The sequence below is a fragment of the Adelges cooleyi genome, unplaced genomic scaffold, assembly GCF_023614345.1.
Source record: "Adelges cooleyi isolate 19-005CV unplaced genomic scaffold, UGA_ACOO_1.1 ACOO_flye_CR_arks_rails_tigmint_CR_PRNA_7, whole genome shotgun sequence".
Lineage (NCBI taxonomy): Eukaryota > Metazoa > Arthropoda > Insecta > Hemiptera > Adelgidae > Adelges > Adelges cooleyi.
The window spans coordinates 176,987-249,039 of record NW_026096404.1 but is presented as its reverse complement, the minus strand read 5'-3'; the positions used below and the strand labels follow the sequence as shown (position 1 = coordinate 249,039).

The window sequence follows — 72,053 nt, the reverse complement described above, 5'->3', positions numbered from 1 at the left end:
TACTGACAACAAACATGGCAGAAATGTTGTTGTATTAAAAAAAAAATGCTAGCTTAGGTTGCCAAAATATATGTGCGAAAACAAATAGCGTTTTTTATTATATGCGTGTTATTCTTCGAACATTCACTGCGAAACCAGTCACAGTACAGCGTTCAAGCTATTATTTTTGTTTAATTCGATTGAATTCCAAAGTCTTTGAACCAGAAACCATGAATGCAAAATATACATTTGTTTTGTGTTTTGCAATGAACTACTTAGTAATTCAATGTGTTAAAAATAAGAGACCCGAAATGGATTATCAAATCGAAGAAGAGCTAGCTAAAAAATTACGATATTTGAACACTTCTGGACAAAACGCGGGCACTTCTCGACAAAAAGAGGACAATTATGGAAAAAGTGATGATGAGGTAATATTATTATTGGGCTAAAAAGTTATATCTAAAATTTAAGACCCGGGACGCGACGGGATGGTATGCAAAATTTTCCATAATGCTGTGTTGCCAAAATATGTTTTTTTTATCACATATTTTATTTAATAATCGGACGCGACTTCGTTAATTTATAAGAATACACATATATAAAAGACGGGACTCGGATTACAAATATTATTCAAATAGCCTTCCTTTACATGTTTTATTTCACACCCGAACCGCCCAAGTACATTATTTTGGCATTATTGCCTGCAGTTAAAAATAAATATTGAAAACAAAATTGAATTTTAATTCGTTGCTATGGTTTTTGGATTAATATGTATAGCTTTACATAAAAAAAATCACCCTGTATATATTACAGGGTGATTTATTTATCATGAGCCACTCAAAATCTCATAGGGTTTATTTAGAAATTAATTTTTTTTTTCATTTGGTTTTTCTAGAATGTGATCTTAATTTATTTACAATTATTTTTGTTTCTACCTTCCTCAACTTAATAACAAACATAATATTTAATTTTTGTTAATATGATTAATATGTATAGCTTTAAATATCAATATATACATATATACATTTATATATATATATATATATATACACAGGGTGATTTTTTTATCATGAGCCACTCAATAACTAATAGGGTTTGATAAGAAATTATATATTTTTGTTTTTACCTTCCTCTCAACTTAATGATAAACATAATATTTAATTTTTGTTAGTCGGCAACACTAATCTCTGAAATGGACATTTTTCCAACCCGTCCCGTCATGTCCAGGGTTTTAGATATTCCCTGTTAAAATGCACTCTAAATCTTATGAGTGTATCGAATGAATTAAAAACTGTGGATTTTTGTATTAAATTCTCATTGAATGCAAACATATAATGTAGTGGCAACGTGCTCTGTTTTTAAATATAGTTAAATCGCTTAGTTTTTAAACATTATTTAAGTCAGCTGGTAGTTATTTAACAACTACTTATTTCACTTTACAAATACTTTATTAATTGAGTAACTCACAATAGTTTATGAAAAATGTAAAATACGAAATCCGACGTTTTTTTAAAATTTAAATTTTTGAAATAAAAAGAAAGTGGCACATAATTTCTGTGTGCCCTGTCAATACAGAGCAAGATAAAGCATGTGAGAGTTTGCATGCGATTTCAAAAGATTTAGGGGTAGTAGTTATTATTAATTTTACAAAAAATCTTGTTAATCATTATAACGCTTAAGTTGACATACTTTTCAATATAATATGTTATATAAACCTCGAAATTTGACGATTCCATTTTATTTTTAGCTTTTAGAAAACTTATACAATACATTCAAAGTGGAGTTAAATATAACTCCTGAAGATAAATTTACTTTGGATCATGCCAATGCAGCATTGTGCAATCATAATATGGAAGTCGTGACACTCACAGAAGATCAAACTGCAGAAATTAACCAAAGTAATCATAAAATATACTACCTTTATTGTGTAACACAAATTTCCTTTAGCTTCGATACGTTTTCCGAGACATTTGGTTTAAACTTTAAGGGGGGTTTATTTTTTGTTATTTTGTTATCATTTTTCTGGTCAACACTGCAACTACAACTTTTATGTTCTAACAATGTATGCTATTCGGTTTTGTTTTATTTTAGGCGGCATAAGCTTGAAACTATTTGGGGACATCGTCAGACAGATTTGCTTAAAGAAAAACAAGGTCACAAGAAAATTTATTTTGTTTATGAGGGGGTTTTCACGTTTACGTTCGCTTTGTAAAAAGTAAATGTTGTTCATTTTAAATGAAACTATAATATAAAAGATATGTACTCTAGTTCTTGTATCCGGTTCTTAAACTTCATTAAGCGCACTTGATGTTGAATTATTATTTTCAATTACAACGTTATAGTATTATCAATGTATAAATTTATAATACAAAATGTATTTCCTTTACAATTACAATTTCTTAAGTAAAAAAAAAATGACCCCAAAATATAATAATCAAAATCGTTTACACTCTGGAGGCTTTAAATAATATAACTAGGTCGATTTTTCGGAATGTTGCTTTTGTTTTTGGATAAACAACCTGTAGTTGTTTGAACAAGCATACAAAACATCACAGAAAAATATGTTTTCATTTTATTTCAATAAATGACACAATTTAAAACGAGATTTCTATAAGGTTCCGTGTGATAAACGTGTATAAAACGGCACACAAAATCATGTCAATTCATTTAAATGGAGCACCACCATAATTAGTACAATTATTTTGTGTGTAAAAATGCTACTCAATTTTATTAGAACTTAGAAGCTCAACACAAGAATATCATCCCAGAGTGGACATGTCTGCAAAACCAAGCTGATACTGGGCCTTTCATTAAAGGCATATGATTTTTATTTATTTAATATGTTTATAGTAGCCACACGTCATATGGATAAGGCTAATAGTTTGTAGTGGTCTAAGCGCCAATAATTATTATTATATGATTTTTTTTTGTTTCTATTATTGATTTACATAAATTATTTAAATTGTACCGGTTTTTCTTGAACGCAACACAAAATAGCAGAATGATTATCTTTGTACATAAGGCGCTGAAAGTAGTCTACATTAAGGGCACAAAGTTGCCTATCCTATAGCCGTTAAGGCACCCTCAACACGTTTAGGACTTAGCAAATTGTCAAAATTAGAAAATGTTATCGAATCGGATATACTATTTACATACGATTTGTGTACATAGATATTTTTTAAACTACTGCCATTAATAGTCCCTGAAAACAAACCAAAAACTTAAGGTTATGTTACTACCTAACCTTAAGTATGGCTATCGACGAATATTTACAAAGGAAAAAGCCATTAAAATAATTAAGGTTCGCACTTGAGTTGATCGAGCTGACTGAATGTGATAAAATAACTTTTGAAAAAATTAATTAAAACCTAAAATTGGTACTTGAGCACTCAAAAATTACTGGGACCCCTCTAAATACTATCCGTAAAAAAATATTGGCATAATTTGATAATTTTTTTTTTTTTAATTTAACAAAAAAACAGTTTTCCGACGGTTAAAAAATCTGTAATCCCGAATATTTACTTTGTCTATACGTTATGGATACATATCATGAGTTCTGACTCTTAAAATAAAAGGTCCTAAAATGATGGCTTGAAACACAAAAAAACTGGTAGCCCTCGTGGGAGGCTAACAAATGGGTAATATTTAAATTTGAGACTAATGGCGTATAGTGGAAAATATACTTCAACTCGATTCGACAGTTTTTCTCGATATTGATAAAATCATTTTCATTAAAAACGCATACAATTGTTAATATGACATTGTCACCGATAGTATATTTTATATAGTAAAAATATAAATATGTATTGATAAAAGCTCTGTAAATACAAAAATGTACTTAAAATAAGCCTATAATTATTGCGTACAATTAATACAGATTATGTCGCACCTTTGGAATAAGACAGTCAAAACTCAAAAAATAAAGTTTCAATGGAAATATAACTACTAAACCGTAATGAGGAATGTGGCAGTTTGTTATTATTTCACGGGTGTCATCCGGCTAAGAACTATGAAAATGTTAAAGATGTAGCAGTATTATATTTTTTTAATCGAAAAAAATAAGAAATAATAATTTCTGTACGCCCTGTCAGAAGGAGCAAGAAGAAGCATGTAGAGAGTTTGCATGCAATTTTAAAAGATTTAGGGGTAATAGTCATAATTAATTTTACAAAAAATCTTGTTAATCATTATAACGCTTAAGTTGACATACTTTTTAATATATTATGTTATATAAACCTCGAAATTTGACGATTCCATTTTATTTTTAGCTTTTAGAACTCTTATACAATACATCCAAAGCGGAGTTAAATATAACTCCTGAAGATAAATTTACTTTGGATCATGCCAATGCGGCATTGTGCAATCATAACATGGAAGTCGTGACACTCGCAGAAGCTCAAATTGCAGAAATTAACCAAAGTAATCATAAAATATACTACCTTTATTGTGTAATACAAATTTTCTTTAGCGTCGATACGTTTTTCGATACAGTTGGTTTAAGGGGGTATTTTTTTTTATAATTTTGTTCCTCTTATCGTTTTTCTGGGCAACACTGCAACTACTATGTTTATGTTCTAACAATATATGCCATTCATTTTTGTTTTGTTTTAGGTGGTATAAGCTTGAAACTATTTGGGGACATTTTCAGTCAGATTTGCTTAAAGAAAAATGAGGACCCGAGAAAATGTATTATGTATATGGAGGGGTTTTCGCGTATACGTTCGCTTTTTAAAAAATAAATGTTGTTCATTTTAAATAAAATCATAATATAAAAAATATGTACTCTAGTTCTTGTATCCGGTTCTTAAACTTCATTAAGCGCACTTGGTGTTGAATTATTATTTTCAATAACAACGTTATAGTATTATCAATGTATAAATTTACAATACAAAATTTATTTCCTTCACAATTATAACTGCTTGAGTAAAAAATTAAAATCGTTTACACTCTGCAGACTTTAAATAATATAACTAGGTCGATTTTTCGAAAATTTTGCTTTTGAATAGATAGCCGGTAGCTGTTTGAACAAGCATACAGAACATTACAGAAAAATATGTTTTCATTTTATTTCAATAAATGACACAATTTAAAACGAGATTTCTATAAGGTTCCGTGTGATAAACGTGTATAAAACGGCACACAAAATCATGTCAATTCATTTAAATGGAGCACCACCATAATTAGTACAATTATTTTGTGTGTAAAAATGCTACTCAATTTTATTAGAACTTAGAAGCTCAACACAAGAATATCATCCCAGAGTGGACATGTCTGCAAAACCAAGCTGATACTGTGCCTTTCATTAAAGGCATATGATTTTTATTTATTTAATATGTTTATAGTAGCCAGACGTCATATGGATAAGGCTAATAGTTTGTAGTGGTCTAAGCGCCAATCTTTATTATTATATAATTTTTTTGTTTCTATTATTGATTTACATAAAGTATTTAAATTGTACCGGTTTTTCTTGAACGTAACACAAAATAGCAGATTGATTATCTTTGTACATAAGGCGCTGAAAGTAGTCTACATTAAGGGCACAAAGTTGCCTATCCTATAGCCGTTAAGGCACCCTCAACACGTTTTGGTCGAGAGCCGAAAGGCGGCAACAGCATTCGAATATATATTATAATATTATTTCTGTCGAAGCAGAGTAATTTGTTAGAAAACTCTAAAAGGCTTAAGACACCGCCTGAGAAAAATTCAGCGCTATCAAGTTACAAAACGAGATGTACAGCCGGTTTCATCAACATTTGTTAAGAGTTTGACTTATTGTTAATTATATTTAACAAGTAATTAGTGAAAATTGGGTTTCATCGAGATTTGTTAGCCTAAACACATTGTTAAAACGATTGTTAAGTTAATCACCCTAAATCGGCATGTTAAAAAGTTAATCGGCATGCTAAAATGTATTCTAGTAATTATGTATATTGGTTATATTAATATAGTTCAGAAATTGTTTTATAATTTGACTGCATATTCTAGTAATATATAATAATAAATTACACATTTAATGAGAAACTTCTTTATATTGAGTTTTTCAAGAACAATTGAAAAGTAACTTCGATAACCCTTTATTAGCAGAAATTATTAGATTAGGTAAAAAGGAATGGCACAGACTTGCATTATAGGTTCAAATATCATAATTTGTTGTATTTTGTAATTTAGATAATATTATTATTTCTTGCCTGTCCTGACAATGGAAATAATTATTATCACTAACTATTATTTTTTAGGCCATCAAAATAGAAACAATTATTTTAAGACCTTAATGACAAGCTATTTTTAGGAAGGTATAGACTATCAAAACGATATATTAAACAATTATTTATAAATTATGTATATAAACCGAAACGTCAAAAGAAAGTAAAATAATATGCCAAATAATAACAAACTGACAAATTAAATAATTCAAACAGATATCAGTTATCACATATATTAATAACCAATGAGAACGTTGGAATCGCGGTAACCACTTTGGTTTTGTTAACTTAACAAATAGAATTTAACAATAATAATGTTATGGTGAAACTTATTTCATTTAACCATATGGTAAATTTAAATGAATTGTTAACAAATATTGTGTAAAAATTCAACTTAAGAAATAATCAGCCAACAAAATTGTATTTTACTTTCTTTTGACGTTTCTGTTTATATAAATAATTTATATATAATTGTTTTATACATTGTTTAGATAGTCTATACCTTTCTAAAAATAGCTTGTCACCAAGGTCATTAAGATAATTGTTTCTATTTGAAGGCCTAAAAAAATAGTTAGTGATAAGAATTATTTTCATAGTCAGGACAGGCAATATAAAACTAATATACTTAGTCAACAAAAATGATGAAACTATTTCTGAACTATAATAATATAAATAATATATATATAAGTACTACAATACATTTTAACATGCTGATTAACTTTTTAACAAGCCGATTTCGGGTGATTAATTTAACAATCGTTTTAACAATGTGTTAAGGCTAACAAATCTCGATGAAACCCAATTTTCATTGACTAGTTGATAAATATATTTAACAATAAGTTACATTCTTAACAAATGTTGGTGAAACCGGCTAATAATATATTGTTTACTATTTGAAACTATAAATACACATAATATTAGTAATCAAACGTCGATTCCAATATTTTACTCTCTGTCTGTTCCTACACTGTACAGTGGTCTATGTCTTATGTTTTGTTGTTACTTGTTTTCCAAGGTGTACGATATAGGATTTATGCTATACTTAAAAAAACATATTTTTTAAATGATATCCAACTAGTGTATAAGTTATACTATAATTTTGTGTTGTGTAAAAACCACATTCGAGTGATTTCGTATAGGAAGTAAAATGAAACAACAGCTATTGGCGAAGGTTAAATTAATGTGACCTAACAGTTTTATAAAAATAAATGCATAATAAATTAAAAAAACAATATATATATATATCACATTGATACACGGTAACAACTTCATAAGGTCGCTACGGTTAAACTGTGATTTGTTTAATTAATTATTTTATTTCAATACATTTTGAAATTATCTTTTAACAACTGTGTTTCTTTACCTGATATATGAAGTAATAGATTTGTTAAATTTTATGACTCAAATCTAATTAGATGTAATTAGCGTTAATTGTATCGTGTTGCGATTGCTCATTATAACAATTAAATTTATATTTAACTAATTAACTGCTAATAAACGTTAAAATGATTTTATTGTTTTTTAAAGCAGAGTCCTTCAAATGTATATTTATAAATAGATAAACTATTATCAACTGTATATACTAATTGTGTATACTGTTTAACCAAAATCAGCAGATTTAAGAACTTCACTTTTTTGTGATACTTTATAAAAATATTCAACTTATTTTTTATTCTAAATGAAATGCTAAAACACATGTTTACATAGTACTATGCGTAATAGACACTTTTATGATTGTGATGTGCCACAGCGTACATGCGTTATTCTATGATGGCTGTTATCTAGCCGTTGGATTGTATATTACTTTTTTATTCAGGGTAAACATATTTAAAAAAAAAAAAAAAAACTACAAACCCACTGTAGTTCATAGTTGATACGCACGTGACTTCTTAGGTAACGACTTGTTGGTCATAATAAAAATAGTAATAACGATTAAATAATTTAAGGGAAAACTGCCTACTTGCCATTGAGTTGACATTTTTGCTTTAGATTTCCCAATCTTATTCAGCTTGGTCGTTGGCGAATAAATTATATTTTATTTGTTTACATTTCTCGATGAAAAAAACTGTGTTATTTGTATAAAAAAAAAAATGAAATGTTTACGGCGGTTATCTTAACCGTACACTTTAACAGTTTACAAATAATCAAAACTTGTGATTAATGTTACAGTAAAAAAGGATTAAAAAAAATACATTAAAGATGTGCCTAAAATTACTAAAAATTTAAGTAAAATGTTTTTTTTTAAATCTGAATAGAATTTTGTTTAAGAACATTTAAGAATTGTTGGATTTCAGACATTCCATCTGAGCACAATATATATATATAAATTAACAAACTTGGTAGGATTAATGTGTTGGCACAATAATAAAGTAATAAGCCAATGCAAACTGGACCTAAACGCAATGTACAAAAAGAGGAAATAAAAAAAAATGTAAGAATCACATAATTAATTCCAAAATAATAAAATAGGTCTACTTAAATATTTAAAAATAATAAGAGGTAAGTTTGAAAATATTAAACAATTTTATAATTTAAAAGTTTTTACAAAAATTATTTTATTCAATTTTTTATTTTTTTAAATATTTTCTGAACGTATAATAAAATATTTACTAATTAAACGAATCATGTATTTTAATTTAAGAAAAAAAACTTTACTAGAACTTAAAATTAATTTTTTTATCAAATTAATTTTTAAAATCTGTGTGGTTTTGATTTATTGACCCAACTATTTTGACAATTGTGTGGTTTTTAACAAACGCCTATATTTTTTAGAAACCTAAATCAAGTTAAGAATTGCTTAGTTGCTTGGTCTTTTATATTATTATTACCTATTCTTAGACAGCAGGTCGAGTTGTTACTAATTACAAACATTTAACCTTTTTTTAATTTTTTTATAGCTAATATTATTATTTTTTTTATTATTAAACATTTTAATTCGTGAAAAACCACTGGATTAAGTGTTAGAAAAAAAATCCCATGTATAATTAAACAAATTCCTAGAAACATAAACTAATCGACCATAAAACTAATGAGTAAATTAATTTTAATCTTTACTTTTCTGAAGTATATATTGTAAAGCTATATTTATACGCTGAAACTACTCAGTTCACAAGAAATCAAAAACTAGTTAAAGAAAAAAAGCTGCAAGAGTTAGAAACAATAAATAATATTAAAGTTAAAACAACGCTATGGCCTTCTTTTTGCCGCGTTCGGCTAAGAGTCTAGAAATATTAGGAAAAATGTCTATGAGCTTATTTTCTTTTTAATAAATAGATGGTATAATAGTCAGTAAAATATATATATTTTTTTAATTTAAATTATTATGAAGGAACCGAAAAGGCGAGCTGCAGTGTGACCAGAATGTCGAAATCACATTACTTTGGTATACTCGTACATATTTTTAATCTGTTTCACTAACAATAAGTGCAACCATATGATGCAAACATATCTTCTCTGACTTATCAGCACAAATATATATTCATATAATAAACTAGATTGCTAACTAGTGATAATAATGGAAGTCGACGTTTGCCATTTTTGTGATATTTATGATCCAGTGTTATCAACTTGACTTATAATTGTTATAAACACATTTTCATGTAATAAGGTTCTAATTCCCACAAAGATGTCGGAAAATAGTAACATCAATTATCTATATTGACGGCATGTACACTCTTAGCATTTTAGTTCTAAATTATATATCCGCGCTTTTAGATATAATATTATCACGTCGTTAAGTATCATATTATCACACGAAATCCGAATTACTTTTCTATTGATTTGTATAGTTAGAGAGTTGGTTTGTAGAGTTGATAAGGATTATTTGGTGCAGCGTTTCACCACAGATTACATAAAATCAGAAAGTGTTCTCAGAAAAGTGTCCTAGATAGCTTAACTGGGTTTGGACTGGGTTGGAAAAAAAATAAAGACAATTAATAAATGTTCAAGTTAACTTACTCCAGTGGATGGCTATAGTAAATTTAATATGCCACAAACATAAGGACTAAAGTCAGTCTGCCAAATTAGAAGAAAAAAAAACCGTTCAATATACCACTGATTAAATAAAACTAGATAGTTCACTTTAAAAAAAATGTTTAATTGTAAGCAAACCCTAATGATCTCAGATCAGTGTGGTCAAATAAACGGTATCAACCATCTATAATGTTATCACCATTAGACTTTCGTTAACCAACTACTTGTTATCAATATTTCTTATCAGTTTACGTTATTATTGTGAATAGCTAGTATACAATGTTCAGCACTATAATTTGGTCCTTTTGCATTAAGTTTAAACCAATCAAAAACCGTTATTTTAATATGTCTTGTTTTATTTAATCTGTGGTTACAAATTATCAGTGGTAACAATATCTTGATAAAAACAAAAATATTTTATGATAACGGTTAAAAACCTATTTTATCATTTAGCTAGAGTACCAACCGCTCAAAAGTGAAGACTTTTTTCTTTCTTTTGTGCGGTCATATAGATTTTAATTCTTCTGTTTACTTCATTATTGCACTTAAGCTAGTATTTTATGAAAATAGCTATAATGTAAACAAAATTTAATAATCTCAATTCAGTGTGAACAAAAAATGAAACATATAATCCTTCTCTTCCACAGTTTGGTCAAATAAACGGTACCAACCATCTGTAGTGTTATCTCCATCAACCTTCGTTAATCAACTACTTGTTATCAGTATTTCTTATCAGTTAACGTTATCAATGTAAATACTTTCAGCACTGTAATTTGGCCTTAATGCATTAAATCAAAAATCGTTATTTTCGAAAATGTAATGTTTTAAGTGCACTGTCCGGTTTTTCTTAATCTGCAGTTTAACGGCCTACGAAAAAACTTAATTAATTTTTATTTAAAGCAGTTACACTGTCGCTCGCCTCCTTCATTACTCGTTTGCCGAGTACGGGGTATTATAATATGACGTTACGGCTCTATATATGTATACGTATACTCTATGATTTACCCTGCATTGACGACTCGTGCTCTTGATGCTATTATTATCATAACGACTATTTTACAGTGCGGTGCAAATTCACCGTTCGACGATTGGGCCAAGTTGGGCGAGACAACGCTAATTCTCGGCGAGACGGCGCCCAACGGCCAGGGAAATTAATTAACAACAACGGCAGTGTGTTAGGTGTATATTGTTGTACAAGCACTAATAACAGGACTGTACTGTGTGTGCTGTATGGTCGTGCATTAATGTGGTTGGGATCTTAAGGCTGCTTGCCGGACGCGGACTGGGGGCGTGGCGCGGACGCTGTAGGAAGAACACCGGTGGCCTGTGCCCGACCGTTCGCCAAAATCCTTCAGTAATTTCATGACGACCGTACAAGTGTGTGCCGTGCTAACGCCTATAGTAATATTATGTACAGATAGGAATAATTATTTTCTTACCGTCAAATCTTACTCGAGCGTTTACTCGTGTGTAGTGGCCATTTTAGCGTCGACCAGACTCCAATGGAGCAGCTGTAAACATGATCAAAGCACCCGGGGATATTAAAGAAACGTCGGTGTACACTTAACAGGTAAATTTATATTACTATTATCAACCAATATTCTAAAATCATATTAAAAAGTCTCAAGCGGTTTCGTTTTTCGATAATTTTGGCAAACAATTTTTAAAATTAAATTCAAACTTGGCGTTTAAGCGATTTTCTTTAAGCTAAAGGTTAGTCGTCGAATGATTTAAAAAAAAAAAATACCAAAATCGTAGCAAAAACAAGTTAAAAACTTAATTTTGGAACCATGAGAGATTTTTTTGTTAAATCTTTTTTCGCTTTAACAAGTTGACATAACCAAAGCTTGTTGTAGAATTAATTTTTATCGATTATTGCCTATATATTTTTACTCCTAAACAGATAGCCCAACTCATACCCTTGACGTGATCGCCTTGGTATTTTTTTTTTTTTTACCGTTCAATTATTATAAAAGTGTGTTTTTTAAGATGAGCGTGTGATAAATAAATAATAAGCGTGTGAATCGAGGTTGCTCGATTCAAATATAATATTATTATTTTCATTATAAAACCCGAGTGCTTTCTCTAGAAACTCTCGGTTAGGTATTACAACACTTAATAAGTGTATTTTCTAAGGAATTTATTTCAAGGAAACTTAAATCGAAATTGTTCCGACCAAAAGTAGTTTGGACTACTTTACTTGTAGCTCTTTTTTTTTTTGGAAAAGGTAAATGTAAAATATAATCACATCTCTGAGTTGATTGATTCAAAATATAACGCTCAATTACCAAAACATGTTAGTAAATAATCGAAATTGGCTCTTTTCCATCCAACGTCAAAACGAATGGCTCGAGACCACGGTAAATTAATACAATAATAACCTGAAGATACAAAAAAAAAAAAAAAAAAATACAAACAAGATGTATAAGACCTTAGCTCGAGTAGAAATGAATGAAAAATTAAAACCAGTTTTCACAATGTTCTTATCACATTACTAGATCAATTTTACTCATGAGCGACGAGCTGATGTTTTATTATGTTATTAACACGGTTGACATGTGCGGGCTCGACTTCACAATAAAAACTATACCCTGTATGTAATTTACTTGCTGCTCAAAAACGAGTACAGTTCTGTAAATGATTACTGTCTCATTTTTGAAATCCTACAAGTGGCTGTTGAATCGTTCGGTCAAAAATCGATTACCTCCGTATAGTTGCTAAGTACACTCATTAATGTGTACCAATAAACTACCTGTTAAATATTTGAACAACAAACGATGGATATTGTGAAAATATGTTTTTGGTCATTAACCATTTTATTGTACCTGCAACGAGTGTTTGAATTTGATGTTTGTGACTAGGTAAATATTTTTTCGGTGACCAAACCAACCTCTTGTGCCGTTTCGCTTTTATGTTAAATAATTACATGAAATAATAAGTGAAGAAAAATATTAATGGCCGTGAATGGACAAGTTTTGCAGGTATAAAATGCAGAATACCCTTTTTGAAATTATTACCCAGAAAAAAAATTTGCATAACAATAATTATTATTATTTAACGAAATGCAAGTGGACGGAAATGTGTTTTCATCGACAACTGTACTTGGGAATTTGATTTTTTTTTTTATTTATTCCGTGCACAAATAAGCTAAGATAAATAAATTTTTTAAAAAAAATGTGAAATATAAATTATGACTAGGCGTAATGTGTTTTATGTAACGTCCAAAGCGAAATGCATTGTAAACAGAACACCAGCCGGATTTTTTTTTTTTGTTGTTGTTTAATAATTTCACGTAGAGATCTCTCTACTCGATTACCAAGTGGGTGACATGTGGATTATCCGGTGCTATCGTTGTATTTACAACGAGGCCTTCGTTAATTTAATATCATAATATATTATTGTGTATTTTTTTTTGGATAAAAAACCGGGTAAGCGCAGATCAATTAAGATGTCTAGAATATTTTCCAAAGGAAATAACAATTAGCCTTGAGGTTATTTTTAAAAATCATAATCGCGAAATGCACGTGTAAGGCTTGGTAATTTTTATTTAAATATATATATATATCAACGGGCAAAGCCCCAAAACATGAGTTCTTTAAACCGACAGATTTTGAGTGCAATTTATATGCATACTATGGCATAGGCCTATTACTGGCAGAACTATATTGGACAATTGAATATCTTCATGTGCATTCTCTTTGAGGCTGTAAACATACAATACGGAATACCACCCGGTTATAATATATAATAATAGTAGTCTGAGTATGGTGAATAGAATGTATTATGATATTATTATGCTTATTGCATATATGATAGCCCTTGACAGTTGGTAGAAGCTACACAAGTGTCAGCCCAATTTTAACTGGGGTTAATGACAATGTTGTCAAATTCCCACGGACTAGCTGCTGTCTTACGTTGTCGGGTCAAATAAATAATAATATCTACAATACTATTTTAATTATTATTGAAGGTGCACGGTTGTCGTTTAAGAAAATGAGACGGCTCGGAGGAGACGGTACGACCTTTCTTTTTCGATTAACAATCGGTAATTGAAAATAATTGCTTGGATCATTATTTGATTTATGTGATATGTCATTTAATTTCAATCTGGATGCACATCCAAAGTCCAAATCGTTCTGATCTGGCCCAGCTAACACCAGGGTGGTACGTTGGCTCATTTTGATAAACTTAAAGAGATATTCAGCCGGTTTCACCAACTATTGTGAAATACACTCTTAACACAATTTTGGTTAACAATTCATTTAAATTTAACATCTGGTTAAATTAAATAAGTTTCACCATAACATTATTATTGTTAAATTCTATTTGTCAAGTTTACAAAACGTTAGTTGGGTTACCAAAGCGGTTACCTCGATTCCAACGTTCTCATTGGTTATTATTATATGTGATAACTGATAAAAATTTGTATTATTTGATTTGTTATTATTTGACACTTTATTTTACTTTCTTTTAACGTTTCGGTTTATGTAAATAATTTATAAATAATTATTTAACACATTGTTTAGATAGTCTATACCTTTCTAAAAATAATTTGTCATCAAGGTCATTAAAATATTTTTTTCTATTTTAAAAGCCTAAAAAAAGTAGATAGTGATAAGAACTATTTCCATTGTCATACTCAGGACAGGCCAAACATAATAATATTATCTAAATTACAAAATACATTAAATTATGTTGTTTGACCCTATAATGCAAGTCTGTGCCATTCCGTTTTACCTAACCTAAATAAAATAACTTCTGCTTACCTAATGAAGGGTTATCAAAGTTGGCATTTCTATTGTTCCCTAAACACTCAATATAAAGAAATTCCTCATCAAATGTGTAATTCGTTATTATATATTACTAATATACTCAGTCAACAAAAATGATTAAACTATTTCTGAACTATAATAAATATAAATAATATATATATATAAGTATTACAATACATTTTAACATGCTGATTAACTTTTTAACAAGCCGATTTCGGGTGATTAATTTAACAATCGTTTTAACAATGTGTTAAGGCTAACAATTTTCGAGGAAACCTAGTTTTCACTAACTAGTTGTTAAATATAATTAACAATACGTTAAATTCTTAACAAATGTTGGTGAAACCGGCTGATAATATATTGTTTACTATTTGAAACTATAAATACACACAATATTAGTAATCAAACGTCGATTCCAATATTTTACTCTCTGTCTGTTCCTACACTGTATAGTGGTCTACGTCTCATGTTTTGTTGTTACTTGTTTTCCAAGGTGTACGATATAGGATTTATACTATACTCAAAAAACATATTTTTCAAATGATATCCAACTAGTGTATAAGTTATACTATAATTTTGTGTTTTGTAAAAACCACATTCTTGTGATTTCGTATAAGAAGTAAAATGAAACAACAGCTATTGCCGAAGGTTAAATTAATGTGTTTTTTAAAAATATATGCATAATAAATTTAAAAAAAAATAATAATGAAATATCACATTGATACACGGTAATAACTTCATAACAAAACACCTACTTTAGCAACAACTTTTGGTACTAAGAATAATTAAGTACACTGGTATATGGGTAACCCATCGAACGAACCTTGGCGTGTACCTATACTTATTTGTGTGCTCATAATGATAATAACACTACATAAAGGAACATCCTAAAAGAACGTGTGCCGCGCACAATAAAAAATGCAACTCTATGCTATACTCCCACGCATTATGCTGTTGACTAAAAAACGTTTACATACTTAACAACCGTAATCTGTTGAAACGCGCTGACTCGTGTGATCTAGTGGGGCCATGTGTTTCATAAAAATAAAAAAAAACCATAGACATCTAAATAAAAATAATTTTTTTGTCAAATTGCATACCGTTGTTTGTGCTGCAATGACCGGCTATCGTTTTTTTCATAATTTGTCGACAAGGGTTGAGATTTTCAGTGCACCTGTCTACCCGTCTGATAGATACACTCTTTGAAATTAAATCTAAATAAAAAACGGTTAAAATGTCACTTACAGAGTTTACATTGGGTCAAAGTCCTTGTAACGGTATTCGATCTCAAAGCACTTAGGTCCATTTAAATCGTTATAAGTGTTTTATGGGATTTCCTAGTGCTGCATAATATTTCTTTTGTGAATGTCTTAAAAAAATGTGAAAAATAATTCATCAGGTCAAATCATAATAGGTTTATAATTTTCAAGCCGTTTTTACAGTTCATATAGTTTTATTGCTTTAAACATATCAACCTAGTATTTTTCTCTAGCATTTACAGTTAGCAAAATAACATAACGCATAGGTCATATTTATAGACCATAATTATTTTTTTGAAATAAAAAAACATGGTCTTAACTTAAACGAAACAAAAGATTTATAAAGAGGACTTTTTACAAAATCTTAATGCAAAGGTTAAACTGTGATGTGTAATTATTAGTTGAGTAATAATTAGGACTTTATTTTTTTTTTTGGTGTTAATTTATTTTTTTGGACTGTCAGCATCGTTGACAGCAATTAAAGATTTTTTTTCATCTTAAGACAATGCGTTTTACTTGACCCATAGTAGTTTTAGAGCCAAAACATATTTGATAAAATCGAAAGATAACAATATTTTGGAGACAATGTCCTATACGATTTTGAAAACAATGTCGTGAAAAAAAGTTAAAGATCCAACGTAAACCTTACAGCTGATATCTTATTCAAATGTCTCTTATCAGGACAGTCATTATCAGCTGATCTTTATCACTATTATCTTATCGGCAGCTGTTATCATATATATAAGTACATATCTTCTATCTTATCACTGATCTAATAGGACCTGGCTCCACAAATATATATTTATATATAATAAACTAGATTGCTAATTGTAAGCGTATGTGCCGCCATTAAGATAATTGAAGTTACCATTTTCGCCATCTTTGCGGGAATTAGAACCTTATCACATATCAATAACTGTTATCACTTTTTATAACAATTACAAGTTAAGTTGGTAGATTATTTTATACACACATAAACCCCACAAAAATCGCTTACGTCGACTTCAATTCTTATCACTAGTTAGCAATATAGTTTATTATATATATATATATCTGTGTTTTTAAGATACTGTTATCACTGATTTCTTATCACTAGTATTTACTGAACGGTATTTTTATTTCTTCCAACTGGGCAAAACCGACTTTAGTCATTGTGTTTGCGTCGCATGGAAAACGCTGGAAAATCGGGTAACATTGTTTAATCACACCCGTTCCAATGGGTAATGTATTATAATATTTCAAGCTATTGAAAACGACGAGGGTCCGGACATCGCGTCCAAACGGCTCGCCGTTTATCGGTGAAATTTGACTCGGATTTTGTCTGTCAAACGTTTACGGATTGCACGCCATTGTTCGCACAACACACGGCCGTGCAAATTAATGGTTGTATTCAGTTAGCACAAAACAGCAATGGAACAGAAGAAGAAAGAGACGGCGACTTAGTGGAGAACGCTGTTAAGGCGCGCGCTGTTTGTTATTCCGCGGCAGCTCGTCCGAAAAGCACACATGTCAAATAAATTACACTGAAAACTATATATAAATATATATACATAAATATATATCTCCAAGTACACGCACGACCGTGAATTTGACGGTTACACTCGAATGAGGCGCGTGCATTTCATCCTAGGCCAATAATAATTAACCTATGCAAACCAGAAACACGAAACTGTAACACGACAGCTTGCCCCGAACTTCGATAATGATGCTATATCACAACCATAAGCGAATGCTTAGTGAAATCTTGTTCTTTTGGGTTTTTTTTTATAAATAAACTTGGACATTTTATTCACATTCCATCGACGCCGAAATTAGCCAAATCTATACAAAAGTAATAAGAGACTGCTGATAAGAGACGACTGATAAGAGATTAATGAAACTAGAGATTAACTGAAGGTACAATTTTCCGCCATCTTTGTGACATTTAGATTCTTATCAGATATTGTTAACTGTTATCACTACTTATTAACAATTATGCAGTTTTTGATCTAATGATTGGTTTGCAGAAATTGTCGATGCTTTTGTATTGTTGGCCTTTCTCTTAATCCTGGTTATTAATTGCTTTCCTGATCTCCCATTAAATTGCAATCGTGGCCTTCCACTGCGATTTCTGCATTCTAACTAATATCAATCAAGATTACTACTAGCCCACCCTGTCTGAGAATATTCCCTAAATCATTAACTCAATTTTGGAAAATTCCGGCAAGAGATTTTCGCATCACAAATATAAAACTAATGAAGACGTACGTGGTGTAAGAAGTTTTATATTGCTTAGCGCGAATCAAAGTAAATATAAGTGGTAATAACACGGGTTTTTAGAATGTAGCACATAAATCGTAGTCACGACTTCGGTTTATATCCTATTGGATATTGTGTCATTCCAAAATGTAATTGAGTTCACTAGCCATACCTTAGAGGTAAACAACAATTCCCTTGCTGCCTGAACATCACACTGAAGGTGTGTGAAATAACTTTTGAGAACCCTCCAATTCACGGTTCAGTAGGCTACAGGGCAATCATATCATATATAAACAAGCTAAATGGCTTGTAGTAAATTTGTATTACAGCAGTGATGAGTCATAGTTCTTATTTATTATTTTTATTCATCTGGTTTTTGTGAAAATAAATTAATTCGCCGTTTGATTCTCATTCGATAGTACGGTATCGAGTAAATCGGGTTGTCCGATCAAGTTAGCAAACATTTTCCATCGGTATTATTGGCTCCATTCCAATGTGCAGTGCCACTACGTTTTTATGACATTATTTTTACACAAAATTGCAAAATTATTAATTACTCTTGGTAAATATTACAAACGATAATTGGAATTTATTATTATTATTTTTTTCATTAATCCCTAAAACCAAACTATTAGTTAGACAGTATTTTAATTGCGATCGATTCTGGGTTTTAAACTTGTTTACATTCAATTAAAACAAACTCTCATTGATTAAAATATCACATTATTTTCGCACAAAATATGCACTTGTTTAGTATTGTGCTGATGTCTTAAAACTTTTTACAGATACTTCTCAAGACCTCGGAAACCAGCGTAGCTATTGTGCTGGAGATACTCTCTAATATGTTAAACATAATTAAATGACATTTAACCCGGCTCCGCTATTTTAATGTCCATTTCGCTGTTTTGTTGCAACTAATACTTAATACAGATGACCGGTTTTTAGTTGTCCAGTAAAGATAGGCAGCTGTTATAAGGCCGTTGATCCTTCGAATATTCCTGTCAGCTCGCGAAATTTTACTAACCCGTTCACCGGAATACCTGTCAAGTGTATTGATTTATTGTTATTTCGTTATTAATAAAATCAAGGATGTTTGGATTGGGAATAAATCTAACCAAGCAAACTTAACGGCGAACAAGATACTTGCCGCCGTGTCGTTAAGAAAAAGATTTATGATTATTATTATCAAAGCTACACACGTTGTGGTGAAAATTACAAATTTATTTAATCTGGCAAGCTCGAAAACAACAACGAGGATAGCTAATGAACGATCGTTTGCATATGTTGTAGTTGAGATAATTAAGTGAAATTATGGGCTATACGTTGATATTATAATATTATATTTTAACTACCAAATAAAAAAATGATTTAGAGGACTTTTTGGTTGTTACATTGAATAATAATCGTAAGCATGCATATTATACTGTGTGTTGTATATAACACTAATGAGCGGTATTATAAGTAACATAATACCGTTACAAATAGTAAATGATACGTAGCAAAACGGTATTCGTGTCCCTAGTTATATAATTTAACAAGGTTAGATATTAACGCTGAACACATTAATAAGCCTCGAGTTCAGTTTAATACAATTTAAATGTCTAACATAATTAGTTATGTTATTGTATTAGCTTATTCATTTTCCATTTAACTGCTCTATAATAAAAATCAAACAAGTCTTTTTTTTATTTTTTGTAAAATTATCTCAATTTTAGTTTGACCATAATTGTTCAAAAAGTAACTTAATAATAAATTATTATTTTACGCATGGCCGTTCTCACTAGTTAAGTTTAAAATTAAGTATATAATACTAAACTATAGAATAAACTACATTTAATTAGCGAAGACAGCAGCCATTGGATGTTTAAACCAGTCATGTAATTTAATATAATAATTTTCTTTTGAAATTTAAATAATATTAACTCAAAAGTATTGAAGTAATTGAAGGAGTAAAACAACTTCACACCAGTTTTTCTATAATTCGTTTGTAGTTTGGTTTTGTAATAAACATCTATCACCAGTATGGTGCCAATGAATAAACTGCTTGTACTAAACACTTCTTATATATGATCATTAATTTACATGTTGCTGGAGATCTTTTAAATTTCTGTTTCAAGTTTTATGCTGTCAAGTGTTTTTACCGCTAGATCCTTCAACCATGTTCGCTCTACTAATAACTAGCTAAATTTACTAGGCTTTGACAAACTGTATGATAAATTTAAATGATTGTTTGTCTAGGATTTAGCTGCACCCGGTGGTCTTTGCGGTTACCATGCAGTTGACCGCAGATTTCCTTGTACTTGGCAACTGCTCTTAAGCCGGCGTGATGGCGAGGACTTACGTGACCACAGTGTGGATCGTGGCGTGGACTTTGTCGTTGACGATGTGCAGCGTTGACGACAAAGTAACCAAATGCTGTCCAAGAGATATGATACTAAGAGCCGACTTGGCCACGTGTACGGGATACGATACTGAAGCGCAGAGTGCAAGAGAATCGTATGAATGGTCATCGGACACAGACAGCGGCATGACCACCGGAAGTCCGGAAGAAGAGCTGTCACTGTCCATACTGAACAACACCGTGCCGTGGTAAGTAGTGAACCAATTACTAAGATCTACTAAATCGAACAGCAGACTTGAGACTAAATCGAAATGGGATGTTTCAAAATAGATGGTGTCTCAAAAAAGAATGCTGGGGTTTCAAACGGCTGTAGGTTGTGAAGTATTGGACCCACAGCGCTCTGGTAGGGCTTGAATGAAAGAAGGAGTTGTCAAGTTTCGAATGACGCCAACTTAACAAACTGAACAATGAAGGCTGGCGACACAAACGGGAACACGGAGAGACATCTAGTGGCAGTCATTTGAAACTTGACAACTCCTCCTTTCATTCAAGCCCTACCAGAGAGCTGTAGGTCCAATACTTCACAACCTAGGAACCCCACCATTTTTTTTTTTGAGACACTCTGTATTTATGTTGAATTTCCAACGTTTGGTTCACAGGTGGATCCCAGGCAACATGGATTTTTTAAAAGCCGACAACTTTTCCCAAGTCGTGATTCCGGATTCCGGGCTGTTCGATTCGGAAGGCCGATTGCCTTGCGATATAAATGATCGAGAAGTGAGGCCTTTGGACAATGACGTCTCGCTGCTGGACAACGGACAGCTGGTAGTATTCTGGCAGGGCAACAAGATAGTATTCGCATCGTCCGAGTACTGCGTCGACCGTGTGTCTTTGATGGATAACTTTACCCTTCCCCCGACCACTGGCAACGGTGACAAGAAGAAGAAACCGGTCAGGAGGGCTGCGACTATCTCCGGATGGGCGCTTTACAGTTACGTTGCGCTGTTGTGTCAGACGTGTTCCAAGACAATGTGCGTGCCGAAATGCTGTGGCAAAGGATTGGTACTTGAATACAAAAAGCACGCTATTTCGGGATGCCGGAGAACCAACACTACCGCGACGGTGCACTTAAAAGACGTCAACGGTTCCGTATTGAATAGTGAGTTGGAATCACAGAGTAGAAATCACTGTACTCAAATACAAGAATGCTATAATGGATGAGTGGAGTGACTAGGGAGGATAGAATAAGAAATTAATACACAAGAGGCAGTCTAGGTGTTGCATCAATTGTGGGGAAAATGAGAGAGAATAGGTTGAGATGGTTCGGTCATATCAGGTGAAGAGATGAGGCAGAAGCAGTGAGAGATGTTATGAAGATGAACGTAGAGGGTAAAAGAGGAAAAGAAACACCAATATTATCACAGATTAGATAAAACCAGATAGTGCACTATGTAATGTAATTGCTAAAAAAGTAAATAAACCAATACCCAACTCAACTCAGAGTAGCCACTGGCAGGGGAAAAATGATTCTGAGAACTTATGTATGTGGTCACACTGATCTCAAGAGGCATCGAGCTGTCGTTAAATGTTGAAGTGTACCACCTGGTTTTTATCAAATCTGTTTAGCTAATCCGAATTTTTAGTTTTACCTTTTAAATTATAAGTTTTACCGAAAAATTTTTCCTAAAAAAGTTGTTAGTTTTGATAAGAAAATTTGTTTGGTTAACAAAAAATACATGGTTTCTATTTTAAAAAAAACATGTTTTTTAACGTAAGTCGGCCATTTTTAATTTTGGACCAAATTTTTTTTTAACGTCCCTCTTTGTATACTAAAAGTCTCTAATAAACATTTTTGTATTGGATTAGTATATTTGGAGAAAAATCGATTAGTACTTTAAAACGGGACAGCCTGTACAATATAAGTTATATTTTCTTTTAACATTCTTTGTTTTCCCTCACCTCCTTACCACCTGCCAGGCTTTGACCAACAAAAGGCTCGTGTTATTTAACTTGCTCTCTTCTCTTAAAATTCAGCATCCCTTTACCGTTAATTTAACACCCGTTTCGTTCCTATAATTTTTGCAATTCTTTCCTTTCCAAAAGAGCTCTGGCTTCTCGATTTAATTGAAGTTTTAAGTTTATACCAATGTCAACGCACTCTCTGATTGTTTTTGTTTGTTTTTTCGTATTTTATATTGTCGCTTAAAATCATATTATTACTAATAACATTTACATTTTACTTATTATCACTGTCTAATATTGTTGAGCCAATGTTTTTTTTATTGATAAAGGCTATTTAGAAGAAAAAAAACATTCTTTGTTCGCAGGTTCAGATTTTTACTTTTCACCGATGAGGCCACCCGATTGTGAAAACAGAGGATCTTATTTACTGAACAACCCGGACAATTCGAAGCATACCGACTACCGTGTACTGCCGGACGGCCGGGTGCAGGTGCAGAACGGCCTCGAGTACATCGAACGGGACGAGTATTGCGTGGACGTGGTCATGGTGGACGGCAAGCCGTTCTCGGAGAGCATTCTGGCCTGCCGGTTGCAGGGAGGCGCCAGTGCGTCCGGTGCCGCCGCGCCGCTGGAGTTCCGCGAAATCTTGTACGGCACGTATTTCGTGGTCGGCGCCATGTTCCTGGCCGCCACGCTTCTCATCTACGCCGTGCTGCCCGAGCTCCGGGTCACCGTCCACTCGGGCAACCTGATAGCGCACACTGTCTGCCTGTTCGTGTCGTACACCACGTTGGCCGCGACCACGCTGACCACTCAACTGTTCAACAAATACGCCTGCGTGATTGCCGGTAAGGTTGGGTTTTATTTATCATTTTTGGTTAGGTTAGGTTAGGTTTGGTATTTATCATTTTTGGTTAGGTTAGGTTAGGTGGTTTATTTATCATTTTTGGTTAGGTTAGGTTAAATTATGTTTTTTGCCATGGATATATCTTATGGCTGGGAGTGATTCTAAAAATGTCGTCATGTTAAGTGTCAAAGTGTTGAATTCATTATCATTACGTCATGGAGGAGAATTATGGGCGGTCGTTCTGGAAATAAAGTTTACAGTATCCACACTGCATGCAGATACATCTAGTTGCAGGATATATAAGGATATGAGGATGTATAAGAATATATTAGGATATAAGGATATAAGGATATATTAGGATATATGCAGAGTGATCCACTTATCGTGAACCACTCAATATCTCATTGGGTTTAATAAGAAATTAAAATATTCTTTTCATATTGTTGTTACATAAGGTGATCTCAATTTTTCACAACATTTTCTATTTTTATCTACCTCCCACTTGAATTTTAAATGGTAACGTATATATTTTGTTAATTTTTTTAATTGAGAATAATGTACTAACAATTTTGACTGGTCGATAACCAGTTTCGGATTACTACTTTTGAAGTCAATGAAGTTTTAAGTTTAGGGCAGGAAGAAAGGTGGAATGTATTTTTATTTTTATCTGCGCGCATTTCCCAACCGCACTTACCCTGCCATCCTCTAACTTAAAACCTCTTAAGTTTTAAAAGTTGCTATCAAAAAACTAAGTTGGGAGGGGGGCAAAAGCAAAAAAAATTGTGAAAAGTTGAGATTACATTGTATAAAAACAACATAAAAAAAAAATTGTATTTCTTATTAAATCCTATGAGATATTGAGTGGTTCACGATAAGTGGATCACTCTGTATATATAAGATTCGATTAAATATAAATAGATTATGATTAGGATTATGGAGGGTCATTCTGAAAACATAGTTAAGAGCATTCACACTTCGTGCAGATACATCAAGTTTCAGGATATAACGACATATGTAAGGATAGCCAAATGAATTTGCTAGGTAGGCACTTACATACTGGCGAACCACGGAAATTGATTTATGAGAAATATTGATAAATGTTTTGCCAGTAAGTCGATTAAGGCCAGATATTATAAAACCTATAAAAACGTTTGGCCAGAACATATAATTAAGACTATACTATTATCATTTATCGCAAGAAGATTATATTTTATCGGAAATAATCACAAAATTATCAGGATACATCCGTGTATTGATGTATGTGTATAGAGTGTGAATACTTTTTCTAATAACTAATAGCATCAAACCATCTAGAAAAATCCTTCATCATGCATGCTAATTATAAACGGATAAAGAATTCTCGAAAAGCGCACTGTATTTACTTACTTTAAAGATACTCTGATGAATAATATTATAATAAAGATGTCGACCGTTCAGTGTATTGATTTAAATTCAATTTGGTACCATACGGAAAAGCCATCAGTGTTTATTAATCGAAACACGAATAAACTTATTTAGAGCTTGTAATACTTCTTAGTTGTACGTTTTAAATTCAGAAAGAGCCATCAAAACTTTTTAATGGATGATTTTTTTTTTTCTTCGGGTTTATGAAGCTTAGTGTTTACATTTAACTTACTAAAGTAATTTACATAAAAGTGTCAGCGGGGTAAAATATTCTGCATAATATTATTATTGTTGTAGACCAGTCGAAATATCTTGATTTCCTTTTCAATTAAAAGTTGTAATTTTCAAATATAAAAGATAATCGTGTTTTAAATGTGATTTGCATAAACTAATGGAATTGGGGGAAAAAAATCAGAATTTATAAATCTAAATATCTCTAGGAAATATTACTACGACTCGTGGGACACCCCGTACCTGATTTCTATAAATGATTACCTATGTAAAGAAAGAATAAATATACAACAATGGGAATAATACTTTACATTTACAATTAAAATTAAACGTTCTATATAGTATACTATTAGTCATTACATATGATTACATGTTGTGGTATGAGCGAGTTTGCTTCACGTGAAATCGCCGCAGTTGATCAGATATTGAAATACTATTATTAACAATCAATAGGTGTTATTATACCTATGTGCATTGGTTCGAGACGCCAATAACCGTCGGTCGATAGCAGTTGTATAAAATTAACTATTTGTAATAATTTAGCCGTTCATTACGGGTTGTCCTTGGACGGCAAAAAGAAGCAACACAAAAACAATAGGCCGTTTTAAATATATAATAATAGTGATAGTATAAAAAAGAGGCCTTAGTGTTTCAAATGACGGTCAATTATTGTAAAACGTGAGTTTGGCATTTTTTTATTTTTTTTATATATTTTATTATATCATTTAAAATAGTTTGTTTTACAATATGTTTTATTGAGTTTGGTCTTATGGCAGTGTCGTGGGGGCCAACGGTTAGGTTTGCCATCGCTGCAAAACACTGTATCATAGACAATCTGCTCCTGTAATTAATACTTTGACATTATTTACAATGCAGTAGTGCAATTAAATGGCACAACTCCACGAATTTCTCAATCTTATTTCTATCTCTCGGTGCAAACCGGTTGGGTATCTCGACGAAGGACAACGCCTTGAACGCCGTTCACTGGGTGATATATGCAAAATATATATTATAATCGGCTTTGGATATCATTTGAAAAACAATCATATCGAGATCACAAAGCTTAGGTACTTCAAATATGCCACTACGCTAATATCGAGTTCTAACATAAAGAATATTCTTCGAAGCCTATCTACAATACATATTTTCAATAACGTTCGAACTCTAAGTTTTCGAAATTAAGTTATAGCTTAACAGCGTTGTATCCAATTTTGGCATCTTAAATCACTCCACGTGGTCGCTATGTTAGTGTTGGCTCTGGTCGTCCAAAACGATTAACGACTATTTAGACTTGGAAGCTGTTTGACGTCTCTAATTACTTTGTTTTCTATGAAGTTTATAATTAAAACCACGACGGATAACCTCGAGTTCGTTTTGGCTTTTCGTGCCAAATTTAGGTGACATTTGTTTCAAAAATGTATATTAATAATAATAATAATAATATATTGTTATTACGGTTTAATCTTTTTGACAGAATGCGTTTTAAACAGAAACAAATAAATCATAATCAACAACAATTAATAGAACACTGTGATAAAAATTATAATCATATAAATCTGCCAACAAAGCACAAGGTGTCAGCACACTAAATTGATATATTAACCATAGACTTTTTTTGAAATAATTTGGCTCGAAAGAACGACTGGAAATCTCAAAATAACATGTTTGACTTTTCTTATAGCTACTAAATTAGTGTTTTGGTAGAGCGCATCTCTATTGTACGTTAACCAGGAAAAAAATAATTAAATAATGTTAACTGGCTCATAAAAAAATATTAAATTGCTTTTGTCTTTTTTAGCTTTCGTCATTCAATTTTCATTTTTGGCCGCATTCTTTTGGCTTAACGTCATGTGCGCGGACATTGCTTGGACATTCAGGTTTGTTATTTTATTGTTATTATTATCATCGTCGTATCAAGTATATTCATATCCATTGATTGACAACGTTACAAAGCTAATATTTACATTATTTTTTAATAACCACAAAAATTGTTGATATAAATTATTGATAGTAGGTACGGTGTTCAAACTGGGTTTGGACTTGTAAAAACAAAACGCAATCAAAACATTTTAAAGATAACTTACCTTAGGGGAAGCCAGTCTGCCAAGTTAGAAGAAATAAATACCATTCAATATATATTACAGGCTAAAAACAACTAGATAGTGCACTCTAAAACAAATTAAAATATTGAAAACAAAATTTAATAACCTCAGTTCAGTGTGAACAAAAAATGAAACATATAATCCTTCTCTTCCACAGTTTGGTCAAAGAAACGGTATCAAACATCTGCAATGTTATCACCTACAACCTTCGTTATCACTTGTTATCAGTATTTTTTATCAGTTTACTTTATTATTGTAAGCAGTGTGTACAATATTTTCGGCACCATAATTTGGTCATTTTGCAATAAGTTTAAACCAATGAAAAACCGTTATTTGAATTTGTATTGTTTTATTTAATCTGTGTTGATAAGATATCGGTGATAACAATATCTTGATAAAAACAACAATATTTTATGATAAGGGTTAAAAACCTATTTTATGATTTACAGTGCTATAACCGCTTAACATCGAAGACTTTTTTTATTCTTTTGTGCGGACATAACGGTTTTAGCCCTTTTGTTTACTTCAGTATTGCACGCAAGCTAGTATCTTATGTATATAGCTTTTATTTGTACAAGTTCAAACCCAGTTAAGCTGGTTTGTTTTCGCTATAACAAACAGTGTGTGTACATTTTCGCTCGGTAACGTTTTCAATCACTGTTTATAATATAAAATTTACCTATAATATGTGTTCGGTTTTCTAGCGGGTTCAGACTGTTGTCTTACTCCAACAAGATCGAGAACGAGAAAAAGAAGTACATGATTTATTCTGTGTACGCTTGGGGTAGTAGCATTATCATATCAGTCTTGACCGCTGTGGCCGAGTTTACCGACTTCCTTGTCAGCCCAGAGTACAAACCGAATTTCGGTCAAAGAGACTGTTGGTTCGCCAGTAAGTACAATAACTCATCTTTAGAAACACTGTGTGACGGTACATTGAATTTTATTTTATTATCTATTGAAATACTACACTTTTTCAAAACAATTCACAAACCGTACAATGCACAACTATACCTACCAAACGCCAGTTAAAATTTTATGGACACTTATAACTACTTTATATCATTCATTGCAGCTATCCAAATATTTACCGTATACTCTTTTTCGATTTCTATCTAAATCAGTCACTTCAAACACAAGTTATGTTTTTTATTATATATTCAATTTATTCATATCCGTCACGATTCCAATTATTGTTTGCACACACATGGACAAAAATACAAATTATGTTAAATAACAATCAGTCACTTGTGGTTTCAGATAAACTGTCGGTCGGCTTGTTCTTCTATGCTCCTATTGGAATTCTCCTGTTGACCAATTTCATATTGTTCATGTTCACTGCGTTGAGAATAGTTTTCATCCGCAGGGTCACATCAAAAGTGTTGAATCGACAAACCAACCAAAACAATACTAGGTAAACTGTTTATAATAATTTTAGTATATTTACATTTTATTATTTTAGGGCAGGCGAGTAAACGATTATTTAATAATAAACATTTTTAATTTTCTATTGCGATACAAGATAACAAAGGAATATACCGTAGATACAAGGTCATATAAAAGCAAATAAATTGTGGAAAAGTCCGTAACCACACTATACAAATAAAATGATACGGTTATATGTATATTATATTAGAAACGCTTGCACGAAATAGATATCAGCGAACCCGCGATTTACAGTGTTGTACGTTTATTTGCCCATCCGAACGCCTTAAGTAGACACAATGGTTCAATAATATTCGTAAGTCCGTTTCCCACTAAACCATGCCACAAGCAAGTGTCAACATATTTTTGAAGTACAAATAAAACTAATTTTTGAAGTTGTAATATAACCTAACGGCCACATTTCCGGGGACTATCGCCATGTTTACAAAGATGCACGTTTGCTTACATTATATCCCAATGCTGTGAACATCTGTCGTTGTTCAATAATGTGGCAACTTCGATCCTCAATCGACTCGGCTTACTTGATAATAATGAGTTGACTTATTATGATTTGAACATATTTTTTTTGGAAAAAACTATCATAAACCTTAGGTACAAAAAAAATCTTAAATGTATTGCATTAATACGAGCTACAGCGGTACAAAAAAAAGTTAAGTATCCACGCTTCATGCAGATACATCAATATTTATATATGCCCTGTAATCTAGTATTTTAAATATCTTATCTCTGATCTATTATCTCTAATCCACTATCACAATTAATTCACCTCCATAATCCTCCATAATTTCTTAATACTCATCCATAATCCTCTTCCATGAGATTCCTCTACACTCCTCCTCCATAATGCCTCCAATATTCTTCTCTATAATCCTCCATCGTCACTCCATGATCCTCCTCCGAAATTCCTTAATACTCCTCCATGATCCATAATGACGTTAGCACTGTGACACTTACATGTCGCTCGAAACGGACAAATTTTCAGAATGACCCCCAGCCATAAGACATATCCATGTCTTCACATCCTTGTCAATGAAATAATATTATGTGAAATAATAATTTAAAATGTATTTTGTCGTCAGGTTGGCACTATACGCGAAGCTGTTCTGCTTGATGGGCGTCACGTTCGTGTTCGAGGTGATCTCGTGGGCCGTGCAGGGCCCGGCCTACTATTGGTACGTGACAGACGCGCTGAACTCGCTCCGCGGCGTGTTCGTGTTCTTCATATTCTGTTGGAAACGTTCGGTGCTCGACCTGCTGTTGGCCCGCGTCCCCGACCGTGTTCGCACCCGCCTGGTCCGCCTGTTCGGCATTCGCGATTCGCGGCGGCATCCGAGCTTCTCGTCCGTGTACCAGTTTCCGGCGGCCACCAGGACCCGCAGCAGTTCGGCGTCCGCCCAGCAGATCACTTCGGGAAGCTCGTTCCAGCTGTCGCAGTTCGGCAGCTCCGCCTCGATGGCCAGGAAGGCCAATTCCCGGCACAAACCGTAGGCCCGAACCGGGCGGCACAGCCTGTCTCCCGTTTGCCTGGGTTAACAATCCTATCTCTCATAGTATGAACATACAAAGTAGAATCTGTCGATTTTACTTGAATATTTGATCGGGTAGAGTGCAAAAAAAAAAAGGACAAACATATTTTCGTGTAAAAAAAACACTTATAATGTTAAAATTAAAATGTATTAGCTTATCGAGTGTTTTATGTGAAATTATAAATGAGGTGCCTAGAACTCGAGAGGTGCAATAGATGGCATTTCATTGATTTCAAAAAAATCAAGCACAGAGTTTATATTTGCTACCAGATCGCAGCAAATGATAAATAGTTAATCTTTTTACAATTTGTAGTTAACCTGTGCACTGAACTCAGATTTTGTAAAAATGTCACTCTTGTGTTCTAGGCGCCTCAAACAAAAGAAGCTAAAAACGTGGCTATTCCTATAGAGGTAATACTATTGTAAATATATTTTCACCACAATAAATTTCAAACAACTCAGTTAATTTGGTGATAATATTTTAAACAATATTAATTAACGATTAAATATCTCAACGGAAAACCCTATAAGGTGTAATGTTTCTATGTTATATATTTTTGCCTAGCTTGTATCCAATTGAAGAACCGAGCCAGTTGCCCTGATATTAGGTTGCTTTATCTTAATATTGTTACAGATAATTACAATAATAGCGATCTCAACCGACTGCCGACACTGCTATAGTACTAAAAATATTATTTATATTTATACATAAAAACAGTTACTATATTTTATGTTGCTTAATATGAGAAGAAACCAAAAATTGTTGTCTCAATAAGTTTTACAGTTAATCGTTCAAACGAAATAAATGTAAATTAGATTTTAAATAATATATTTAACGATTTAGTCTCACCAATAGACCAATGTCAGCTTTATAGAAACTATAATTACGTGGTTTGTACAAATTATTAAGTAGCTACCTAATTAGAAATCAAGAAAGATACTTTTTTTTATTACAAATAAGTTGAAGGCTTGAATAGATTACACTATATGTACAATTGCTATCAAACAAACATGCACTGTATGATATGTACACATATATTTTGCCTGTAAATTATATAAGATTATATTACAATATAAATAATTATTTATTAATTAAGACTGTAGATATACTAAGTTGTTCCAGTACTATTATATTAATAGTATATGTATGTATCACTTAAAACACTGTAATTTTTTTTTTTAAATAACAATTACTCTTGTGTAATGTATATTTACAAAACACGAGACTTGTATGTTGCCTTTGGATTTCAGTTTAATGCTTCTGTATAGCTACCGTGTCGAGCAAGACGACCACAAGCCATTGTAAGCTTTAAAATTATAGCCTATATTTTATATATCTATATAAAAATCTATTTATATTAGTATGTTAGTATGACAAATAGTAATTACCATTTAAGTATATTCGAATTATATGTGTAGTCAACACATTTCGATGTTGTAAATTATGAAAATTTCAATAACCTATATCGTTTACCAACTATATGTATATTTATATTATATTTTGACTGAATTACAAAAATTGATTAGCTTTTGCTTTAAGACAATTTCTGTCCTAAATTTATCTCTGACAATTATTCGGTGCAATGATTTGACTTAAACATCTATGCTTTGGTACTAAGTGTCACAGTGCTGACGTCATTATGGATTATGGAGGTGGAGTATGGAGCAGTATTATGGAGGAATTATGGCAGAGTATTAAGGAATTATGGAGTAGGATTATGGAGGGATTATGGAAGATTATGAAGGAGTATTTAAGAATTACGGAGGAGTATGGTAAAGGATTATGTAGGTGAATTAATAGAGATAGTGGACAAGTGTAAATAGATTAGAGATACTAGATTGCAGGAAATATCTATGTATTGACGTATCTGCATGAAGTGTGGATACTCATAACCTTTTTTACCGCTGGAGCTCGTATGAATGCAATAAATTTAAGATATGTTTTGTACTTAAGCTACTTGTCTTAAAGTCGGCCAACTTTTAAACTTCTATCAAATTATCGCCCATAACCTAACCAGAGTTCAGAATTTAACTGACTAGCCTAATATCTTTGTTTATATTGTAATTTATAAGCGACATCGAAATATTTTGGGTGTATGAAAATTACGTACATCACTGTAAATCACGTGTTTACTAAAATCTTTTTCGTGCAAGCATTTCTAATCAATATATAAAATATAAAAAGAGATTGTGTGTTTGGTAAACGCTCACTTTTCTCCAAAATCACTCACCCCCGCGTCTTTTTTAATCTAGAGCAACTATTAGTGAACCGTTACATAGGAAGTAATGGAGTCATTAATCCCATCGCACCCTGTCAACAGTTTTCGATAATCCGTAGTTTATAGGGGTTTTAATATAGAACAACTAATCTTGCACTGTCACATAGAACTCGATGAAGACTACCTACCAACCCAGAAATGTTATGTCATCGCATTCGCAATCTGACCTTTGGGAAACGGTATCTTATAAAACAACTGCGTAACTACCAATTTGGAAGGCAGCAGAGAGAGACTCGATAATAAACTATAGGCCAATTTCTAAAATTAGTGCGATTCCTAAATTATTCGGTAATTGAATGGAAACTAAATCATCAAATAAGTTAAAATGTGATTTTGATGACAACCAACACGGTTTTCGCAAGTCCAAGTCTTTAAATACTAATCTGAATGTTTATTTTCCCCATTTAGTAGAGTCAGTATCTCATGGTTATCAAGTTGATGCAATCTACACAGACATTAGGAAAGCGTTCGATAGATCGGTAGAGCTCGGTAGATCATAGTATGTTAATAAATACGTTTTAGATTAGGTTTTAGAGGTACCTTGATCCATGATTTTCGTCTTATCTTGCCGGCCGTACTCGATATGTTAAAATCCGAAATACTATTTCCAACCCCATAACGATAACCACACGTTTTGTCCAAGGAGGTCACTTATCAACTATTTAATTTTTGATTTTTATTAACGATGTTAAAAATACTTTTACCGATTGCAAATGTTTGCTATTTGCAAATGATTTAAAGATTTATTTGACCATAAAAAGGGTTGAAGACTGCTATAAATTGCAGCAGGATCTTGATAGGTTTACCCTTTGGTGCTTAGAAAATGGTCTACCAATAAATACATCTAAATGTTCACAAATAACTTTTCATCGTAAAAATACGCCTATAAAATTCCAATAAAGTCTGGGAAATTCAAACGTTGCAGTTGTAAATAATATTCGTGATCTAGGAATTACTTTATCTTTAGATTTAACTTTCAAGCAGCATATCGAAGGTATTTGTGGTAAAGCATTAAGGAACTTAGGTTTTATTAACCGGAATTGTTCCAATATGTCCCCGTTATATTTAAAAGTCCTACATTGTTCGTTATTACGATCATCGTTAGAGTTTGGCTCAGTAATATGGAATATTGTACAAACAGGCTTGATGAACAAACTAGAAAAAGTTCAAAGACGATTCTTACGAATGGTGGCCTTTAAATTTAATATGTCCGATCAGCCAATAAATGAAGTCGAAAAGCATTGCAACCTGACTTCTTTAAAGCCCAGGCGAGCATATTTTTATATTTTATAATGAACACTAAATAATAAATAGCGTCACAGCCCAAAACCCCACTCCCACCACCAATTTTAAAAAAATTCGTAGCTCCTAGATGATTTAACACAGAGAAACCATTCTTTCACTGTTAGATAGGACTCGATAAGGACTACCAAACCCCATATCAACCCCACTAATTTGAAAGAATGAGTGTTCGCAATAAGAGTAAGACTATCAGTAAGAATTTCGTACTTGAAATACGAAAATTGCAATAATAATCAATAGCAACCCGAATTTGTTTCTGGTTGCTATTCGTGACACGGGATAATGTTCAAGCTGTTTACTCGGCTGATAAAAATGGGGAACCAGATTATTATTATCACTTTTACCTATTTATTCACACGGGCAACGCCCGGGTCAGGACAGCTGGTATAATATATAACCGTATTATTTTATTTGGATAGTAAGGTTACGGGGTTTTCTACAATTTATTGGATTTTATCTTGTGGCATTGTATGCAAGGAATATTCCTATTTCATCATATAATGTTATCGTTTACTTGCCTTCCCTAAAATATAATATTCTAGAAATACTTTAAGTTTTGTTTATCGATAGCAAACTTAAATGCACGAGCTTTTGTAAGAAACAAAATACTTAAATGTTCGTTTTTCAAATGGATTTCTTTTAAAAACCCAATCCGTAAAGTTACCGCTTTAGATTTAGTGTACTTTTATAACTTACCTAGTATTGTTTTGGTTGGTTTGTCGATTTAACATTTTTGACGTGTCCTTGCGAATAAAAACTATTCTTAACGCGGCGAACATGAACAATATGAGATAGGTCAACATGAGACTTCCAATAGGAGCAAAGAAGAACAAGCCTTTCGACATATTATCTGCAACCACAAGTGATTGATTATTTAATATATTTTTTATTATGTGTACGTGAACAACCGTATGAACCGTGATGGATATGAATAAATTTAACAAATAAAAACTTATGTTTGAAGTGACTGAGTTAGATAGAAATTGAAAAATAGTATACGGTAAATACTTGGAGAGCTAAACTAGTATAAGTAGTCATGAGTGTCCATAATTAATTAAACAGATGGACTAAAACTGATAACAAGTAGTTAATTGTTGGTGATAACATTACGGATGTTTATTACCGTGTGGTCAAACACTGTAGAAAAGAAGGATTATATTTTTAATCTTTTGGTCACACTGAACTGAGATAATTTAATTTTTTTTACATTTTTCAATTTTTTTAGAGTGCACTGTCTAGTTTTATTTAATCCGTGATACATTGAACGGTATATTTTTCTAATATTAGTCGTTATGTATTTATTATAATAATAATAAAATAACAAACCTGAATGTCCAAGCAATGTCCGCGCACATGACGTTAAGCCAAAAGAATGAGGCCAAAATTGAAAATTGAATGACGAAATCTAAAAAAAGACAAATGCAATTTGATATTTTTTTATTAGCCAGTCACGTTCAAATCGGTACTCGAACATTAATCAATTATTGTTTTCTCGGTTAACGTAAAATAGAGATGCGCTGAACCAAAACACAAATTTAGTGGCCGTAAGAAAAGTCAAACATGTTATTTTGAAATTTCCAGCGGTTCTTTATGGGATTGTTCACATACCATAACCTTCACAAATCATTTAAATTATTTTTGTTAACCATAAGTTTTTTAGTAGTTTTTTAATATTTAGCCATAATCGATTTATTGGCAAAACTCACTTGGTTAGTTATTTTGAATCAATTTTACCAGTTATTCAAGTTCTCGGCAGAGAAATTAAATTACAATTAGTTTGATCGACATACGCGGACCAAACGGAGCAGAACTAATCGATTTTATGAGTTCCCATCTCGGCCTCCGACTACAAACCCCATCCCAATCCCCATATCAATAACATATCTCTAATATCTTATCTCTGTCACAGTTGAATTCATCATTGTTCGCACACCCCGACTAAACACTCGAAGAAAGTTGTCTAGGTTAATTTACGCGCTTCCAAATGTGAGTTGTCACAGTTCTAAGTTTAAATATAGTTCGAGAACCCTATTGAATTTCAACACTATTTCGGTTTCACCGAAAACGACAAAAATATATTTTGCTCGTTAGTTATTAGAAAAAGTATCAACACTTCATGCAGATACATTAATACATGGATATGTCATGATAATTATATGATTATTTCCGATCTATAGTCTCCTTGCGATATAATATGACGGTAGTATAGTCTTAATTATATGTTCTGGCCACATGTTTTTTAGTAGTCTTGTAAAATCCGGCCTTAATCGATTTACTGGCAACATTTATCAATATTTAATATTTCTCAAAAATCAAGTTCACCAGTAACTGCCTACATAAACAAATTCATTTGACTATCGTTATACATTCTGTAACTTGATGTATCTGCATCAAGTGTGGATACTCATAACTTTATTTTCAGCCATAAGACATATCCATGTCAAAAAACCTAACCTAGCCTAACCTAACTCCATAATCCATTTTTTTTTTAATCTGATTATATATATATCCTGCAACTAGATGTACCTGCATGCAGTGTGGATGGTACTCTAAACTTTATTTTCTAAATGACTCTCCATAATCCTACTCCATAATCTATATATATTTAATCTAATCTTATATATATATCCTTATATACCCTACCATATCCTTATATATTCTGCAACTAGATGTATCTGCATGAAGTGTAAATGCTCTAAACTTTGTTTTCAGAATAAACCTCCATAATCCTCCTCCATGACGTAACGATAATGAATTCAACACTTTGACACTTAACATGACAACATTTTTAGAATGACCCTCAGCCGTAAGACATTTCCATGGCGAAAAACCTAATTTAACCTAACCTAACCAAAAATGATAAATAAAACCCAACCTTACCGGCAATCACGCAGGCGTATTTGTTGGACAGTTGAGTGGTAATCGGTATAATACACGGTAATCGGTACGCTTCGAATTGTCCGGGTTGTTCAGTAAATAAGATCCTCTGTTTTCACAATCGGGTGGCCTCATCGGTGAAAAGTAAAAATCTGAACCTGCGAACAAAGAATGTTTTTTTTCTAAATAGCCTTTATCAATACAAATTATTTGGCTCAACAATATTAGACAGTGATAATAAGTAAAATGTAAATGTTATTAGTAATAATATGATTTTAAGCGACAATATAAAATACGAAAAAACAAAACAAAAACAATCAGAGAGTGCGTTGACATTGGTATAAACTTAAAACTTCAATTAAATCGAGTAGCCAGAGCTCTTTTAGAAAGGAAATAATTGCAAAAATTATAGGAACGAAACGGGTGTGTATTAAATTAACGGTAAAAGGAGGCTAAATGTTAAGAGAAGCGAGCAAGTTAAATAAAAAAAGCCTTTTGTTGGTCAAAGTCAGATAGGTGGTAAGGAGGTGAGGGAAAACAAAGAATGTTAAATGAAAATATAATTTATATTATACAGGGTGTCTCATTTTAAAAATTTTCTCCAAAAATACTAATCCAATCAAAAAGTTGTTTGTTAGAGACTTTTAGTATACAAAGGGGGTCGTTAAAAAAAAATTTGGTCTAAAATTAAAAATGCCCGACTTAAGTTAAAAAAAATGTATTTTTTTAAATAGAAACCATGTGTTTTTTGTTAACCAAACAAATTTCCTTATTAAAACTAACAACTTTTTTAGGAAAAATTTTTCGGTAAAACTCATAATTTAAATGGTAAAACCAAAAATTTGTAAATTAAGTCACTTTAGCTATTTTTAGTTTTGTTATTTTATATTGATGCATATGGTAACCGTGTCATATGTAGTAACCTTGGTATGTGTGGTTATCTTTATCTTTTTTTTTTTGGTTTTTGTCTTTGTCTTTAACATTATCATTAGTACTACCATTATATTATCATTATCTTAATCGTTATCCTTTTTTGTGTGTATCACAAAGACAAAAACCATGGTTACCACACATACCACGGTAACCTCAACAGCGATAAATAAAAAACTAAACCTATGAATAAAGAATTATTTTACAACTTTTTTTTTTTATATTCTACATAATATTCACAGAACCTATAAAAAATAGTTTGAACAATTGTAACTATGTTTTAAGTATAAGACTTAAGTATTTTTTCTGTGTAACATTAATGCTACATATGCGTGACATAATCAGTTACATGTATTTAGTTACAACAAATATTTATGAAAATTTAATGAACACAAATAGGGCATTATTTAGTATGGAAAATTTATATAACAGGGTTAGTTTTTATTTAAACACATATACGTTATGCATTTGCTGCAGTTCACATATTAAGTGAAACCTTTGCAATTTTGAAAACGACACCTCTGTCTACTTTTACACCGAACTGGCCAATGTTTTTTACTTAAAGCAGTTGCTTATTTCGGTAAAAATTTAACTTATATTTTGTCGTTTTGGCATAGCTTCCTACCTAGCAAATATACAGCACACGTATATAGGGGCATAGTAGGATAACTATAGCAGGAAAAAAAATTCAACTGCAAGATCTCCAGCAACATTATCCAGCGAAATTATTATACTCAATTACATGACTGGTTTAAACATCCAATGGGTTGTCTGCTGGGAACATTGGCGTGATTAAAATATAAGCATTCGGTTTGGCATATCACCAAATGGTTATGATAATTCACACAAAAAAGTCATTCCAAAATGTTTGTGCTTTTGTTAACCCGTCCTTTAGCCTTTGTACAAAATGTTAAATCGAATTTTAAATACATAATATACGAATTTTCGTTACTTACTTTTTAAATACATTTCCCATTTTCAAATTAGCAATTTACGAAAATCACCACCTTTAACTTGTGTCTTTTTGAGCGCACTGGTTATTAAAATTTAAGAAATAAAACATTCGTTGGCAGTATTCTCGAAGCAGCCATACTGTCTGACCATTTGTGTACACAGATTGTTTAGCATTTTTTTTTCGACTGCTAAATTATTTTTGTATTCACATATATATATATATATATATATATATATATATATATATATATATATGTATCAATTTTAATAAGAAAACATTTTACCGACTACAGACAATAGCTGTGTTATGTCTACCTCGTATATTATTTGAACACGTTGTCTTTTTAAAAATGTAATATCTGTTTTATCATTCTGCCTATACTCTACTGTACTAGTCCTCTCGGATACAATTACTTTCAAATTAACGCATTGATGACAGCACTTAAATTTAATACTTTCAAACTTTGCCGGTATACACTGTGCTTGGTTTGGACTGTACTGGCTGGAAAATACTGTGTTGCATCGAGGCGTTTTTGACATTTTCATGTCCTAGCTCTGGCACATAACCGAAAAAAGCGTTATCAAAAAAAAAATGGGGTTGAAGATGAGGTTGGGGGTGGGAATTAGCCGGTATATAACCGAAAAAGTTTTTCAGCCGAGTCTGCAATCACGAAAGAGCATTTTCATGTCTCGTTGAAGTACCGAATAAATTGAGAGTAGTGGTGGAATTATAGATAAAATGATATAGTATATTAATAAGCGGTAACAAGCTAGTATATTACAACGTCAAGTTTCTGGCTAAAATTGTAGTGTTTATTATGCGGCCAAAAGTAACTTAACAATTTAGAGAATTAAACTAATTTGAATTTATTATTTAGTTCTAATTTGAACGTTGAACGTACAACATATCTTATCTTATCTCATATCAGATAACAGCGTAACGCTTTTTTTGGTAACACTTTTTTGCGGTTATGTACCGGCTAATTCTCACCCCTATCTCCCACCCCCAACGTCATCTTCACCCCCATATCTTTTTTTGGTAACGCTATTTTGATAACGCTTTTTAGGTAACGCTTTTATGGTAACGCTTTTTTCGGTTATTTGCCAGGGTTATGTGCCAGAGCTAAGACATGAAAATGTCAAAAAAGTGTTACCAAAAAAAGCGTTACGCTGTTATCTGATATGAGATAAGAGATAGGGGTGAGTGATAGGGGGTAAGTAATAGGGTATAGGGGTGAGTGATAGGGACGGGAGATAGTGGGTAGGTGATAGGGGTAAGATATAGAAGATAAGAGATAAGAGATATGTTGTACGTTCAACGTTCAAATTAGAACTAAATAATAAATTCAAAATAGTTTAATTCTCTTTGTTAAGTTACTTTTGGCCAGATAATAAACACTAAAATTTTAGCCAGAAACTTGATTGTACATAATTTTTTAATCTCCTTAGCTTATGCAGTAACTGGAAGCTCCATGTAATTTTTTTTATTTTTTATTATAATTCCACAACTAATCTAAATTTATTCGGTTCTTCAACGAGACATGGAAATGCTCTTTGGTGGTTGCAGACACGGCTGAAAAACTTTATTTAAAGTGATTTTATCACTTTCAGATTTAAAAATTCCTGTAAACCTGTGACTCCTTGTCACCACTAAGCCCTGACCCCACTGTACTGACTATTTAAAAATTGTTTAAAAATAATAAAAGCCCGATTGAAACATATATAATTGCGCGCCGTTGCATAATTTTACTAAATACAACTGCTATTTATTCGAATTTAGTGTATTCAGTATGTAGATGCATTTTTGTATTCAAATAAAATATAGTATTAAAGTAGGTACATATTGTTTAGGCAACATCTGTTTGGAATTTATGAATAAGTCTCCGCATGATTAATGGTAAATATTGAGATGAGTGTCAAATTAATTTTAGATTGGTTGGCCAGTATAACATGATTTATAAATTGTCAATCAAAATTGGTATTACTCTAAAGAAAATGCCCGAAATTGATTGCATGCAAAATTATAAAGCCATAGTTACCACAAGACACATGGTTAAATATGTTAAAAGTGTGTGTTATTCAGTTATAAGATGCTAAGGTAGTTAAACTCGTTCGTTCATTGTTTTATGACTATATACATTGATTAACGACTTTTATGATAATGTTCTCGGATTATCTATTAAGATTATATTAAATAACATAATATCACTTCCGGCACATCTAATGTAATAATGTAGTTTGTCATTCATAACAGAAAAATATCAACTAAAGTAATAAGTGATTTAGTTGTATCGTAAATTTAATTCATATTTTTATGAACTATTACTCTATTAAATTATGTAAAATCGTTTTACTATTGGATTGTGTAAGCTATATCTATCCCGTTAAATTGACAGGCACTAGACAGTGTGTCATTTGAAAACTTGGTGTGATTTGTCATACAAATGCACAATATCTTATTGAATACAGTTATCACAATATTTACCTAGCGTTATTATGTTAAGACTCAAATCTGTTTGTAAAAGCGTTTTATGGATTTTAAGCATATGGGTTCATACGCTATTGTGTTATTTCTGCAACAGTGTATTTAATAATTGTCTAGACATAACAGCTATTCTTTGTATTTGGTACAACGTTTTCTTATTAAAATTATAATATAAATATATATGTTTTATATTTTTTATAAACGCCAAAATAATTTAGCAGTCGAAAAAAAAATGCTTAACAATCTGTGTACACAAATGCATAGATATTATGTCTGCTTCGAGAATACTGCGTACTAATGATTTATTTCTTAAGTTTTAATAATATGTGCGCCCAAAAGACAAAATTTATAGATTTATATAAATTTTGGAAACTAACAAAAATACTTAGTGTAATACTATTTAAAAAAAAAAAGTGTTTTATACTAAATTAATCACCCAACAAGCAACTAAGTTTTCGTACAATTACGACACAATTGAAACTAAGAAGATATTATGTATACCATTTTTTATATGTTTTTCAGATGTTTTTTTTAACAAGTCTATAGATCAACAATTGTATATAAAAGGTACTTTATTAAGCCAAAAATATAAAAAAAAATAAAAAACTCGAGCCTTTCTTTTTTTTAATTTTTGAAAAAACACCAAAATAATTAAAAGTTAATGCGCCCTACATCATTTTTTTGACCATCCCTAGACGGAGCTCTATGGCTTAACGTTTACAGTTAAAAATAAAAATATCATAAACCCTTTCCACTTAAAGGAAAACCTTATTTTTTTTATTAATGAAAATGGATATTTGTATCAAGGCGTTTAGTTTATTCACCACTTGAAATTGTTCATCCGTCCCCACTAGGCCCCGACTGCCCTTTACTGGCTTTATTTTTGGCCAAATAGTCTGAAAAATGCCTCAAGGTAGACTTTCAAAAATAGAATAAGTAATTGTGTAACGGTTAATCATTGTTCTGTCTTTGACACCAAACGTTAGGTTTGGGAAATATGCACTGTGTATCCAGACAGCAAATAAAATACACTTTATTGGTGAAACAACACTTTTTCAGTTCCACATCAGCCATCAAAGCTATAAATATCATTCGAGGTTTTCGCCATTTTAATTGGATAAGGGCATATTTAATGAATAACGAATATCCAAACATGTTTTCTCTTTATTCGAATAAGCCAAATTATACCACGCCAACGTCTAAACTAAATAACCCATGATAGGTTTTCGTCGTCGTGAAACATATTATTTTCTTAAAAATATATTATTTGATTAAAACTCAGTTCGGTATTTCATTACAATGCCCTTTAATTATTTTAAACGTTTAATTTAATAATTTAACAATATTTTTACTACGTTATAATATAATGATTCTTAATCTCCTATTATTTAAAATTGACAAATGACATATTTGATTCAGTGTAAAATAGTTTGCATAACCTTTTGCTACTTGCAATATTTATGGTAATTTAAATCGTGATAAAACACATGAAGCACTCACAAAGAGCAATGAAATGTAGAAAGATATAATAATCTAATGGCTAATGAATGTCATACGTTACATGATTTAATGTTCTACACAGTTGGCCAAAAAACTGGTAAAAGAAATCGGTAAAAAAAACTCTACAATATTATTAAATTTAACACTTTGTAGTAGTAAAAAGTGTACATAATCGTTTAACATGTTAATTTTAGCGTTTCCTACGATTTTTCAAGTACTATTACTGCATGACAATTGGAGCATAGTATTTTTGTTCAATGTCTCTCTTTGGAATGCGTCACGTTTCATAAAAGATTTAGCAATAAATCCTCTCAAAATCATAGTTATACTAACAAATGTTTTTTAATTATTGGTATGTTTTTAAATTAAAATATAATATTTAATTATAATGGACATGACTGTGCTCGAAAACAAAATATTTATTATCATCGAATAGAAGATTGCAAGTATAAAATATTTTTCATACCTTGCTCGTTGATGTATTACGACTATTTTTCTGACATACTTAATATGTATATTTATGTATTAGGAATTAAAATACACATTATTGATGAAACAACACTTATTCAGTTCCGCATCAGCCATCAAAGCTATAAATATCATTCGGGGTTCGCGCCCTTTTAATTGGATAAGGGCAAACTTAATGTAATATAACGAATGTCCAAAAATGTTTTCTCTTTATTCGAATTTGCAAAACTACACCATGCCATTGTATTGTTTTCTCAAACTATATTATTTTATTAAAACACTCAGTACGGTATTTCATTACATTTTGTAATATTGTTAATGTTTTTTAGACTATGTTCTAAATAAGGTATTATATTAAAAGACTTGGCTGTCAAAAACATAAATGTTCTTTAGGACTAAGAGGGCTACACGTTTAAACATGGAATAAGTAATGACAATGGTCAGGCTTTGCTCTGTCATTAAAATCTAGTTTAGGACATCCAGGGGCTTCCAATATTAGGTCGCTTACCTGAACACCAACTCCTAGGTCTACTGGAAGTAGGAGGGTTCGCCTGCGCAAAACCAGAGAGCTATGAGGTGAAAAGTGTGTCTAGTGTGTAAATGTGTATTGTGTGTAATTCTTAAAACTTTAAAATAAATAAAAATTCAAGCTGCAGTTATCACAGTTATGTATTAACAAAAACAATAATCATAATAAATTTAACATGTGGAGTAAAACACTCTAGAGTCCTATGCGTGAAATGTGTATTATTTAAAATAAACCAAGCAACACAACAAAGTGTGTGTACCAGGGTCCTTTCTTTATGTCTATTACATCATTATGTCCATTACACGAAATAGTAACATGACTTTCAGAATGACCCCCAGCCTAAAAACATATCCATGTTAATAGACCTTGGGCACAATAAATAAATAGTAACCAACTATCAACTTTGGCTCACTAATAAACATTGATAATAAAAATATGGATAGGACATAACGTCTTATCAGTGGTCATCAAGTGTTACGAAATTGATACAAATTCACTTTTTTTTAAATTTATAATCTAAATAGGATAAAATGCAGTACTGTAAACAAATGGCCTCGATTGGGAATATCCTATCCATATTTTTATTATCAATGCTAATAAATCAATAAAACAATGTAAACAATAATAACTGTATAAAACACACATAACAATAAAACATACTCTTTCAATAATAATAAATATATAGTAATATTAACAATAACACAAAACTCACCTCACTCTTTTTATAATGATCTTATTGTATAACTATTAACAATTTAATGATTGACTGGTAACTGGAGTGTTTTTTATTTAATGTGATCTCAATTTTCCACAAATTATTATCAACTTTTGAAGTTATTGAAGTTTCAAGTTTAGGGCAAGAGGAAAGGTGCAGTGTAATATTATTTTTTATCTGCGCGCACTTCCTTTCTCGTTCTAACTTTTAAACTCTTATAACTTAAAAAATTGATCCGTAACTGGTTATTTACCAGTCAACATTTTTAGTGAGGTATTCTTAATTAAAAAAGTTTAAAAAACATATGCGTTACCATTTAAGTTTCAAAAGTTGCTATCAAAAAAACTAGTTTGGGAGGGGGGTAGGAACATAAAAATTTTTGGAAACTTAAGATCACATTATATAAAAACACTATGAAAAAATATAATTCAATTATTAATTAAACTCAGTGAGATATTGAGTAGCCAATGATAAAAAAAATCACCCTGTATACCAGTCGAAAAGTTATTCTGTTTAAATAAATAATTCAATGTGAATTAGTTTCCTTGAAAGTAATAAAGGTAGAACTCTTTTTACAAAGTAAAACTCTTTGGAATACCAAATTTATTGGAAAAACAAACCATTTTCGAGAGAGAGAAACAACCTTTATTGAGGGCGAACTGCCCGACGCACACTGGGGCAAAAGGCCTCCAAAACTGGCAAAAAATAAATTTGAATTTAAACTACGAAAAAATAAGGAGTATGTACCTATTATTATATTATTTTTGTTTGTACGATAACACGGTCAAATAGGTCACGCTATTTTAGTAACATGGTTAATTTATTGCTCGCCACCAAAATATGATATTATGGCACTTTTTCCCGCTTCTTTCACTAGGGCAAATATCGACGAGTCACCTCGATATAAAAAAAATGTTTTATATGTTATTAATATTATTCCATTTTGTTTCTATTTTGAGATGTTATCTAAATAATACATTTTTAAACTATGAAACCTTCGACGTAACGTATGTAATATTTCATTAGCCATTTTTTGTTTGAAATGATTTACAATTTATATTTTATAGAAAGATTCTATAAACATTTAAAAGTTTTTAGTTATGTTCCGAGATAAATCGTGTGCCGAATGTTTGTTTTTCTATTAAGTATGAGTTACAAGAGTAAAAAAAACTTTACACATTTTGCTACTTTGTTAGATATGTCCACATGTTGTCCAAATTAGCATAATACAATACAAACAAAATTTTATAAACTTGGTAAAAAAAAAAGAAAAAAAAGATTTTTTTAAAAATATTTATGAAATCAGTACAATTTTTTGGATATGTTAAATTAAAAAACGAATATTTACAATTTTTATTCAAGCATAAAAAAAAACATATTCGGTAAAAATCACTAGAAAAACAGGCAAATTTTAGAAGTATGTCGTTTAAATAGCTTTCCAGCATTACCACGTCAAATTTTAGTCACGAAATTTCATATTAAGCCTTATAAATAGAGAAAAAAATATATATATATATAGAGAGATATAGAGAAAAAATTTGAAAAAAAAAAAATCCTATTGATGCTTATAAAAATGGTACTTTTGACCGCCTTAATAATTGGCGTTTCAGACCACTGTGTGGCGGGGTTACTCACAGTGAATAGACGGTGGAGATGAGAGGGAGCGACTAGCCGTGTGCAACAAACAAAGCAGAAATATTATTGTACTAAATAATTGCCAGCTCAGGTCAAAAACATACAGTACGAAAACAAATAGCGTTATTATATTATATGCGGATTATTCTTTGCAAATTCACTACAAAACCAGCCACAGTACAGCGATCAAGCCAGTATTTGTGTTTAATTTTATTGAAGTTTAAAGTATTTACAAGAGAAACAATGAACGCAAAATATTCATTTGTTTTGTGTTTTGCATTAAATTACTTAGTAATTCAAAGTGTTGGGGACAACGCAGACCGATATAAAAGAAACGGCAAAGATTCCGAAGAAGAGCGAGCTGAAAAGGTTCGAAATGAGAACAGTGCTAGACAAAACTCGAGCACTTCTGGACAAAACGCGGACACTTCTGGACAAAACGCGGACACTTCTGAACCAAATGAGGGCACTTCTGGACTAAATGAGGGCACTTCTGAATTAAATGAGTACGAGGTAATTGTATTGTGTTAAAAGACTTAATTTTTGTATTAAATTCTCATTGAATGTAAACGTATGTAGTAGGCAACTTGCTATGTCCTCAATTTCATTTTTATTTTTGAAATAGTTGTCTAAATACAAATACATACATTTATATGTTCACATAAAACATTCGAAAATCATAAAATCATAATGCACCATTTTATTTTCAATAAATTATGAATTTCTTTCAATTTGTTAATTTTGTACTGAAATTATCATGTTTGAAAATCAATCGTATTCGATATTTATAGTTATTACTATAAATTTTATTAACTTTATAGTAGTAACATTTGGAAATATAATTTAAGTCAGCTTATAATTATTTAGATACTATTGTTTCACTTTACGAATGCATTATTAATTGAGTAACTTACAATAGTTTATGGAAAATGTGGAATATGAAATCCAACGTTTTTTTTTTTTTTTTGTAAATGAGTTTCTATAGCTAAAATGTAATAAATAAAAAAATGAACTTGTTGCGCTCTGTCAGATGATGTGTGTATGATTTTTTATGTAATCTCAAAATATTTAAGGGTGATAGTTTTAATTAATTTTACAAATTCTTGTTAACCATTAGAATGCTTGTGATGACATAGTTCTTAAGATATTATGTTAAATAAACCTAGAAATTTGAAATGACACGCTAATTCACTTTGTTTAGGATATAACAACCTTTCACGATGATTTCTTTGCGCAATATAATGAAACTAATTTTACTATGAAATTTAACGTGACTCGAAAAATGGCAAAACTATATGGGGGCTTTTTTAGTAAAAAGAAAGGTACATCTAGACAAATTGCGGATGAGGTAATTTGATCAAATTGTTGATTTTTGTTTAAATTGTCATTGAATGTGAACTTATGTAGTTGGCAACTTGCTTTATTCTTTAATTTTTTTTTTTTTGAAGTTCCACGAAATCTTGTACGGCACGTGTTTTGTGGTCGGCGCCATATTCCTGGTCGCCACGCTTCTCATCTACGCCTTGCTGCCCGAGCTCCGGGTCACCGTCCATTCGGGCAACCTAATAGCGCACACTGTCTGCCTGTTGGTGTCGTACACCACGTTGGCCGCCACCACGCTGACCACTCTACTGTTAAACAAATACGCCTGCATAATTGCTGGTAAGGTTAGATTTTATTTAAAATTTTTGGTTGGATTAGTTTAGGTTAGGCTAGGTTGGGTTTTTTGACATGGGTATGTCTTATGGCTGAAAATAAAGTTAAGAGTATCCACACTTCAAATTTAAATTTAACTAAATAGGTACCATAAGGAAGAGCTATTAGTGTTTATTAATCAAAATACGATTAAAATTAATTAGAGGTTGTAATACCTCTTAGATTTTTTTTTTTTTGGAGAGTTTTTCCGTCCTTTAAGACCATCCCGTGCAACAAATATTCATCCACCTCTTTCTGTCTTCTGCTACTTCCTTCCAGTTTGCTCTTGGATATGCTGTTTTGACGTTTCTCTTCACACAATCTTCCGACTTTACACCCCGTCTTTGGCATTTAAGTCTCCTAGGACGATCTGTATCCTATTACTGAGTATCGGGATCAGTATATCTTCTAGTTCCTCGTAGAACGTGTCTTTATCTTCTTGTGATCTTTATCTTCTAGTTGGTCCAGTTTAGTATAGGTGTAGGGAGGGAATATGGGGTGCCCATCGCCCAGTATACACAGCATAGTGTACTGCAATAGCCCCACACTGACTTTAAATAGTTGGCGTGGTTCGGTCCTCCTAGCTGGGGGTTTAGCGTAGGGTTTTTAACCCTACCTAATAAAACACCAAATGATCAGGAACAACTAAATTTGCCTCGGAACAGAGCTTTCGGAAAATCGACTGGAAAACGGAAAACGGCTTTCTCTTTTGGAACATGGAATGTACATACACTGTATAAACCTGGAGCAGTTCACAACATAGTGAATGAAATTGAAAATTATGGAATTAAGATAACAGCGGTACAAGAAATTAGATGGAGTGATGCGGAAACGGTGAATATAAATGATACAACTATCTTCCATGGTAGTTGTGCTGTTGAAGCCTTCTAGGAACAGGTTTCGCAGTACACAAAAGTATAGTCCCAGTGATCAAAGAGTTCGAAGATGTTAACCCAAGAATAAGCGTGTTAACAATAGAAGCACAATGGTTTTATATAAGCTTCATTAGTGTACATGCACACACGGAGGATAAATCACAAGAATACCTCTTAGCTATACGTTTTAAATTAAGAAAATGTCATCAAAACTTTTTAAAGGATGAATTTTTTTTGGTATTATGTAGCTTAGTACTTACATTTAACATTTATACTAAAATAATTTACTTAAAAGAGTATAATCTATGTATATAAAAATGAATGTTTGTCTGTTTGTCCTTTTTGCATTAGTACACCATTCATCCGATCGCCATGAAACTTTGTGAGGTTGTCGAGTACACTCCCGCGAGCCTAACTGGCATAGAACTTTTTGAAAATTCCACCTCTAAGGGGGCCTCAAACACGAACTTTGTACTTTATATACGAAATGTAAATAAATTAAATGTTTGTAGCTATGGTAAGCCAAAATAAACACTTGGTTTGTAACCATGGTACCCACAAATTGTAGATGATTAAAGGAACAGGCCGATGCTATGTACCGCGATTCTAGGCAAGCTTTTAACTGATGGAACGGGATCTAGGACTGAGACTGGGACCCTTGAGTAAGAGGAGGACATAATAGCCGAAAAAAAGTGTCACAAAAACGCTGTCACGCTTTTATCTGATAAGAGATAAGAGATTAGAGATGAGGGATATTGGTGGTGATGGATATGGGAGTGGGAATGGGTGTTTGGGAATTATCCGGACAGCTTGTATAATATAAATGATTACCTATGTAAATAAAGAATAAATATAACAATGAGAATAATACTTTACAGTTACAATTAAAATTAAACGTTCAATATTCTATTAGTTATCACTTATGGTTACATGTTGTGGTGTGAGAAAGTTTTCTATCGGTGAATTCGCTGCAGAGGATAAGATATTGAAATATAATTATTATTAAAGGTAATAGCAATCAATACGTATTATTATACCTATGTGAATGGTCGGCAAGCATTGGTTCAAAATTCCAATAACCGACTGTCGATAGCAGTTGTACAAAATTAACTATTTGTAATGATTTAGCCATTCATTACGGGATGTCTTTGAATGGCAAAAAGAAGCAACACAAAAACAATAGGCCATTTTAAATAAATAATAATAGAAATAATATAAAAAGAAGCCTTAATGTTTCAAATGAAGGCCAATTGTAAAACATTTAAAAGGCATTTTTTTAAATTTATTATAACGACTTTTAAAATAGTTTTTTTATGTCTTCTTGAGTTTTGTGGCTGTCATCGACCAACGGTTATTTGAAATTTCCACAAAAAAACTATGTCCAATACCTATTTCATGGACAATCTATTATGTAATTAATACTTTGACAACGCCTTGAACGTTCACGTAGGTAATATATACAAAATTTATTACTTGGCTTTGGACACGATTTGAAAAAAAATCATAACATAAGCTGTGTACCAAAATAAATTGTAATTTCATTTTTTTGCCGTATATGTCTGCTACGGTGTTCTTGGTTCCGACCAGTTAACTTGAATGAATGGTTAAATTTTTATCGCATCTCTATTGTACTTTAACCAGGAAAACAATAATTGATTAATGTCCGAGTACCGATTTGAACGTGACTGGCTTATAAAAAAATATTAAATTGCATTTGTATTTTTTAGCTTTCGTCATTCAATTTTCATTTTTGGCCGCATTCTTCTGGCTTAACGTCATGTGCGTGGACATTGCGTGGACATTCAGGTTTGTTATTTTATTATTATCATGTTATCATCTGATTGAGTTCTTAACCAGGGATTGGAAACGTCTAATAATTACATAATTTTTTATAACCACAAAAATTGTTGATAAAAATTATCTTCCCGGATAAATTAACTGGGTTTGGACTTGCAAAAAAAAAAAAAAAAGGTGAATTAGAAAATTGTATAGTTAACTTACCTCATGAAATAGCAAAAATGAGGACTAAAATTAGTCTGCCGAGTTAGAAGAGAAAATACCGTTCAATATATTACAGATTAATTAAAACTAGATAGTACACTCTAAACAAATTGAAAAATAAAAAAAAAAACTTTAATAATCTCAGTTTAGTGTAAGCAAAAAAAAAAATATATACAATCCTTCTATTCTACAGTGTGAACAAAGAAACGGTATCAAACATATGTAATGTTATCACCAACATCCATCGTTAATCAACTACTTGTTATCAATTTTAGTCCATCTGTTTACTTAACCATTGCACCAGCTAGTATCTATTGTGTATTATTTTTACAAGTTCAAACCCAGTTAAACTGATTTGTTGTAGTTATAACAAACAGTGTGTGTAAATGTTCACTAGGTTACTTTTTCAATCACTGTCCATAGCATAAAACTTACCTGTAATATTGTGTTCGGTTTGCTAGCGGGTTCAGACTGTTATCTAACTCCAATATGATGGAGAAAAAGAAGAAGAAAGAGCAAAAGAAGTACATGATTTATTCTGTGTACGCTTGGGGTAGTAGCATTATCATATCCGCCTTGACTGCTGTGGCCGAGTTTACAGACTTCCTTGTCAGTCCAGAGTGCAAACCGAATTTCGGTAAAAAAATCTGTTGGTTCAACAGTAAGTACTATTCATCTTAGAAAGGCTGTATGACGGTAAGATAAATGTAATATAATGTTATATTGTAATATTGTCAGTTTTCGAAACACTTCACTATCCTTACAATGTTCAACTGTACTTACCAAACGCTAGGTAAAAAATGATGAACACTTATAAATACTTTCATTAGTACATAATAAAAATATATTACTTGTGGTTTCAGATAAACGGTCGATCGGCTTGTTCTTCTATGCTCCCATTGGAATTCTCCAGTTGACCAATCTTATATTGATCTTGTTCACTGCGTTGAGAATAGTTTTCATTCGCAGGGACACATCAAGAGTGTTAAATCGACAAACCAACCAAGACAATACTAGGTAAATTATAAATGTACACTAAATCTAAAGCGGTAACTCAACGGATTGGGTTTTAAAAAATTCATTTGAAAAACGAACATTTAAGTATTTTGTTTCTTATAAGAGCTCGTGCATTTAAGTTTACTATCGATAAATAAAACTTAAAGTATTTCTAGATAGTGTTTTAAGGACGGTAAGTAAACGATTACATTATATGTTAAGAAATTAATACACCGTACATACAAGGCCATTATATAAAAGCCAATAAATTGTGGAAAAACCCGTAACCTTACTAAAAAAAAAAAATACGGTTATACTATATTGTATTATTAGAAATTCTTGCACGAAATGTACTTCAGTAAACCCGTGATTTACAGTGATGCACGTTTGTTTGCCCACCCGAGCGCCTTAAGTAAACACCATGCCATATTATGGCAACTTTGACTCGGTTTACTTGCTAATAATGAGTTAACATATTGTTACGTATTTTTCAATAAAAACCTATCGTAAGCCCGAAATAGTATGATGTCGCTTTTAAATTCCAACATGAGGCTAGTCAGTTAAAATCTGGACTTTGTTTAGGTTATGGGCGATATTTTAATAGAAGTTGGCCGATCTCAAGTCAAGTAGCTATAGTGTAAAATGTATTGCATATAAACGAGCCCCAGCGGTAAAAAAAGTTATGAGTATCCACACTTCATGCAGATACATCAATACATAGAAAATAATATGTCCTGCAATATAGTGTCTTTAATCTATTATCTCTAATCCATTAGCTCTATTATTTCACCTTCATAATCCTCCACCATACTTCTCAATAATCTCCACATTCTCTTCCTCCCTAATCCCTCCATAATCCCTCCATGATCCTTCTCTATAAGCGTGTTCTATACTCCTCCTGAATAACCCATAATGACGTCAGCACTGTAAAAAAATATCTTAAATGTATTGCATTATACGAGCTACAGCGGTAAAAAAAGTTAAGAGTATCCACACTTCATGCAGATACATCAGTATTTATATATGTCCTGCAATCTAGTATTTCAAACATCTTATCTCTGGTCTATTATCTCTAATCCACTATCACAATTAATTCACCTCCATAATCCTCCTCTATATTCCTCCATAATTCCTTAATCTTAATCTTACTCATCCATAATTCTCTTCCATAAGATTCCTCTATACTCCTCCTCCATAATTCCTTAATACTCATCCATAACCTTCCTCTATACTCCTCCTCCGAAATTCCTTAATACTCCTCCATAATCCATAATGACGTTAGCACTGTGACACTTAACACGTCGCTCAAAACGGACACATTTTCAGAATGACCCCCAGCCATAAGACATATTCACATCCTCGTCAATGAAATAATAATTTATACTGTATTATGTCGTCAGGTTGGCACTATACGCGAGGCTGTTCTGCTTGATGGGCGTCACGTTCGTGTTCGAGGTGATCTCATGGGCCGTGGACAGCCCGGACTACTATTGGTACGTGACAGATGCGGTCAACCTGCTCCGCGGCGTGTTCGTATTCTTCATAATCTGTTGGAAACGTTCGGTGCTCGACCTGCTGTTGGCCCGCGTCCCCGACCGTGTTCGCCCCCGGCTGGTCCGCCTGTTCCGCATTGGCAATCCGGCGGCCATCAGGGGTTTGGAGGATTCAGGTGATTTGCTATCAGATCGCAAAAAAAATGACAAATAATTCACATTAATCTCTTTACCGCCAAATAAAATGGACAATTTCTAGTTTAACCGTGCGCTTAACTCGGAATTTTCAAAAATCTCACCTATACCCATCGTGTTCTTCTTCTTCTTCAGCTTAACGGTCCTTGAAGGACCTGAGCTGCCACGAGTAAGCCTCTCCACCTTTGCCTGTTGGATGCTAATTCAACAGACGCATTCACATCCATCAATTGAACGTCCCTCTCCACAGCATCCTTCCATATCGTTCGCGGTCTACTACATCATCTTCAGCTCTCCAAATTTGTCCAAACCACTCCGTTCTCCACTTTTCACGTTTCCACTTGCTAACCGTTCGACTATTTCCTGATGCATGTCATTTTTACTGTTTATGTTCACACCCAGATACTTAAAACTTTCTACTCTTTCAAATGTGAGATTAGGCTGATCTTCTCCTCTCCTGGGAAGCACCATAAATTTTGTTTTTTCTTCGTTAATACAAAGTCTCGTCCTTTTACTGGCTGCCCAAAGGTTAGACATTGTCTGGGTGACATCTTGTCTGCAATTTCCTAAAATGACAATATCATCTGCATACGCCAATATTATTTCTTTATTTATCACCTCCACTTGATGACTATGATTTGGTTCTCGTATCATCCTTTCAAGCCCTAAATTGAATAGGGTTGGTGATAAGGCATCTCCCCCATCGTGTTCCAGGCCCCTCAAATAAAAGAAGCTAAAAACGTGGCTTTTCCTATACAAAATATTAATAATAAATAGCGAAACAGTTACTATATTCTATGTTGTTTGTATAAACACGAAATAATTGTAAATTAAATTTTAAATAGTATATTCAACGATTTTGTCTCACCAATACACGAATGTCGGCTTTATAGAAACTATAAATACATGGTTTGTAAAAATTATTAAGTAGCTAATATAAGAAAACAAGAATAATTTTTTATATATATATATGTCGAAAGCTTGAACAGATTACACTATATGTATTATTGCTATAAAACAAACATGCACTGTATGATATGTACACATAGTATATTTTTTTTTGCCTATAAATAATACAATATTATACAACAATATAAAAAAATTACTTATCAATTAAGACTGTAGACTTACTACATTGTTCCAGTACTATTATATTAATAGTGTACATGTATGTATCACTTAAAACATTGTAATTTTTTTTTAAATAACTATTATTTTTGCGTAATGTATATTTCCAAAACATGAAACTTGTATGTTACCTTTGGATTTCATCTAAATGCTTTTGTATAGGTAGGTACCGTTTCGGGCTAGACGACCACAAGCAATTGTGAGCTTTAATATTGTAGCCTATAGTAATTACCATTTAAGTATATTCGAATGATATGTGTAGTCAACACATTTTAATGTTCTAAATGATTTAAATTTCAATAACCTATATTGTTTACCAACTACATCTATATTTATATTATATTTTGAATGAATTACAAAAAATTAAATTGGGTTTTTGTTTTGAAACAAATTTTATCCAACGATTCACTTCCCTGACATAATATTTGTATATTTTTAAACGTTCGGGTCAAAAGTATCATTAAATCAGTAGAACTATCTTAATATTTTACTTTCTCTTGCTCGCTCTAAATCACATACTGTAAGTATAGTGTTTCCGGTGCGCACATACGGTGGGAATGATTTTTATGCCACTCTTAAGTACATAAAACAAAACGTCTAAATAGTTTGAATAACCTCTTGCTACTTGCAATGTTTTATAGGCCCACAGTGTGTTACTATTTTTATGTACTACTACACTCACACATGTCAAAAAACCAAAATCGTTAAATCCAAATAATTGTAATTTAAATCGTGATAAAACCCATAAAGCACTCACAAACACCAATGGATAGTTGAAAAAAGATAATAATGTTATGGCTAATGAATGTCATACATTACATGAATTTAACATTGTACACAATTAGCCGAAAAACTCATAAACGGTAAAGACAATCGTAAAAAAACTCTTTAATATTAAATTTAACATTTTGTAGTAGTAAAGAGCGTACATAATCCAAACGACATCGTTTAGAATGTTAATTTTAGTGTTTCCTACTATTTTTCAAGTACTATTACTGTGTATGCATGCGGTAATTGGAGCATATTATATTTTGTCAATGTCTTTCTTTTGAATGCGATACGTACCATAAAAGATTTGGCATAAAATCCTCTCAAAATCATACACATACTAACAATTTTTTTTGTTATTTTTAAGTGCTTAAATTAAAATATAATATTTACTTATGATGGACATGACTGCTCGATAGCAAAACACTTCTTATCATCGCATAGAAGATTGCAAGTAGATAATATTTACTATACCTTGCTCGTTGATGTATTGCGACAATTTTGCTGACCTACTTAATAAGCACACTTATGTATAATATAGATTATAATATATGTTATTTTTTTTTTACTATACGGCTTCCACTTGCAACATCAGACCTTCGTTTTCTAATCTGATGGGGTTTAGGTTAGGTTAAGTGGACTTACCGCTGGTTCTCCAATTCCAAGGCGCAAGGGATACATATTTTCTTACAAAGTTATGCTCACGCTCACCATTTTGTTTATAATACATCCAGACGGTTTCATTAACTATTATTAAATTCACTATTAACATAATATTAGTTCACGATTCATTTAAATTTAACATCTAGTTAAATTAAGTAAGCTTCATCATAACAATATTATTATTAAATTCTATTTGTTAATTTAACAAAATGTTAGTTGGGTTACCAAAGCGGTTACCTTGATTCCAACGTTCTCATTGGTTATCATGAAACGTGAGAAGTGATAACTGATAAGTGTGTTTGTATTATTTAATTTGTAAGTTTGTTATTATTATTTATTAAGCATTTTATTTTACTTTATTTAACTTTTTGGTTTATATGAATCATTTATGAATAATTTTTTAGCACATTGTTTAGATAGTCTATACCTTTCTAAAAATGGTTTGTCAGCAAGGTCATTAAAATATTTTTTTCTATTTTGAAGGCCTAAAAAAAGAAATAGGTAGTGATAAGAATTATTTCCCTTGTTTTACTCAAGGCAGGCAAGAAATAGTAATATTAATTATTATCTGAATTACAAAATACAATAAATTATCATATTTGAACCTATAATGCAAGTCTGTGTCATTCCTACTTACCTAATCTACGACCAATGACAAATATGTATGTATGTACTAAATAAATTGATATTCGCTTAAGACGCAACACCTCATAATATCTCATTTTTTGGCCAAAACAAGTTGGTCACACTATTTTAATTCAAGTTTGCGCGGGAAATCTACTGATGGGCTTAGATTTATGATAATGTCAATTGATAACGCTATAATTGATAACATTTGGTTACAATGTTAGGGAATGATAATTGTAACTGTAATTCTTGCTTTCCTGTAAAGTTGAGAAAAATCAGATTATTGTGTAGTGTGCATTAGCCAAATAAAATAATTTTCCCAAAAAACAGCATATAAAAACAAGTCTTATATTATATCTTTAACAATATTATTTCCTGTATACGAGTGGCTCGTCATTAAAACCGAGTTTAGAAAAAAAAATACACACCTCGTGAGGTTGTTTAAATGTATTTTTAAACATAGCGTTGACGCGTATGTGAAAAACCTAAATGTACTACACAAAGTGGTGGGGAAAATAAGAAAACCCCCGAAATAAATGCACACAAGTAAGTCTAAACGTTATGCATGTTCGTCATTGATAATAATTAGTAAATACTCGTCTTTCGTTTATGAACGTTTGTGCAGTTATTATTAGCTTTCATCTTCAAGTCATTTTTCCACCACGATGATTGTAAAAACATTAACTATACAATAAACAGAGAAAATTGCTGAAATTATTACAAATAAAACTGTGGTAAATTTGTTTAGCGTCTGACTCTACACTGAACTAATAAATTGTCATGTATGACTGTTGACTAAAAATAACTAATTACCTATAATGTCAGTACCCGTTTTAGTAAGAAAACATTTAAATGACAATAATTATAATTGTATAGGTAGATACATAATTACAAAGTTGGCAACTTTGCTCGATACAATATGATAACCAGCCGATTTCGTTAACATAATGTTAGTTAACAATTCAAATGAATTTAACATGTGGTTAAATTAAGTAAGTTTAACCATAACATTATTATTATTATTAAATTATATTTGTTGAGTTAACAAAACGGTAGTTAGGTTACCAAAGCGGTTACCTTGATTTCAACGTTCTCATTGGTTATCACGAAATGTGTTAACTGATAAGTGATAACTGTAAGATACTATGTTATAAATTTAACCTCAAAATTATTGTATTGCACTTGTGACACAACTCGTTCAACCTTCATGCATGTTTTTCACTTAATAAGTATTGTTAATTAATACTTTACAATAACAATATAATTTTATAATCAAATCTCAAATAGTAATGTAACACTCGATATATGGCATTTTAACATGACAATTCATTTTTTAACAAGATGATTTCGGTTGATTACCTTAACAATCGTTTTAACAACGTGTTAAGACTAGTAAATCTCGATTAAACCCAATTTTCACTAACCGACTGTTAAATGTAATTTAACAATAAAGTAAACCCTTAACAAATATTGGTAAAATCGGTTAAATATCTAATAGTTTCAGCGTCGACAGCTAATGGATGCCGTGTCAATTTGACATGGCAAAAGTTCTCGCAACTTATTTTAGAACTGCTGTTAATAGTTTTTTACAACTCCGCTATTGTACAGGCGGTACTCACAAGAACTTGAAGTGTAATATTGCACGACAATAGTTAATTACTTCCGACGACACGCGATATTCGTTTTCAATAGGACGCGTATCGTTACAAAGAAAGTTTCATCGACCTCAATCCTTATCATAATCCTGATCAGACCAGGTGGTGCCAACTATCTGCTCTGTGTTTTCTTAGGTACCCGTTGTCGGTGTCATTCATTCCGTTTGTGTTTCCCACGGCCCGTGTCTCGTATTTATCTTTTTGTATGTTAATAATATTTCTATCTTCTACCGTTCAGTGTAATGGCGGTCTTATAATACTATCAGCTTAGACGACAAAACATTCGGCCCATGTTTACTCGGGTATTCCCAAAATTATTTATAATATGAAATACCAGTTATATATGTTTGCCTTTAGTTTAGTTTAGTCTTAAGTTTAAAACAAATAATTTCAAGTTTATACCGATGGGTACATGTAATATGAGCTAATTGAGTTATAAGAGATTCTATAATAATATATTTATTTCTTCTTTCAGATTATTACTACCGTTGAAGTGTTAAATTTTCCATTGATCTATCAACAGATTACTAACTCTTTTTGTTGTCTGAGATACTTTAATTTGGGGTGGTTTTTTAAGTGAACATTACAGGGTGAATCATTTAAGACAAGCGCTCGTTTTTTTTTCTTAAAATAATTGTAATTTTGTAGTTTTCCATATAAGTTTATGTTCTTTTACAATACTGACAATAATATTCTAACTAGAATATTTTTGATTTTTTTACAGAGTTCTATCAACAATTAAAACTTAAATGGTAACGCATTTAATTAACTTATTAATAATATGAAATAATGTATTAGATAATAACTGGAAACAACTTTAAGCAAATTGTGGTTGTATACATATAAACGAATATTTAAACCCTTAACCATAAAAATATGTTAATACTTAATATATTAAAGAATATTTGTATGGATAAGAGTTTAAATATTAATTTCTTTACTATATTTATATAATAACTGTTTTATGTAATAATATTGATATTTAGTGAAGCTAAAAAATACTAAAGGCTCAATTGAAATATATAATTGCACCCCATTGCGTAATTTTACTAAACACGACTGTTATTTATTCGAATTTAGAGTATTCAGTATGTAAATGCATTTTCGCATTCAAATAAACCATTGAACAAAGTATTAAAGTACATACTGTTTAGGGCAACATCTGTTTGGAATTTATAAATAAATATCTACATGATTAATGGTCAGTATTGAGTTGCGTGTCAAAACCATTTTAGAACGGTTGGCCAATAAAACATAATTTATCAATTGTCAATCACAATATCGGTGTTGCCTTAAAGCAAATGCCCAGATTTGTTTGCATACAAAATTATAAAGCATTAGTTGACACAAGACACTTGGTTAAGCGTGTGTTATCAAGTTTTTAAGATGGTTAACGAATATTTTGAATTGCATAAAAAGTAACTTTTTCACGTTTAAGACAATAATATTAATAATTTATCCATCTGAAATTTCAACGCCTTTTATGATAATATTCTCGGCTTGTCTCTTAAGATTACAATGAATAACATAATATCACTGCTGGCACATCTAATGTAATAATGTAGTTTGTCATTCATAACAGGAAAACGTCAACTAAAGCAATAAGTAATGTAGTTGTATCATTAATTTAATTCATATTTATTAATTATGACTCTATTAAATTATGTCAAATTTTTTTTTCTATTGGATTGTGTAAGCTATATCCCATTAAAATGATAGACACTAGAGAGTGTTAACGTTTTAAAACTTGGTATAATTTGTCATACAAATGTATAATATCTTACTTAAGACTCAAACATATCTGTTTAAGCGTTTTATGGGTTTTAAGCAAACAATGTGTAATTATTCGTGTGACCTCAGTTCATACATTACTGTGTTGTTTCTGCTATTGTAAACTTATTTTTGCTCATGAGAAAAACTTGGTTAATATCTTGGGAGTTATTGATTTTTGTAAGCTGACCCATTACACTAAATTCGCAAATTCATCAAGCCTATTGTGTTTTTTCATATTATACACCCGAATAGTCGGAAGGGGAATCCCCCTATAGCATTGTATTATTTCCATTGCAGGCATTTGCTGTAGCTTACAGCTACTAATTGAATGCGTGTCAGACCGCGAAGGGACCGCTAAAATGTTAAAAATATATAAATACATATACCACCATGTATATAAATATTAAATAGTTGAAGACGGGGTAGATTTGAATGCGGGGCACATTTTAATAGCAATGTTGATCAAATTATTTCAACTGATCTTAAAATATCAAGTGATAACACTGTTTGATGTATTGTGATATGTTATCACTTGTGTTATCGCTTATCAGCGGATTCTGACTGATAACGTGATAAACAAAAATAGAAGTTTCCAAAAACTTGTTTTTTTCGTTTAAGTAAGAATTTTTTACTTGCAACTTCATCAACTACACTTTATTAATTTATACAGATCCAAAATGTTGTGTTTCATCAATGTATCAGCTATCTAACGTTGATATTTTATTGTAATTGTTTTTAACTGATATAATACTAAATATTGACAATTATGAAGTGTGGCAAATTTGAACTTGATAGTTATTACTGAGTAAGTACACATACATTGTGTAACACTACAATATTATTATAGTATCCATGTTAGCCCGCATTGTGAAGCAATAGAAGAACTGATAAAAACAGTATCGCAACAAAAATAATATGCAGTTAATTAGAAACGGTAAAACATTTGATCGGCATAATGCGTAACTGTTGTGTATGCACTTGTATATTATGTCCTTGGACGGTTTCACATATTTATCCTACGTGAATGCAATCGAGTAAATATTTAACACGTTACCTGACAGTCGATAACTGCATACTAGAATTATTGTGTATTTATCAACATGGCTTTATCGAAGGTAGGAATGACAGCGCAGCACGTTTTAATCCTCACTCAAACAATAACGCAGCCCAAACACTGTTTAAAAGCATTCCTTAATCCGTGTGGTACCGAGATCTGTGTACAAAAATCAACAGAAATGATGAAATTAACCGATTGAGACGTTCTACCTTATTGCTTAGGTCTTAGCCAGAGAGAGAGGAAGAAAGAGAACACTTAAAAGACCCCTTTTGTATGTATTGTGCAGCTCACAAAGAACTTGTAAAAAAAAAAAACTTAATGCTAAATACGAATAAATTACAATAAATAAACGACGTTCGAGAACCGTTCAAGTAATGCTTCAACTGCAAAGTTCTCTCGTCTTGTGTTGGGGGAAAATAATAATACACGCATCGTGTCAATTGCAGACGATATCTTTTTTTTTATTTGATTTATTCTATTCTTTCAAACACACAATTGTAAAATAATAAATGTTCTGGTGCGCTAAACATGAATCATTGCAGTCTCTTACCGATGCTATAATATTCAATGTTTATTTGTTTCAAAATTTCTGTTTTCCTTTTGATAGTATTTTCGATAAAATGGTTTTAACTGAGTTGAAAATATCAAGTGGTCACACTGTTTGACGAATTGTGTTGTGTTATCAGTGGATTCTGACTGATAACGTGATAAGTAAAAATGGACATTTAATAAATTGTTTTCTTTATTTTAGTAAAAATTTTTCAACTTCATTAATCGCAAGTACAAAATAATTTCCACACAGATCTAAACTGATACCGAATAAAAAAAAATGTTTAGATCAGGTTTTCTTTTAAAATACCGTTTAACAATTTTTGCGCTATTGATTTTGGTTAAAAAATTTACAATACATATTTTTATTGGGAAAGACAGTCACCGAAAAAAGGGGAATTTGTGTGAAAGTAAAACTGTACTGTGTATAAGGGTTTAAATAATATTAAATATACCTAATTTCACTAACTTAAATTTAATAATTTATTTGATTTTGATTTTAATTTATGATCAGTTATTTAATTTTTTTTGTTCAATTCCCACCATTTTTTTAGTGTATCTTTTGCTTATTTTTAATTTATTTGAAAATAGCATTAATCAAATTTTAGTTATGTTCGAAGAGTACTACCATAATTTTGTTTTGGATTTTAAAAACCTTTTGACATTTTTTTGGGGTTACGTTTGCATTTAGGTATATTAAACCGGTTTAATTTTTTTGGTTAAGTTAGGTATGGTTAGGGTTGGTTAGGTTAGGTTAGGTTTAGTTAGGTTTGGTTAGATTAGGTTAGGTTTGGTTAGGTTTGGTGTTAATTTTAAGTATGGGTTTTAAATTATATTGTGTTTTGTTTCAACTTTATACCAATAATCTTTTATTTTTGGGGTTTAGTTTGGAATTAGATTTAGATTTTCAAAAGGTTTTCACTGGTATTTAAACTCGCTTATTAAGTCGGTTTCAAGCCGTTGTTTACTATTTAATCTTATTTAACAACATCCATCGGTTATCATCCTACCATCTTTTATTGTTTTCGAATATGACACAACACAAATCTTTATGAAGAATTCTATGGGCTATCGCGAATAACCTTGGCTGTTTCAGACATTTTACAGACTCGACTAGTCGTGAAAAAAAAAATCACCACACCTTAGAATATTAAGTCAAGAGCAAATATTGACCAACAATGTTTATGTCGAGTAAACGATATTAAGAAAGTCCATCATCAAATTATAAAAAATAAATATTATCGTATTTTAAATATTATTAGACATTAAGTTACTGAAAATAAATATACCTGGCATATAATACTGCAACATGCTAAAACATAATTATTACACTAATGATAAATGGTTAAAAAACAGTAATAAAATCCTAGAAATTAAAATAGAACTAATATTATTATTGCAATCAAAGTATTAGTAGTTTCTTGTAAACAACTATTATTTTTTAATGTGTAGAATAGATTAAAAAAAATACTGTAGCTAGTAACTGCTTTAGGTATAAAAATAATAGTAATCTTGACAACAACTTTGTGTTCTGTTTTTTTTAACTATAATTTAATAAATATGATCCCACGAAAGCTAAAAATACAATTATTGTAATTAAATTTCTCCATTTATAACGATAAATTATTTTAAAATATTACACATTTTTATTTGTTTTGAAATTGATATGAAATCTGCTAATATTTTTAGGACGTTTTTAACAGCAGCGTCGATCAAAGATATATATTTTAAATATAATTGAAAGTAGTGTAGATCGTGTCAACGTCTGTCTCGATTAGAATTTAAATAATATTAAAATTAAATTATAAAACACATAAATAATTAGCTTAGAACCAACAGCTTTCCATATCTTATGGTTTAAGAATAAATTGAAAATTAAACATTTATATAGCATGTAACACACGGCATTTTTTCTACCAAATTAATATAAAATATGATTATTTTATGATTTATTAAATCCAAGACAAACAGCCGGTTTCACTAACTATTATAAAATGCACTCTTAACATAATGTTAGTAAACGATTCATTTAAATTTAACATCTGGTTAAATTAAGTAAGTTTCACCATAACATTATTATTGTTAAATTCTATTTGTTGAGTTAACGAAATGGTAGTTAGGTTACCAAAGCGGTTACCTCGATTCCAACGTTCTCATTGGCTATTAAGATATGTGATAACTGATAAGTGATTGTATTATTTAATTTGTCAGTTTGTTATTATTTGGCATTTTGTTTTACTTTCTTTTAACGATTCGGTTTAGATAAATAATTTTTTAACACATTGTTTAGATAGTCTATACCTTTCTAAAAATTGTTTGTCATCAAGATCATTAAAATAATTGTTTTCTATTTTAAAGGCCTTAAAACAAAAGTAGGTAGTGACAAGAAGTATTTCCATTGTTATACTCAAGACAGGCAAGACATAATAACATTATCTAAATTACAAAATACAATAAATTTTGATATTTAAGCCTATAATGCAAGTATGTGTCATTCCATTTAACCTAATCTACCTACATAAAATAACTTACCTAATAAAAGGGTTATCGAAGATGTCTATTGTTCTCTAAATACTCGATATAAAGAAGTTCCTCATCAAATTAGTAATTCATTATTATATATTACTAGTATACTCGGTCAACATAAATTATAAAACAATTTCAAAACAACTATAATAGTATGTACATTATATATATATATATACTACAATGTATTTTAACATGACAATTCATTTTTTAACAAGATGATTTCGGTTGATTACCTTAACAATAGTTTTAACAACGTGTTAACGCTAACAAATCTCGATGAAACCCAATTTTCACTAACTAGTTGTTAAATATAATTAACGATATTGTTAAATTCTTAACAAATGTTGGTGGAATCGGCTGAAAATAATATATCTGTCATTATATTTTCACTATTAGCGTATAGTGATTTGGTATTCACAAAAAGCTATAAAAGTTTTTTTTTTTCATTTTAACTATGATACTTGTAGTGTATAATAATTTTTTACCGCATCAACTGAAACGCCATGAATATAAAATTATTTTTATTTTTGTAATCAATTTTATTATTTTTTGTGGCACGGTGGCACTTACACCTCAGACCTAATGTACAAACTCATTAAGAGATGGGAATAAAGCCATTTTTTTTCCCCATTGTCTTGAAGGGCGTTCCGTCGATAAACTTACTTGTTGCGTCATTCGGTTGGCATCGCAGGAATGACCTGAATTTTTTAAGGAAAATAAAATAAAACCTTTAAGAATGTGTCGGTCGTGCAGAATATAGGCTGTCGTGGAACAGTCTATTTTCAGTGTTTTGTGCACTCGAATGAAGCGTTTCATAGTTGCTATCCAGTTTGGAAGTTGAACAGAGTCCAAAAAAATACTCTCGCCACTATGGCCCGGGTTCTAAATATGTTCCTCGGGCATTTGGAGATAATTTTAGACACATAGCACCCAAGTCTGGCATTTTTGGACAAACGGATAGAGAAAAAAAAAACACAAAGTGTGTGAAAAATGCAGATATTTTTTTATGTTTATAATAGTTAATGACAATTTAACAATACAATATTATTATGTAGACAGCAGCTGTGCTGTGCGGTTTTCTTTTGCAAAAATATATTTCCGTTATGTACTAAAATATAATATATTAGAATATATAATCTTTAACGCGTTTTCAATACATGTATACCGGTAGGAACTAGTGTAAATTACTTTTCAGCTTGAAATGTGTATACCGTAGCTCTTAATATATACCTTTATAATACTATATGATTTAAAGCTCGAGGCGTAATGACACTGAATATAATACTATTAAATAAATATTAAGCCGCGAGTAAGAGTATTTTTTATTTTTTTTTTAATATACCATTAAAGTAAATAAATTATATATAAAAGAAAGAAAAAAAAAGTAATATATTAATAACGGGAAAAGACAAAAGTAGAGTAATACAATATATAAACAATATGATTTTTTTTGTAATTAAAAATTAAAAAAGAATTATTAATAAATAGAATTAGGTTGAAAAAAAAAAATGGATTTTGATGCTTTCTAAGATGTTTTGTTCACTAGGTGGTAAAAAGGGGAAAAACAAACAAAAAAAAAAAACAAAACCAGCTTAATGGTGCGAGATTGGAATCAATTTGTCGGGTCCGCCGAGAGCGGGCAAAGGCGCCTCCACTGTCAAAATGCCGTCTTTGCTCAACATGGACTTGATGGCTTCTGGGTTGGTACCCTTGGGAAGCAAGAACTCGCGGTTGTACTCCCTGTACACGGATTTCGAATCGGTTTTCTCCTCGTGTTTGGCGTGTACCTGTATGGAAAATCAACAAAAACCGTTAATAAAGCAAAGCAAGTGACAAATAATGCCAATGATAAGACAATATAATAACACAAATTAAATGAAACCAGATAGTTCACTCTGTTATCACCGTCCATCTTCGTTAATCAACCAATTGTTATGAGTATTTCTTATCAGTTAACGTTATCATTTTAAATAGAGTGTACATTATTTTTAGCTGTACGATTTTGCCTTAATGCGTTCAATTTAAACCAATCGGAAACTGTTATTAGAAAATATATTATTTCACTATGAAGTGCACTGTCTGGTTTTATTTAATCTGTGGTGATAACATATCAGTGATAACAATATCTTGATAAGAACAACAATATTTTATGATAAGGATTGGAAACCTATTTTATCATTTAGAGTACCGTGAAGACTTTTTTGTATTTTTTATGTGGTCATGTTGGTTTAAACTTAATGCAGTATTAAGTTTAAACCAATCGAAAACCGTTAAAAGAAAATGTATTATTTTACTATGTGTACTATCTCTGGTTTTATTTAATCTATGATAATAACATGATGTATTTTGGGTGGTCTCCTAAGTAGACGCCATCACACACGGTAATGGCATTAGACATGCCGTTGTTTAGCCATATTTGGACAGACTAGTGTGCCGGTTACCTTGCAGTCTATGGACAAAGACGAATACATTTGAAAACCAATCGGTTTAACATCGAATCGTTTTTTTTAGTTTTAACACAAAAACTGAGAACTTGAGATTTTCTTTTTACTCTAACCACAGATTGATGGTGATTTTTGATTGGTTTATACTTAATTCAGTAGGGCCAGATTTAGTGTAAATTTGACACGCTATTTACAATAGTAACGTTAACTGATAAGAAATACTGATAACAAGTAAGTTTAATTTTTTTCCAATTTTCTTAGAGTGCACTATCTAGTTTTATGATCTAACCGGTAGGAGGTATAGGTTAGGTTAGTCGTTGCCGGCGGCAATGTAAAAATATTGTTGGCTCCTTTGTATATTTTTCCCAGACTAAAATCGGTTCAGTGATTTCAAGAATAAATTACTAGAGCGTAGTGCATACATTATGGCGTATTAAACATAATCAACTCAACAGCATATTATTATTGTTCTGTATGCAAAGCACGGCACGACTCACGTCATTTGCCGTGCGTTTTCTAGTATGTTATTTCCTATCGTGTAATCTTATGGTAAACAGCTAGTTAGGTTAGGCCCTGAGACCTGATAGTTTGGGGAAGCTATTCGTTGGGTCGGTGATAAAGGGTGGAAAATTCAAAACAACAAATGCGCCATTTGTAATTTGTGCACAACTAAGCATCCAAGCTAAAGTATCGTTATCACCGATATATTATAAAAATAATTTAATAACATATTATAGTAAAACGATTTTGTACAATAATCGCATTCCCCATATGTGATCACACTGACATCAGGAGGGATCAAGTTATCAGTAAATGACAATGTGCACTGTTTCACCAACATTTGTTAAGGATTTAACTTATTGTTAATTATATTTAACAATCAGTTAGTGAAAATCGGGGTTAATCGATATTTGTTAGCCTTAACACGTTGTTAAAACGATTGTTAAGTTAATCAGCCGAAATCAGCTTATTAAAAAGTTATTTGGTATGTTTAAGTGTCATAGATCGAATCATACATTATTAATTGAGATTTAAATACAAAATTATAATATTATCACTTATCAGTTACCACATTCCGTGATAACCAATGAGAACGTTGGAATCAAGGTAACCGCTTTGGTAACCTAACTAACATTTCGTTAACTTAACAAATAATGTTATGGTGAAACTTACTTAATTTAACCGGATGTTAAATTTAAATGAATCGTTTACTAACATTATGTTAAGAGTGTATTTAATACACTAGTTGGTGAAACCGTCTGATTATTTTATAGTAAAATGTTTTGTACAATGATTTCGTTTCTAGAATGTGGTCGTGCCAAAACTTTTAGGAGGGTTTCATTCATTGTGTAAATGACAAAGTGCACCGTCTGGTTTTATCTAGACTGCGCTTAAAGGGTAAACCCAATATCAGCTGTACTCATTCGCCAAGGTTCCAAGTCGATAAATTGCGACACCGGATTTGAGTGCGGCCACAAATGTAAAAAATAAATAACCAAACAATTCGGACGATAAGCAATGAAATACAGTGATATTATCCCCGGTGGTACTCCTCGACAAGTCTTTAATTGGGCATGCGTTTAACTCTTGACCCGCTTACGAGAGGCAACCGGTAGAATGCGTTACACTATATACTACGGTTAGATAATAATATTCGGAGATCGAAATGCCTTGTATTATTATTTATTAATACCCGAGCAGAGAGCACTAAGAAGAAACGCGATACACTTGCGCACGGTATCGACGAAGCGGTCCGAAGGCTCGACCTGACCATTTATGGAGTTTAAATACGGGCGGTGCACACTGCAAGGTCTCGGGTGAGGCGTGGGCCGCGGTTTAAGACATGCGGGTATTTACACCTAAATAAAAAATTGTAATAAAAAAATATATACCAATGGCACGAAAAAAACATCCGGATATTCAAACGAAGGCACCACTCAACAAACTATATCCTACATCCTAGGACACAGGACCGCTCTGGTTAACTGGCGACTTGATACCAAACTCCTAAAGAGGGGTCTTAAGAAGTTAGGTGTAGGCAATTTTTTGCAAAATCTTAATTTTAACTGTGATGTCACCTCGACAGCGATATTTTAAAATATTTTTTTCACCTAAAAATGTTCACACAAATCAGCGATGGATTTCCTGGTATCCTTCTTTAAAGTAGTTTTAAAACACCTACAGTAAAAAAAGATAAGGACAAGGGAGCCTCATATGCGTTTTACATTATCTACAATATACATAAAGGTCAATAATATTATGTTGAATGATCAAGTACATTTTTTAAAATCTTTTTAACTTTTCTCTGGTTGATATTTTAGAAAAACGCAAATTGTCCTCCGTCTTTTTTATTACAAGTATTTTATTTCTTATATCACTTAGTAAGGTACTTTTATCTGTTTAATGTGAAATATTTTAACCGTTGAAAATATATTATATTATATTGACTACCAGTTAAAGTTAAGATGTTAGTAAAATGTTTGTTAGGTTACCAAAGCGGTTACCTTGATTCCAACGTTCTCATTGGTTACTCAGTTTGTGATAACTGATAACTGATAAGTGATAGTATTATTTAAATCTCAATTAGTAATGTATAATACGATCTATGGCATTTTAACATGACAATTAACTTCTTAACAAGCCGAGTTCAGGTGATTAATTTAACAACCGTTTTAACAATGTGTTAAGGCTAACAAATCTCGATGAAATCCAATTTTCACTAACTAGTTGTTAAATATAATTGACGATAAGTTAAATTCTTAACAAATGTCGGTGAAACCGGCTGAATATGTTTGTTTATCGTGTCCAATTCAAAAGTGAAACAAGAGTACCTTATTGTGATACTGAATTGTCAATAAAATCTATAAATATTTGTTGCAGACTTGAACTGGACAGTCTATAATTGACTTTTTTAAATAATAATTCGTTTGTCGAAAATAACAACTCCGTCAAGGTCTCATTAGTCGTGTGTGCATACCGTTAAACGTGTGAAGGTCTTTGCAGATCGACCGTGCCGTTTCCCGGATAACAGTGGGAGGAGAGGACAATTAATTCGGTATTGTGTGCGAACACCTCATCGTTTATGCGTGTGTACCGCCCAACGTTACACACAGCAGTATTATTATTATTTAGTGTACACATAAACGTCACTTACATATTATTATGTGTATAAATATAAAATAAAAAAACAAGTTTCCGGCTTTGAGGGTCGACCCGATTCTTGTCGGCCATATGCGCCGCGCCGGATTAGAACCGATCCTATAATATTCTCAATAAAAAAAAACTAATACCGGAAATCGAGCAACCGGTTACCGGGTATCTGGTATATCGAGTTCCCTATCGTTTGCCACGGTAAAAGCGCGGAATAAACAGAAAAGAAAACATCTTGAAAACGACCGACAAACGGACAGTGCTGGTAGGTTAGGTTTGGTTAGGTTAGGTTAGGTTAGGTTTGGTTAGGTTAGGTTTGGTTAGGTTTGGTTAGGTTAGGTTAGGTAAATATGTCTGACCGTTTTTTTTTTTTTTTGATAAAGTCTAAGATTTCCATTTGTTTTGGGTAAGCTGTCATGTTATTCTTCAACTGGTATAACTTGGTTATAACTTGGTAAAATCAAAAAGGACCGCGATGGGCGGGATAGAGCGGGACCGTCAAAACCAACGGTGATAACTTGTTATCATTTAATAACCTACGGCCGAATGCTTTTGTTTTTTTCTGTGATAAAAGATACTGTAACGCATATAAAGTCTGGTCTAAGAAAAGCTGTTTCTCGCTCACCAGGAGTTTGTTGTCGACCGTCTTGACGACGATTTCTTCGGGTTCGTATTGGCTGACATCGAACCTGAGCTTCAAGCATTTGCTGTCACCGTCTTCCTGGATCAAAGGCGAGTTGATGCTATCGACCCAACCGCTGGGGGCAGCGGCGCTGGTCAGCCGACTGGACGGCAAGTCGCTGTGGTTAGAAGTGATGGTGTTTTGAGAGCTATAAAAAAAAAAATTTAACAATTATTATTTATATTATGTGGTCTGGTCTGGTCTGGTCGGTAAAACAAATACCATCTAAATATATATATATATATATGAAACACATGCTCTAACCGAATAAAAATATGGTTGTATTTACACCGTGAAAATAGCGTGCTAAAAACATAATGATAATTATTACAGTATAGACATACACAAACGATAGCGTTTTCCCAGTGTTTTTTCTTTTCAATACTTTCAATGTTTTCTCATTCATTGCACGGTCAAAATATAGTACATTATAATAACACAATACAAGAGTGCGCTAAGCCCAGCAGTGAATAGACAATAGTATAGGTATAATGTGACCCGTGAAAAGCCTGAAGATGTTCCTGGACGATTAATCAACGTCGTGCACCGGAATCTTACACTAAGTAGTCGACGACCATACAACCCGTACATTTACAATGGATTTTAGACTTTAGTAGGCTCTTTGTTTGTGATGATTATTCGAATCATATTAAACACATATGTTCAACGTTTCTCATGCAACAGCCGTGGGACGACACCGGCCACTTCTGGTTAATAATTTAAAAGAGCCCACGTGAAAATATATTCTTTTTTATTATTGTTTATTTACAGTTTTGGCGATCAAAGGAAGGTCGTGCGGCCTAACTATTTAGATTGTACCGTTCACCCAAAACCTAATGAGATTACGAATTAAAAAAATAATTAATTACGAATAACATAGCTATAGATATAGCTTGCTGCTTGTCTGAAAAAAAAGGACCGAAATTGCGTGCTAGGCATTTTTGTTATTAGGGCAGTGAAAAATGGTGTATCTAATAAACTAAACGCGTTCGGTTATTTGATAAATTACAACAGCCGTTTCTTGTGGCATCCATATAAGGTATTATGAACATGAACTAGTCCCGTGTGATACGCTTATAAGTTTTAAACCAGTGAAATTGAAACACGACGGTAAAAAATGTTGATATTAATAAAAAAAAAAAATACACAACAAAACGAAAACCGTCGATACAAAAAAAAAAAATTGACATTTTGGTGTATTATTTTTACCAATTTGCAGCAGCTTAGGTTTAGTGTTAAAATGTCACGAAAAGGTGTCCGGGCGAACTTTAGATATTAGCAGACGCTTTTTGTGCGCTACAGCTGACATTTGACTGATTTAAAATAACCATATGGCTGAGGGTTTATATATTTGTGTAGTTTTCATTCGGTTTTTATCTATTTATTATTTTAAACATTTGCAGTTATACGCCGCTTTTGCAATAAACGACCCACATACCGTTACGGCGAGTGGAATCAACGTTTGTAATAATTATAAATGTATTTTTTTTTTTTTTTTTTATCAAAATGATGTTATCGGTTGCCGCATTTACAAAGAGTTTGTGTACCTACATTCCAAAAAAAAAAAAAAAAACGCATACTTAACGATTGTTTTTTTACTACATCACGCTAATGGATATACTGTGCTAACATGCAGTATTTCATGCACCATAGCTGTTGTTCCCAAGTGGGTACCAAGTGGAAAATTCGATAAATATGCAGCCGGCGGAATAGACCAAAGCTCGTTTTCTCGGCCAACACTTGGAAAATCATTAAGAAGGCGCCATAGCCGGCACAAAGGGGTCACGTTAGCGGTCAGCGTGCGCTTGTACGGTTCC

The 72,053-nt window shown here is 31.7% G+C and overlaps 3 protein-coding genes and 1 long non-coding RNA gene across 6 annotated transcripts in view; 2 read left to right on the top strand and 2 right to left on the bottom strand.

The window, feature by feature from the left end:
* The first annotated feature begins 132 nt into the window (after window positions 1–132).
* LOC126845180 (uncharacterized) lies at window positions 133–2,198 on the top strand. The gene is made up of 3 exons (XM_050583780.1): window positions 133–407; window positions 1,727–1,877; window positions 2,071–2,198. Exons 1-3 carry the CDS (start codon window positions 210–212, stop codon window positions 2,196–2,198), a joined length of 477 nt encoding a protein of 158 aa, XP_050439737.1. The 5' UTR covers window positions 133–209.
* A 9,325-nt stretch (window positions 2,199–11,523) lies between these two features.
* Window positions 11,524–31,795, top strand: LOC126845165 (probable G-protein coupled receptor Mth-like 9). Its single transcript, XM_050583752.1, has 8 exons — window positions 11,524–11,724; window positions 20,662–21,012; window positions 21,424–21,923; window positions 23,092–23,574; window positions 27,007–27,085; window positions 28,015–28,202; window positions 28,571–28,724; window positions 29,836–31,795. The coding sequence occupies exons 2-8, from the start codon at window positions 20,750–20,752 to the stop codon at window positions 30,242–30,244; spliced, it is 2,076 nt and encodes a 691-aa protein (XP_050439709.1). The 5' UTR covers window positions 11,524–11,724; window positions 20,662–20,749; the 3' UTR covers window positions 30,245–31,795.
* On the bottom strand, window positions 24,402–38,745 carry LOC126845166 (uncharacterized). 2 transcript variants are annotated; one of them, XR_007686730.1, is made up of 5 exons: window positions 38,627–38,745; window positions 36,744–36,898; window positions 35,190–35,268; window positions 34,560–34,713; window positions 24,402–28,729 (listed from the first exon to the last, which is right to left on the bottom strand). It is a non-coding gene; the product is annotated as an uncharacterized LOC126845166 (long non-coding RNA). The 2 variants fall into 2 exon arrangements; XR_007686729.1 differs by lacking the exon at window positions 24,402–28,729 and having other exon boundaries at window positions 33,053–34,713.
* Window positions 38,746–64,942: 26,197 nt separating this feature from the next.
* Window positions 64,943–72,053, bottom strand: part of LOC126845167 (alpha-crystallin B chain) — a 9,447-nt gene continuing 2,336 nt past the window's right edge. For both annotated transcript variants that reach the window (XM_050583753.1, XM_050583754.1), the window contains 2 exons: window positions 70,180–70,384; window positions 64,943–65,747 (listed from right to left, as the gene is read on the bottom strand). In XM_050583753.1, coding sequence (XP_050439710.1) covers window positions 65,553–65,747; window positions 70,180–70,384 — 400 coding nt within the window. In that variant the 3' untranslated portion in view covers window positions 64,943–65,552. The remainder of the gene's footprint in view (window positions 65,748–70,179; window positions 70,385–72,053) is intronic.

Excerpts from the sequence above, each read along its gene's own strand:
- LOC126845180 (XM_050583780.1), top strand. The coding sequence starts at position 210 with ATGAATGCAAAATATACATTTGTTTTGTGTTTTGCAATGAACTACTTA. Across the intron at positions 408-1,726 it reads ATGGAAAAAGTGATGATGAG|CTTTTAGAAAACTTATACAA; the intron begins GTAATATTATTA and ends TTTTATTTTTAG. Across the intron at positions 1,878-2,070 it reads AACTGCAGAAATTAACCAAA|GCGGCATAAGCTTGAAACTA; the intron begins GTAATCATAAAA and ends GTTTTATTTTAG.
- LOC126845165 (XM_050583752.1), top strand. The coding sequence starts at position 20,750 with ATGGCGAGGACTTACGTGACCACAGTGTGGATCGTGGCGTGGACTTTG. Across the intron at positions 21,924-23,091 it reads CAACGGTTCCGTATTGAATA|GTTCAGATTTTTACTTTTCA; the intron begins GTGAGTTGGAAT and ends CTTTGTTCGCAG. Across the intron at positions 28,203-28,570 it reads AAGAGACTGTTGGTTCGCCA|ATAAACTGTCGGTCGGCTTG; the intron begins GTAAGTACAATA and ends TTGTGGTTTCAG.